Source organism: Lactuca serriola, chromosome 7 (genome assembly GCF_051521515.1).
Source record: "Lactuca serriola cultivar US96UC23 chromosome 7, Lser_US96UC23_V15, whole genome shotgun sequence".
Lineage (NCBI taxonomy): Eukaryota > Viridiplantae > Streptophyta > Magnoliopsida > Asterales > Asteraceae > Lactuca > Lactuca serriola.
Genome location: NC_136414.1, coordinates 78,331,859 through 78,403,947, shown reverse-complemented (window position 1 = coordinate 78,403,947; position 72,089 = coordinate 78,331,859). Strand labels below are relative to the sequence as shown.

The window sequence follows — 72,089 nt, the reverse complement described above, 5'->3', positions numbered from 1 at the left end:
ACCTGTACACCTATCCATACTTTCCTCAGCAATCCTCCTGTATCCTCTAAGTCACCTACTCCACAGATGCACCAAATATCCGCTAAACAACAGCACGATACCCACCGAAGCAACTCATAGGCTCCCAGCCTCACCGAACCGCCCCACTAACTCACTCGAGCATATTGTAGGCTTTCCTAGGTTCCCCACCTCGACCTGCCATCAGCTGCTGAAGAACTCCCCATAATGCCAGCCATCCACCTCCGAGATATCATCATATCCACTTAGTAGCTGACTCCCATCATTCAAGAGTACCACAAAGCACAAAGCAATCAACATTCATGCAGTAACTCTCCAACCCATGAAACTATCATAGAACATTCAACCCACATACCACAACTCATGCTATCCACATCCATCCTCATTGTCGGCTGCCTTATGCATGCAAATTATACACAGAACAGGATCTAATAGACTATCGAATAATAGACTCTACCCTAGGACCACAACCAGAAAAGTAATATGAAATAAGGCCAAATCAATTATTCTAAGGCTATAAGATCCTAACCGTATACATTTTTCAAAGCATACACTTAGCAGTTACTAATACCAATAGTCATTCTCATTCCAGCATGGCATCCAGTATCCCCAAGGCTACAAGCATCACATATCAACCCAATCTATCGCGGACTACTCAGCACTAGCATGAAAGTCTACCGGCTCATACAACATGTAAAGGCATCTCTCCTAACCCTAACTAGCATGCGATTCACAGATTCATAAATCAAGCCATAACAGATAACATATATGGGTATTCTGGGGAAAACGGACTTGAGCTCGGCTGATTGCATGCACCACACCCTTTCTTGTCTTAGAAAACTCTTTCCTTGAAAACATTTTTCTTTTAAAAACTTTACATATCCTCAGTTTGAGTTCAGACACACCCGAAAGTATGTCTGAATCCTTCAAACCAAGGCTCTGATACCAACTTGTAACGATGCAAAAATCCAGGGAAAATTTTTCATTTCTTCATTATAGTCAAACACAAATGTTACTTCATCCAATCATTCAAAAACATTTCTTAATTAAAACATTTATCAAAGTTACATCCTAAAATCACATAATGCGGAAAACATGGGTGTGTGTGCTGCGATCAAGCCAGGCCCTTCTTTTCCAAACCAATGATACCTGAAACCATAAACAAAACTATAAGCATGAAGCTTAGTGAGTTCCCCAAAGCATACCCCACATAATCCATATAATCACATAATCCATGTCAATCACATAAGCCATGCATATAAACATATAAGGATACCCTGGACACCCTCTAGGGTCTTACTCCAAGATGCCATGGGCACCTCCACATGGTCTTACACTTATGTGCCATGGGCACCCCCATGGTCTTACTAGGAATGTCATGGGCACCTCCAAAAGGTCTTATAACCAAGTGCCATGGGCACCCCCATGGTCTTTACATGGAATGCCATGGGGACCGCCACATGGCCTTATAACCAAGTGTCTTGGGCACCCCCATGGTCTTTCATGTAAATATCACAATGACAACTAGCACATAACATACCACATACGCAACTAGCATACCACCTAATATGTAACCAACTAGAATACCACATAACACATAATGGGCCAACCTTGGTGCCTTCTACCCATTGGTATGGTGGGGAGACTCACCTTAAATGTTGAAACTCCCTGCAAGAAATCATTATTTGCTGCCCTGACAACTCATCGAGCTGTCAATACCAAAATATCGCCCAATTAGCAATTAGGTCCCAAACTATGATCCATAATCCATACTTGGGGATAAATTGACCATTTTACCCCTGGCCTAACAAGATTCATAACTAAGTCCAAAGTCCAAAACCGACAAGGACCAAAATTGTAAAATCCATAAAAGCCCACTAATTTCCCAATTTTCCAAATTAGGCCCAACTCCTTAAACGGGCCTTCCTTTTAAGCCCAAACACATTCTTAGCCCAATTCCTTTAAAAATATCCCAAGAGTCTTCCCTTTGCTAATGGGCCCGAAATCCATGTCCAAATCTATTAATGGGCCACTTGGCCTAAAACTGAATTAAGCCCAAGGGGCTTACATACCCACACGAAGCCCAAAACCCAACTGGAGTGTGTACGGCCTGCGTACCCCTCCACTACGCTCAACGTACTATACCTTCAAGCAGTACGCATGGCGTACACGAATTTACGCACGGAGTACAAGCAGGATGTGCACATTTGACCATTAAGTGCTTAATACTTGGGATTTCAACGTCCAAATTCAGTTCTGAGTCCATTAAGACATCCTAAGGCAAAAAGTTGGCAACTTTATGCCTTTGGATGCTCCATATGCTCCCAACAACCCTTTACAACCCATTAAGACCTTTCCAAGGGTCTTAACTCATGCATGAGGTCAAAACACCAATCAAGACTACATTTTTATTTTACTAATCTCAAGAGTTTTGAGCATTCTAACACTCTTAAGGTGTACACGCAACCCTACAAACCTTGGATCTACGTTTAACTATGATACATGCAAAATTGTTTTTCCAAGGTTCTTAACCTATCTAGCATAGCAAGCGGAACCTTTCAACATAAATGCTAGAAGAAGAACATACCTTTTGTTGTTTAGATTCCTTGAGAACCTTGTGAGCTTAGCACCTCAAGTGTGATGCCTCAAATGTCTCACACAACACCACAACACTTGGAATAACCTTGAGAGAATTTCACTAACACTCAAAATTCAGCTAACCCTATTTTCTTTCTTGTAGTGCCGATTTTTTTCTAGTCAAGGGGTTTTTATACAGTTGTGACACAAGTAGGGTTACACAAGGTAAACCCAAATTGGCATGGCTTTCCATATTCCATGATCCATGGGTTTGTAACCTCCATGGACTATCCATGGAGCACCTTATGGGTTTTAGCCCAATCCATACAAACCATGGATCATTAGCCCATTATACAAGAATAGATGATTTACACAATCAACCCCATATATTTAATTAGTCTCTTTTTGATCACTTAATTAATTCCAACTTAATTCTTTGATCAATACTAATTAAATAATATTATTAATATATTAGAAATTATAATATATTAATAATCCTTTAGTGTCCTTTCTCTCATTTTGTCTATCCAAGTGTTGCAATGCCATGCAACCCACATGGACCATGCTAATCGGGTCAAGTACATTCCAGAAATAGTTATGAACTTAGACACCTAATCCAACAGCCTCTGACTTGGATAAGTCTAATAACTATAACTGCAAGAATGACTTCAGGAACCGATCAGCAATCGTAGCTCTTTCAAGGTCTCGCGGAACTGAGATGACGATGATATACCATTTAAGATAAGTGATCATATAATCCTCTGTTCTAGATATCATCCGGACAAATACATGGAACAATGTCTTACTTATTGTCCAGCAGTTTGTTTCCTGATTTCCGATTTTTTTTACACAGAACTTAATTGAACACGTCAACTTAGTTCTGACCGGGCCCAATACATGCGTTAACACAAAATCATCAAGGGGCCCATATATCGCTTCTAATCTAAAAAGGAACAGATAAAATTCGACTCATATGCTTGTTCTACTACTTGTTGAATTATACATAAAGGCACGTTTTATAACATCAAGTTACCAATAGGTTTTTGTACAATTAATGTATAACCAAATCATAGGCAACAACTCATATCTCTAGCTTTGAAGACTTATATGATATTACCGTCTCACGACCAATCGAGATAAATTCCATGAAGTGATATAAGTGAGCAAAATAAACAACAACTTTTATTCATCATCAAACGTCAATTACACTTTACACATTTCAAAGCTATCTAACTACTAAAACTAATATCATCCTTCAGCCATATGCACCTCGCATGCTGGAGATGCTTAACCCTACCCAGTCCCTTCGTGAGGGGATATGCCAGGTTCTCATCCGATGATACCCTATTTGCCATGAGGAGTCCTTCTTCTATTCGATGTATGATGAAATGGTATTTTCTATCGATGTGTATGGATCTCCCGTGATCCCTTGGTTCCTTGGCTAAGGCAACTACACTTTCACTATCACAGAATATCTCTATAGGCTCCTTTATAGTTGTTACAACTCTAAGATCTCCAATAAAGTTCTTTAGCCATATAGCCTCCTTTGCTGCCTCACTTGCCGCTATATACTCTGATTCGCAAGTTGAATCAACCACGGTCTCCTACTTGGAACTTTTCCAAGAAATTGCTCCTCCATTTAAGGTAAAGACCCAGCCTGACTGAGAGCGGAAATTATCCATATCAGTCTGAAAGCTAGCATCACTATACCCTACTACTCTCAAGTCATCACTCCCACCAAGGGTAAGGACCCAGTCCTTAGTCCTCCGTAGGTACTTGAGAATGTTCTTTACCGCAGTCCAATGAGCCTTGCCAGGGTTCCCCTAATATCTGTTGACCATGCTTAATGCAAAGGCCACATTAGGACGAGTAGAAGTCATAGCATACATGATCGAGCCTACAACGGAAGCTTACGATACTCGACTCATCTTTGCTATCTCAACCTCTATACTCGGGCTCTGAGTCTTACTCAGTCTGGCGTTACTCTGGATCGGTAATTCTCCTTTCTTGGAATTCTACATGCTGAACCTATTCAACACCTTCTCCAAGTAGGTACTTTAACTAAGTCCAATTAGTCTTTTACTCATGTCTCTCAAAATCCTTATCCCTAGGATATAGGCAACTTCTCCAAGGTCCTTCATAGCGAAACACTTCCCAAGCCAGGACTTTACTTCCTGCAGAGTTGGGATGTCATTTCCTATGAGTAGTATGTCATCCACATACAGTACCAAAAAGCTAATTATACCCCCACTAGCCTTGACATATACACAAGATTCATCTTCACTCCTCGAAAAGCCAAACTCTTTGACTTTCTCATCGAAACAAAGATTCCATCTGCGAGGTGCTTGCTTTAATCTATAGATGGATTTCTCAAGCTTACACACTCTATTAGGGTACTATGTACTGAAAAAACCCTCTGGCTGACTCATGTAAACATCCTCAGCCAACTTTCCATTAAGGAAAGTAGTTTTGACATCTATTTGCCATATTTCATAATCATGAAATGCAGCAATGGCTAACATAACCCTAATATACTTAATATTCGCTATTGGTGAAAAAGTCTCATCATAATCAACACCGAGAGTTTGAGAAAAGCCCTTTGCAACCAGTCGCACCTTATAAGTGTGTACATTACCATCCATGTCGGTCTTCTTCTTGAAGATCCATTTGCACCCGACTGTCTGACGACCTGGTACATTTTCAACCAAGTTCCAAACTTGATTCTCATACATGGATTGTATCTCGCTCTCCATAGCCTCTTTCCATTTAGCAGCCTCAGGGTCTGCCATGGCTTTCGAGTAGCTGTTAGGTTCATCCAGACTTACCAGTGTGCTATCACTGATAAGTGTATCACCTTCCACGGTAATATGGAAACCATAGTAATGCTCAGGTGCATTCCTAACTCTCGTGGAACGCCTCAGAGGTACAGACTCTTCTGTCAGATAACATGAGTTTCCTCCTCAGGTTGATTGCTAGGGTTTGAGGTTCCTTCACCACTTGACTCTTGAATTTCTTCAAGGTCAATTTTCCTCCCACTGTTTCCTTGGCTTATGAACTCTCTCTCGCAAAAGACTCCTCTCCTTGCTACAAACACCACATTATCACTGGGTCTGTAGAAGAGGTAACCAAAGGATCTATGTGGGTAGCCGATGAAAATACACCTCTCACTTCGAGGTTCGAGCTTATCGTGAGACTCGCGCCTCACAAAAGCCTCGCAACCCCCAAATCTTGATGTGGTCCAGATTGGGAATTTTTCGAGTCCACATCTCATGAGGTGTTTTGGCAACCTTCTTTGTAGGGACTAGATTAAGGATATGGGTGGCAGTCTCTAAGGCATACCCCTAAAATGAGATTGGTAGCGAAGCTCGACTCATCATTCCTTAAGATAGTCTAACAAGGTTCGATTACACCTCTCAGCCACGCCATTAAGCTGTGGTGTCCTGGGAGGTGTCAATTGTGAGATAATCCCACATTCCTTAAGATAGTTAAGGAACTATGTATTAAGATACTCACTACCTCGATCGGATAGAAGCATGTTAATGTTCCTGCCCAACTGATTCTCCACTTCCTGTTTGAACTCTTTGAATCTTTCATAGGTCTCTGACTTATGCTTGATTAAGTATACAATCCATATCTACTAAAATCATCAGTAAAAGTCACATAGAAGTGGTTAGCATCTCTTTTGGCGGTTCTGAAGGGTCTACACACATCAGTATGTATGAGATCCAACAAACCCTCACCCCTAGCACAAGTACCAGTGAAGGGTGACTTTGTCATTTTCCCAAGCAAACAAGATTCACAACTATCATCTGATTTTAGGTCAAATGACTCCAAGACTCCATCCTTTTGGAGTTGGCCTATGCATTTCTTGCTTACATGTCCAAGACGACAATGCCATAATGATGATTTATCCAAGCTAGTGGAAGAATCGAAAAACAACACATTATTTCCTAGGTTATCTACAACCAATACAGTTTCATACACACCATCAGAAGGTAATGCTTTAAAATAAAGAACAGTATTAAAGAAAGCATTAATACCACCACATTCATTATCAAATGAAAAGGTAAAACCTTGTTTCTACAAACCGTGAAAGGAAATAATATTTCTCGCCATTTCGGACGAGTAACAACACTTATTCAAATCTAAAACTAACCCACTACTTAGCAACAAAGAATAAACTACAATCTTGGTGATAGGTGAAGCTTTCCTATTCCCCATGATCAAATTTATCTTCCCATGCTCTACATTCTCACTTCTTCTTAGTCCCTGCAAATTAGTACATATGTGAATACCACAACCTGTATCAAGGACACAAGAATTAGAATGGGGTGAGTAATTAGACAATATAGTGTATATACCTGCATGGTTGGGTTTTACTTTCCCATCCTTTACATCCTGTAGGTACTTTGGGCGGTTTCGCTTCCAGTGCGACTTTTCATGGCAATAGAAACATTTAGCCTCTTTAGGGTTGGCAGAAGGAGTGATGAAACTTTTCTTGGTTCCACTTGAAGAGGATCCATCAAGGGTCTTTCCCTTGGTACCCTTCGAAGGGATCTTCCTCTTCTTTCCTTTTCCTTGCTCGATTTCCAAGATAGGGGCCGCAGTAGGAGTAGGAGTGGTAACAACCGATTTACTCTTAAGACCAGTTTATGCAGTCTTCAAGAGTCCTTGAAGTTTGCTAAGTGTAACTTCCTCCTTGTTCATGTGGTATGTCATTCAAAATTGATCATAACATGAAGGTAAGGAGTGAAAAAGGATGTTAATTTCCAACTCCTCGGGGAAGTTCACATTCAGTTTCAGCAAACGGTCCACATACCTTTGCATTTTCTGCATGTGGCCCGTGATGGGTTCACCATCCTTCATCTGGGTTGTTATCATGGAGGAGATGATTTCATATCGCTCTTGACGAACACTTTGATGGTAGCGGTCCATCAAATCCAGGTTCATCTCAAAAGGATAGTAGTCCTCATAGGACTTTTGGAGCTCGGTTGTCATTGTGGCCAACATGATACATGCCACTTTGGTAGCATCTCTCTCATGTGCCTGGTATTCAGCGATCTCCTCAGGAGTAGCAGACGACTCAAGCTCCTTAAGCTCCTTGTCAAGGACATATTCCTTGTCCTCATACCGAGTGACCATCCTGATGTTCCCGCTCGTGCCATAGAATTGGATCCATCGAAGATGACTCTCCCACAAAGGTTCATGAGAGAGAAGGAGTCGGTAGGGTTTGAGCCAGAAGCAGCATTGTTGGAAGACATCTGAAAAGGAAGAAAGACAAGTTTAGATTAGATATAAAGATAGTCCTTAATAAGACACCAAAATGTAATATTAAGGCTAGGACCCAACACAAAATTGTATAACTTAGTGTCCTTTCTCTCATTTAGTCTATCCAAGTGTTGCAATACCATGCAACCCAAATGGACCATGCTAATCGGGTCAAGTACATTCCAGAAATAGTTATGAACTTAGACACCTAATCCAACATAATCAATCAAGGGACCTCAGATGTACTCTTCCTAAGCTCTGGAGTTGCTCAAACTCCCAAGAGATGATTCATGAACACAAAATGGGACAATATAGCAAACCCTAACTCTCTAATGAATAAGATGACAAGGTTAAGGATTTATATCTCCAGAAGCTCCTCAAGATGGTCTAGATGCAGGATCTTGAAGCCCAACACCACACCAAGCTTGCTCACTATCTTCTCCTTCTTGGATAATATCTAAAATGGCCACCAATACACTTTCTAAGCTTAAGAAACACTTTCACAAGGAAATCCGAGGTTAAGGAATGAAATGGGGTTGTAGAGGCTTGCTAGGGTTTAGCCTCAATGACTTAAGGATGTTTAAAATAGGTGTCAAGTCCGAATTTTAGGGTTTTACATATCCGTCACACATAATGATCAAGAATTAAACTAGCAAGCAAGTTATAAATAATTCCTATGATTTTCTAAACTCATAAGTTCATGAACGTGCATATCAACAATTTCAAGAATTATAAATAAACCATATAACACTTGAAATTTTGATAATAGCCATTGAAAATGGATTAGCATAACCATTACACCATATAAAACAAGTTTTATACGACCAAAACAGTTTAGGGTAATGTTTCTAGTCCATTTCCAGCAACAAAACTCAAAAATTTGCACTCTGGGCATTCTATTCGTCGAGTGCATGAACCTACTCGATGAGTAGGATGATTTTAGGCATGGACTCGTCGAGTTCCCCCATGGACATGGCGATTTCACCCAACATATTGCATATTTTTCGACTTTTTTCAACAATTTGCATCAAGTATCAAATAAACAAGCCTAGACATTTGATACCACTAAAGGGTTTTGAGCATTCTAACACTCCTAAGGTGTACATGCAACCCTAGAAACCTTGGATCTATGTTTTACTATGATACATGCAAAATTGTTTTTCCAAGGTTCTTAACCTATCTTGCATAGAATGGGGAACTTTTAAACATAAATTCTAGAAAAATAACATACCTTTTGTTGTTTGGATTCCTTAACAACCTTGTAAGCCTAGCACCTCTAGTGTGATGCCTCAGATGTCTCATACAACACCACAACACTTGGAATAACCTTGAGAGAATTTCACTAACACTCAAAATTCAGCTAGCCCGCTTTTCTTTCTTGTAGTGTCGATTTTTTTGCTAGTCAAAGGGTCTTTATATAGTTGTGACACAAGTAGGGTTACACCATGTAAACCTTAATTGTCATGGCTTTCCATATTCCATGATCCATGGGTTTGTAACCTCCATGGACTATCCATGGAGAACCTTATGGGTTTTAGCCCAATCCATACAAACCATGGATCATTAGCCCACTATACAAGAATAGATGATTTACACAATCAACCCCATATATTTAATTAGTCTCTTTTTGCACTACTAGAAAAACAGCCTTTTACGACGCTCATTGCGTGTCGTAAAAGGCTTAGACGACGCACAAATGCGCATCAAGGAAGGCCCTATCATAAAGAGAGACAACACGCATTTGCGCGTCGTCTATAGACGACGCGCATTTACGACGCGCGTTTACAACACGCAATGCGTATCAAGGAAGGCCCTGTCATAAAGGAAGACGACACGCATTCGTGTTTCGTCACCTTCCGACGCACATGTAAATGACACGCAATGCGTATCAAGAAAGGCCCTGTCAAGAAAGGCCATGTCATAAATGAAGATGACACGCATTTTTGCGTATCATAATTTTAAATGTTTAAAAAAAATTTATTTATAGATTTACTAATTTTTAAATTAAATTTGTATTTAATGTCTCGTAATAGAAAATAAAATATCATATACAAAAAATACAATCCATTGCATAAAATTTAATGTCATACAAATAATCGTTCCATGGAAATATAAAACAAATCAATAGTTGTAACAAAAAGTTACAAACTAATTAGATACAAAAAATATAAAAAAATATACCCTCAAATGCTTTTCAAAGTCTAATCTCCATGTCAGCTCTTCAACTCACTTCTCCAATTTGTCCTTAGGTTCTCTAAGGGCTCCAACATCTCTTGGAGTTTCAAAGGCACAAAGAAGAACAGAATGTTAGTTGATGAAGCTAGCTCCTACTGATGAAGTTAGCTCCTGCTTCATTTGCAAGTGCTTTGGCAACAAGTATTTTTCCAGGAGGCCCAAAAAGCAATATTCCTTTGCAAGGCTAACTACAAATCAAAAGGCTTTTCTTAGCTACACTACATAAAGTCAAAAGATAAAATAAAATAAAATAAAAAATACAGGCCTAAAAACCAATGTCATCAATCTTATACCAAGTTCTTGTAATACAGACCTTCAGTTTTTTTCGTACACGTGAAAATATCATGGCATAAAAACGTGTTAAATTACGTCATGTCATCATAAATCTTCTTTTAACATAAGAAATACTACATTCACCATAAATTGTCTTAAACTTTTTACCTTTTCATTTGTCTAGAGCTCAAGGTAACTTTGCATCTCAATTTGCAACCTGAAACAAAACTTAGATTGTTAAACAATTTGTTTTTTTTTTCATAAGTGAATAAACAGATACCCTTATTAAACCACAAATCCTATTTATTGCAGATTATGAGATGAAAATAAAATGAGTTAGATAAAGAAAAAGATGATAGACCTTGCATAATTCAGAGAGACTGGACTGCTCATAAGTAACCATCAATCCACTGATTGTAGAAACAGCAAGCTTGGCCTAAGAATACATCCATCCAGGCAGATCCTCTCTAAGAAAGGGTAGATAATAGTACAGAACACATTTGTAAAAAAGTTAGGACTTCATGGAGAAAGCAAGCTTCCTTTCCTTGACTTTCTATATTAAGTTTTTCTTTCTACATTAAGTTATATCCCCATTGAGTCATAGAAACAACACCATCATATATACATATAATTCCTATAGCTGAATAAGTATTTATCTTCTAACAATAGAGTGCAAAATTGCGCTTCTGAACATTAACTCCACCCCAATTTTCATGCTACACATTTATACGCGCATGAACATTAACACATCGCTTCAAAGTTCTAGCATTTGAAGCATTTGAAGAATTTGAAATTTGGTCAGCATGTGGGGCCGATTTATCTTGACCAAAAGAGGTAGCCATAGCCATTGAAGACGATGAACTGGATTCTCTTACAATGTCATTGATTGAGACTTTGGATTGAGTGAATTGAAGTGGTGGTTTGGAAGAGGTTGAAGGGTAAGTTGTATCATCATGGTTTTGAAAACCGGGCCAGACCGGCCGGTTTAACCGGGAACCGGTCATTAATCCGGTTTTTTAAAAGCCTCAAAACCGCCAGAAAATCAAACCGGAAAAAACCGGCGGTTCAACCAAAAACCGGTCAAAACCGGTCTGGTCAAACCGGAAATAACCAATCTATTGAGAAAATACTATTAAATTTTGTACTGAGGAAACCCATGTAGACCCGCGCTTTCACTTGAGAGGTCCAAGCTTTGATTTTAAACACTCCTTACTACTCCATTCCTTTTATACAACTCTAAAAGCCTTCCAACTTCTCTTTTCTGGTGATGTGGGATGTGGGATTATGAATTGGGATGCAGCCTAATTCCTAAACACAATACTACCAATCATATAAACATTCTTCTTCCCCATTTGACACTATCTAATATTTTTTTTAATTCTTCTATTATCTTTATATTTTTTCAAATAAAATGTACAAACAACATTTATTTTTACTTATTTTTATTGCAGATTATTTTTGTTTTCATTAGCTTTCTCTCAATATTTTTAGACTAATGATGTCATATTTCATTTTTTTAACTTTGTGATGCTTTGTTGTCGTGGATTTAAATAAAAACCAACTTATTGAACAAAATTTTAAAGAAACATCACATATAACTAATTAGAACATTGAACTTAAAATGTGTTGTTATATGTATATATATATATATATATATATATATATATATATATATATATATAACATCATCCGGTTCGTCTGGTTTTTAGGACCGGTTCAACCGGTCGAACCAATCAAACCATCGACCCAGTAAGACGGTCAGTTCGGTGTCCGGTCCGGTTTTCAAAACATTGTGTATCATTTTCAAAAGTGGGGTCCGTTTCAACTTTTGAATGTTCATTTTTGGATATAATATTAGGATAATTGCTTCAATTAACAAGATTTTGAGTAAAGTAAATAAAAAACCATGTTATATCTGATAAAAGTAAAACAAAATTACCAGCTTGTTCATGCTAGCATTAAAAGAAGCATCATGGCTAAGTATAAGTAGAATAATCAGCACCACGTAAATTTGATTTGATGTTCTCCTTGAAGCATCATAGAGTGTCTCCAACAGAGGCATTAACTGGCCATTTTAATTAAAGAAAGAGTCTCAGACAAGATAGACAACAAACAAGACTAAATGTATTTTGCTTTTTGTAATAATAGATTCATACCAATGTATCGATATCAGTCCGCACCAACACATATTCCAAAAAGTCTGAATTCCCATGAGCCAAAGCATACAGTAGTAAAACAGCAATTTCATCAGCCAAATACCTGCAAAGATCAATCACTTATATAAATAATATGTAAAATACAATTAGCTATAACAAAATTTTGAAGTGAAATAAGGTCTTACATGCCAAGTGAATGAGGTCTTACTCGAAATGAGGTCTTACATATCCTTTCATATGATCTGGCAACATGCTTGCTTCCTCAAATGACTATTAACAAATGTGATGCTATCAAGGGAGCTCAGTTCTTCTTTCATCTTACATGACTTGTGAAAAGATTTGGTCAAGTTTTCAATTTTTTGTCAATATGATTTATTTACAGTCTTGTTGAAGATACTTTGTCACTCGAGTTTGCTGATGTGGCACACCTTGAGTGAGAGTTTGTGTTTGCTGATTTCCTTGACTGTGTGAAAGACTCTTTATTTGCTGTTGTTGTTGTTATTTCTTTTGTTGGTGCTGTTGTTCTTGAGGCTTCCGTTGCTGTTCAAACAAAGTTGATTGAACTTCTGTCAATCACCTACAAGATCAATCAAGAATGTCTAAAATACCCTTTTTAAGAATAGAGAAAAGGAGCTCACGAACTAAAATCATTTTCTCAAATATTTATTTCAATAATTAAATAATACTTTTGTAACATGAGGATTTCATTTATCTCAAGGCATGTTCCAATATCACATCCATATAATCGAGAATCAAAAGTTGTAATGGAACCATCTAGAAGAAAAACAGATTTAATACAGCTACTTTGGATTGGAACACTTGAATTTTTGCTTAGTTTTGATTGAAGAGACTATAAAATACAACACAAAAATATCAAACTGTGAATCATGAAAGAATAATTACCTGAAAAATAAAAAGGGTAAAAACGGAATATCTCACCTTCACTGCATGAGTTTGGGCTTTTACTGATATGTACAACATTGTGTAAATATGATAAAATGAAAAGAAACCTAAACGGAAAAAAGGTAATTAAACCATTAAATCTTCACCTGCAATGTATTGTTTACTAGGAATATGGAATGCTTTCTTCTTCTTGGCCTGGTGCACTTGACAGATGTTAAAAAACCTTCAAGGAGAGTTAAAAAAAAGACAACGATAATGATAATTCCAAGAAAAAAGTACCAAAAGAGCATGCTCACAAGTATCACCTGGATGTTCTTGAACAAGCTAAAAAAAACACCATATCCTTCTTAGAGACAAGGGCAGGGAAGACCCTCATTGTTGTCCTCCTTATAAAAAGTGTGTGTAATGATTTGCATAGCCAAGGAAAGAAGATGTTGGCTGTGTTTTTGGTTCAAAAGGTGCCACTTGTTTATTAGGTACTAGAAAGTGTTTTGTCTTTTGACTTATCTACCCCTGTTATGAAACATGAATATGAAGATTCTATGATATGAATTTACATGTGCAACAAGCATAAGTTATCCATGATCAGACTGGCTATCAAGTAGGTCACTATTGTGGTGAGATGGGTCAAGATTTTTGGGATGCTAGGAGGTGGCACGTGATTTTGAGAACCAGCATTATCCCTCATTGCATCTATTTTTTGTTCTCCAGATTTCTCACAACTATGGGAGCTAGGGTTTTCTTCAACATCAATGTCCTGCAGTAAAAACCTTTTCTAAATTAGACTTTGTAACACATAGTTCTAGAATGAAAAAGTGTGACAAAACCCAAACCATATGATTTGAGCTGAAATTGGAAAATATGAAAGCGAAATGGTTTGTTGAGCGTGAAGTAGGAGGAACAAAATGGATTGATATCTCAACTTGCGGGCTCTTCAAATCAACACATAATAAAAATGATGTTTAAGATTCAAAACTATAATATAGAACTACATTGATTAAATTTTATCAAGATTACCATTTGTTTACCAGATGAGATTGTGTTTCAAACCCAATCCATACTTTCCACGAACTGATGAGCGACCCGTTTGGATATTTTCATCTTTGGATACTCCCTTTTCCCCAAGTTCCTCATCCTCAACAGCGTATATTCGTTAGCAAACACAAAAACAAAAAAGTCGAAAATACAAATTAAGTTAAGAGGAAAGGTCATCATTCCAAAAACAGATGGAGAAGAAGAGAAAAATCTTCGTACCTAATTTAGGGAATAAAAGAATCTTTAGAGATTGAATGTAAGAGAAAGAAATCTAGGGCATATACATGAAGAAGAAGAGAACAATCTTCGAACCTGATGCTTCCTCAGCTTTTGTTTTCCACATCTTGATGTTTCCAATCGTACCTTGAACCTTTAACTTTCGATCCCAAATCTGACTTGTAACCTTCGATTTCTGATCTTCAACCTCTAATTCGAGTCATATATTTTCGAATCTCATAAAATTTACCTTGCTACCTCTTATTTCTAATGAAAGAGGAGACTCAAATCTGAGAGAAAAATGAGGAGTCGATAATTAGGGCAAGAGGGAAAGAAGAAAAAAAGGAAGGCGGGGTTTTTAATTTTTTAGGATTTCACTTCCCCTGGTTATTAAAGGATGGAACACGTCGTTCCAATTAAATTTATAAAGCGACATCCTTAGACGACACGCATCTTACTATAAGTGCCCTCCGTGTTTTTTTATTGGACACTAATTTAAGGGCACACAATAATGCGCGACCTAACTCCTTAGATTTTTTGAAGAGATGACACTTTTTTAATGTCACTCTCTTTTGCGTAACATAAATTAATGAGTGTCGTCGTTTGCGCGTCGTAAAAGGGTCTTTTTCTTGTAGTGTTGATCACTTAATTAATTTCAAATTAATTCTTTGATCAATACTAATTAAATAATATTATTAATATATTAGAACTTATAATATATTAATAATACTTTAATGTCCTTTCTCTCATTTAGTCTATCCAAGTGTTGCAATGCCATGCAACCCAAATGGACCATGATAATCGGGTCAAGTACATTCCAGAAATAGTTATGCACTTAGACACCTAATCTAACATAATCAACCAAGGGACCTCAGATGTACTCTTCCTAAGCTCTGGAGTTGCTCAAACTCCCAAGAGATGATTCATGAACACAAAATGGGACAATATAGCAAACCCTAACTCTCTAATGAATAAGATGACAAGGTTAAGGATTTATATCTCCAAAAGCTCCTCAAGATGGTCTAGATGCAGGATCTTGAAGCCCAATGCCACACCAAGCTTGCTCACTATCTTCTCCTTCTTGGATAATATCTAAAATGGCCACCAATACACTTTCTAAGCTTAAGAAACACTTTCACAAGGAAATCCGAGGTTAAGGAACGAAATGGGGCTGTAGAGGCTTGCTAGGGTTTAGCCTCAATGACTTAAGGATGTTTAAAATACGTGTCAAGTCCGAATTTTAGGGTTTTACATATCCGCCATGTACGCCCCGCATACCCACTGGTACATCCAATGTACGTGCTGACCTCCCGCGATCATCCATCCTTAGTACGCTAAGCGTACTCTAAGAGTATGCCCAACGTACGAAGGGACCTTTATTCCATAATTTTCATTTCAAGGGTATAAAAAGTAACTACTAGATTTGGAGTGTTACAAGATGCGCCATTCAAGTGGAGGATGTGCCATTACGGAAAATAATGTGCCACCAAGGTTCATGGTGCGCCATCATGGCTCCTGATGCGCAACTCAGGTGCCAAGTTCACTAGGATGCTCAACTTTATCCAAATGTTACTCAGAAGAATGAAGATGCTCATGGAGGATGTTCCACATAGTTGATGTGCCATCTTGATGGCAGGTGTGCCATCATGATGTGCCATGGTGGCTCCTGATGCACCATCATGGTTCATGATGTTCCATCATGTGACTAGTTGATGCTTATGAGGTTAAAGGTTCAAGAATCCCCCGCATGGCATTATGTGATTGGTTGGACATTAGGGAATCACCATTATGGGATAATTATGGATGGTCTTGGCCTATCATAATTAGTGTTTCCCATGCTTTCCTATAAATAGGTTCATATCTCCATCATTGTTAGTTGCACAAAAATTTCAAGAGAGAAATCATTGTAAGGATGAGAACACATCCTTTAGAGCTGTTAGTAAGAAAGAGAGATTCTTTTTTTAGAGCTCAAGTAAGGTGTAACCTTTGTGTGTGATTGTAAATGTTCTTGGAAGTTAATAAAATCTCTCTAACTCTCTCTCTCTCTTTCTTTCTCTCTCTCTCTCTCTCTCTCTCTCTCGTTACGCCGTGGATGTAGGTAACCTTGACTGAACCACATTAATTATTGTGTTCAATTGATTTACATATACATAATTTTTATTTCTGCAAGTTCACTGAGGTTTTTTTGACATTTATCTGAAGTGCTTAACTTGTTTTGTTGTCATCCCACCAAACTGGTATCAAAGATACGGTTGAAGATCGGGAAGTTAAGATTGACAAGTTCAATGGCCACGATTTCGATTTTTGGAAAACGAAAATCAAAGACCACATCTACCAAAAGAACTTACACGAACCATTGTCCAAAAGTAAACCTAAAGAAATGAAGCAGGAGGATTGTGATTATTAGATCAGAAGGCACTTGGTGTGGTGAGATTATCCTTGGCAAAGAATGTAGTTTACAACATTGTCAATGTGAAGACTACTCATGAGTTGATCAAGATTCTATCTAACATGTATGAAAAATATTCAACAACAAATAAGGTTCATCTGATTCGACAATTGGTAAATCTGAAGATGAAGGAGGGTGGCTCAGTAACTAATCATGTTAATGAATTTACTTCAATCTTGTCAAGGTTGGTGTCGGTTGATATTAAATTCGAAGATGAAGTCATGGAATTAGTACTATTATCATCTTTATCTAATATTTGGTCTAGTATAGTAACAACGGTTAGTAGCTCAGCTGGGGGCGCTAAGCTGAAATTCGAAAGCATTCGCGATTTAATCATTGATGAGAATATATGCAGACGAAATGCTGGAGAAGTTTCTAAAAGCATTCTAAGTACTGAATACATGGGAATCAAGTCCAACAAAGGGTGTAGGGTTAGTGGAAGATCAAAGTTGAGAAGGACAGGTGGACAGAACAATAGGAGGGATGTAGCCTGTTGGAACAACAAAGAGAGTGGTCATGTCAAAATTCAGTGCCCAATGCTCATGGAAGATAAAGGATACATTCTTATCTGTGATGGTGTGAATAGTGGCACGTTAACATAGAGTAACAAGGTTGGTATTTGTGCCACGTTTGGACTGAAGTTGGTCTAGGTTGTGTGACATCCCCAATTTCACGGCCAGAAAAGACCGGTTTGTTTATGTTTTGTTTTAAAATCAGAGTAATCGTTTAAAGAAAACTGCTGTGGAATTTGCTCCCAAAACAAAATGTGATAAGAATTTATCAAAGCATTTCTTTAAAGAAATGTATTTTCATTAAATAACAAAATCTCGGGATGTCATGTTATGATACAGACCAAAATCATAAACTGTATAAAATAGACCTTACAACAGTTAGTTATAAGTACTGCCTATAATCCAAAATCTCTCGTTATGCCAGCCAACTTATGCGCTCGTGCCATAACCTGTAATACAAAGAAAACTGAGTGGGTCGGGCTTGGGATCCTGGTGAGCATATAGGGTTTTCAACCCACAATGTTATATCATATATGTATATATATTAGAACTCACAAACTTATACAATTTCACCATATAAAAACAACTCTTATCCCACCCCGTCGATCCTCACAATGACACGATCTAAACTCTTGTATCAAAAATTTTCCTCTCTACCGGATCCATACTCCCGGGTCTAAAACTAACATCTTGATCTGATCCATACTCCCGGATCTAAAAATAACCTCTTGATCTGATCCATACTCCCGGATCTAAAACTAACCTCTTTATCTGATCCATACTCCTGGATCTGAAACTATGCCTAATCCATACTCCCGGACTAGGGACAATTAACTATGTCTTAATCCATACTCCCGGATTAGTAACAAGTTAATCTCGTTTATTGACAGTATCGTTTTCGAGGCCCTTATCGCAATACGTGTCAATGGGTTTTTAGAGTACACCGGTGAACATCAAGTTCACAACACCTACAAGTTGCAAGCATGGTAGTGTTCCACTGGACTGTCTAGAATAGTCTGTGGTTGTCATACCTACTCTACTGAATGACGGGGGTCATCGTTTGGGTAAAGGTTTCACTCATTTTTCACCTGTCACCCTCACCTCAAGATCTTTATCACCCTTTTATCTCATTATCCAACTCATCTTTTATCACACACCAACTATCTCATCTACCCCTGTTCTAACAAACATATTTGTAGATATAAAATACATATACAGTTTAACTCATTTAAAAACTATATAAAACATCCATTCCACACTCATCTCAAATAAAAAACAATATATAAACACATAGCATGTTTCTCATAGCAAATACTTCATATTTTATGTGCTAGAAGAAAGTGACTACACATTCACTCATAACATAGATGTAATACATTCTGTCAATACTTGTATTAAAATCGTGTTTATGAAAGGGACTATACACTCACTTGATCAGAAGATGATTGGACAGCACTATGGCTCTAAAAGTAGTATTCTTCGGTGAAACTGGAATATCTTCAAACACCGGGCTTCTCGCGGGAAGAGCTTCAGCTTGAAACTCTTTTCTTCTCGGGATCTTCGGGGCTTCGGAACTCGCTTCGGGTGTCGGGATGATACCGGGGCTTCCGGGGTACTTTAAGAGGGCTAGATAGGGTATCGGAAGTGAGAGAGAAGAGACGGAGCAACAAAATTCGACTAACCCTTGATTTCTATTTATAGGGCCAACATTCTGTACTCACATCATGATTTTCCAATGCTCACATCGTGAGCCTAGTAGGTCACTGCATTCCTCACTCATCCACTTGCTCTGGAGGGTGTCCAGTCTGTGCTCACGTCGTGAACACTATGCTTACGTCGTGAGTTCTGACACAACCTCGAAATTTATGTTCCGAACTTCAGAAAATCATATCTTCCGTATACGAGCTCCGTTTTCGACGTTCTTTATATGCACGCGTATGTGAGATTATGCTCTACAACTCTCGTTTAAACTCCGTCGGCTAATTTTGACTTTAACTTTTATTATATTATTTTAGTAGGCCGGGACAGGAAAACTCCGTTAGAAAATCATATCTTCTTCATCGGACATCCGTTTTCGTCTGTCTTTTCACCGTTGGGCTACTATCGTCGAGATCTTCGATTCTCGTTTAGATTGTTTCGGCTAGAAACCACTCGATGTCATATTCGAACTTTGGGCTGCATACCGCTAAGTTGAAACTTCGAAAAATCATAACTTCCTCATACAAAGTCATATTTAGACGTTCTTTTTATGCACGCTCTCGGTTTAATGTATTCTACAACTTTCATTTAGATCGCTAAGGCCAAATATCACTCTAACTTAAATTCACTATTTACGTCGTGTTATATCGTGTCGGTTCTGTTGTGAAATTTCGATAGGTCATAACTTCTTCATTATAACTCGGATTTTGGTGTTCTTTATATGTATGGAATCCATGTAACATATACTACAACTTAGTTAAGATTACTCCTTCTAAATAATCTTCCATCAAAAATTCAGTTTTGATGTTTATCGTCTCTAAATTGACTAGCCCGAATCTACGGGCGTTACAGGTTGACTGTTGTTCGCTTATTGGAGTGAGTGGGGGTACCCAAAATTGATTTTTCGGCATTCCCGATGTAGGCTCATATATGATGATATATGTGGTTGTCCGACTTCTTTTTGTGAGGACTGGGTCTAAGGAAGACATTGGTCGGACATGGCTTTGTGTCGTGTTGCTGGTACCCCCTTCACCGTCGTTAGCCATGACCGGCATTAAAGGTTTGAAGCTTTTGGTATTTTTGTCTCAAAAACCGGAGGGCGCCAATGATGTGATATCAGATCTTCGGCGTGTGTTAATGGCTTTGATGAGTGCTCTTCGATGAAAGTCTACAATCACAACAAGTAAACAGGCCGTCAACCAATCCCCGGGAGGAGGTCCCGGGAGAATGCTCTGACGGTTAAGTCGGTCTCTAAGAGAGATGAAAGGCTATGTGTAAAGCGTGAGGCTTATAGAATTAGGGATTAGATTCCCTTACCGTTGAAGGCATGAGGCCTTTTACAGTAAGGGCTCGGGCAAGGATCCCACCTGTGGGGACAAGGGTGTCAGACCCCGATTGGGTCTGAGGCACTGATTGGTAGATCGTACCTTTGTCTCCTACCTAACTTTTGATTGACATAGCCATGGTAGTGGTGCGTACACCTGTACTAAAGTTAGTAGGTGATGGTTTTCGCCAGCTGGTTTTCCCGCGTGGGTTCCAGGCTGGATTCCAGTCGGTGAGAGGTAACTTATCAAAGTCGGAATGAGTTCTTGCTAGCAAAGGTGGCTGACACACTTCGTTGTGTAGCTCATCCATTTGGTATTTCTGGTGTGCCTAGAGGGCAAGCTATCATATATGTGTATATATATATATATATATATATATATATATATATATATATATATATATATATATATATAAGAAAAAACCATTTGCTAAAGTGAAAACACAATGTTTAAGGTTTGATATAAAGAATGATGTGATATATTTTGGTGAAATCATAAAAAAAAAATTATAGTAAACCAAGGTATGTAGAGTAAAATTTTGAGGTAAATTCAGGTGTATTTTGGTGAAATGATAAACGGGTTTTTTTTTTTGAAGTTTTATGAAATGTATAAGAAACACAACATGATTCACAAACCAATGTTTCAGATAAATGGAGTTATGCATAGAAAATCATCAACAAAAAGAATCATTGGTAATATGAAGTGGAAATAATGTAAGAACTCATGAAAACTTCTTTTCTCCTCAACTTGTTGAATAAATCACCAAAATATAACGAAAAAAACATATCTAGAAATCTGAGCGAAATGGCATTACGTGCTTCAAAAATGTTCAAATGAACAAAAAACAAAACATATCTAGAAATCTGAGCGAAAAATGAAGCAGATCTACCGATCTAAGCAAAATATTGATTAAATCTAGAGATTTGAACGATGTTGTAGCAGATTTGGACAGATCTTGGCAAGAGCCTAACAGATCTGAACTGATTATCATAAGAATGAACAGGTTTAGACAGACTTGAGGTGAAATGTTGCAGATCTGAATAGATCTTGGTGAAAATGAGTTGAGACCAAGAGATGGTAGTTATTTTCTCGAGGTCCCACGGATGGCGCCAATGATGCGACATCAGAATCCGGGCAACGGATCTTGAGTGTTGGATCAGGATCGTGGATCAGAGATGTGCGTCGTTAGCTTGTTCCTGGCTGCAACAGGTAACGAGACTGTTAGAACCGCTCTAGGAACAATGCCCCCGGGATCAGGCTCCAACGATTAAGTCAGATCGGTGTATGAGAGAATATGATCGCTCATGGTCAGAGAGAGCCATCTAGGCATGTTGGGAATGAGTATGGGCATGGAGACTGATGCTAAAGAGTGAGAACACTCTAGAAGCGTAGTAGAAGTTGCCTCAATATAAGGAGGAAGAATTATGGACACTTAGGTCAAGAGGAATTAGGTCAGGCATTAGGCTAGCCCAGATCAAGCCCTGCTAGTTGACAGCGGTGCCAGCAAGCTGCGTGGACACATGGTAGTGTCCGGCTGGAGAGCTAGGCACGGAAGGCTTCATGTCGCAGGTGCCAGGAAGGTGGGGTTGCCTAATAGAGGCGCAGGGGCTCCAGGCAAACAAGGTTGCCACCAAATTATAGGATATGCCACCAAATGACTGGATATACAAAGGTTCATGGTGCGCCATCATGACTCCTGATGAGTAACTCAGGTGTCAAGTTTACTAGGATGGTCAAGTTTATCCAAATGTTGCTTAGAAGAATGAAGATGCTCATGGAGTATGTTCCACATAGTTCATGTGCCATCTTGATGGAAAGTGCGCCTTCATGATGTGCCATGGTGACTCCTAATGCTACATCATGGTTCATGATGCTCCATCATATGGTTGATGCTCATGAGGTTGAAGGTTCAAGAAGCGGCATCATGACATTTTGTGATTGGTTGGAAATTAGGGCATCCTTATTATGGGCTAATTATGGATGGGCTTGGACCATCATAATTCGGGTTCCCATGCTTGCCTATAAATATGTTCATATATCCATCATTGTTAGTTACACATAAAATGCAAGAGAGCAATCAATGTGAGGTTGATAGCACATTCTTTGGAGCAGTTAGTAAGCAAGAGAGAAGCTCAAGTGAGGTGTAATCTTTGTATGTGATTGTAAATGTTCTTGGAAGTTAATAAAATATTCTCTCGTTTACCCGTTGACGTAGGTCACCTTGATTGAACCACGTTAAATATTATGTTCACTTGAATTACATTTTCAGAAGATTTATTTCCACAAGTTCAGCAAAGTTTGTTTGGCATTTGTCTGAAGTGTTTAACTTGTTTTGTTGCCATCCCAACACGCAACACAACGGTCACGCCTACTACAAAGGTGCAGGTTGGCATGCACAATCCACGTAGACCACGACCTAATTCGTGGTATGTATATGTGATGTTCCTATGCACCACAACCCAATTCATGGTATGTAACGTGATGCTCCTATGCCTAAAAAAGAGTACCATTTATGTTCTCCTTTTGTCCATCCCTTCAGAATCAAAAACCCCTAAAAGTTCTAAATTTGTGATTTAATAAAACTCAGAGAAACAAAAAGATGAACAAGATAGGTAAAAAGTTAAAGAAATCACTAGGTGATTCCCATGGATCGATTTTGTTCATGTCCACCTCTCCGGTTGCATTTATGAAGAAGGTATTATGGATAACTTTGTTTGATAATGCTTCTCAACCTGACCGATTTTTACCGGTTCATAGGTTTTTTGGCCTTTAATGGCCTTTAAGAACCGGATCCAGGACCGATTCCCGGTTGAACCGGCTGGTCCGGTCCGGTTTCCAAAACATGGGGTTTTGTGAAGAAGGTAATTAATATCCATAACTTTGTTTGACAGATAATGAGTGATAAATTCTTTAGTTTGGGCGCAAAATCGAAATTATAGTGGCATGTCCATTATCGTCTTATGAACCAGAGAGCTTCTGCATTTATTAAAACCTTTGTACACTTCGTTTTCTTTTTTGAAGCATGTTTTCTGCTCTGGTGTTGGTGTAGAAATTGACAGAGAGCACGAAATGCTTTACCCTTCTTTTAACAAAATTATATATTTCCACACTTTACATACCATAAATTACACTTTTGTAACACATAACAAATCATCGTTCAACTCCACAACCATTATTCGTATATTTTGTTTTATTTATGTATCCAAGTGTCATCGATTGTTTAAAGAGAAAGTACTCTAGTGAGAACCAGTAACCCTACATTCCGGTGGAAAGCCTTGAGGAAATCGCTTAGCATCGTTACAATAGTTATAGATCATATGATTGTCTTTAACCCACTTCAGTTTCTGGCTATGGGTCATACCCCATTGCAAAAGTGCACCAGTTTTAACATTGAAGTTGCGATATGAAGCTGTGAATGGAGCTTTAGTCCAGTCAGTTTTCACTAGCCCACCTCTAGTTGCCCACTCGTCGGCATTCCACAAGCTTGAATACAGCCTCATCGGTTGGTGTTTTGGAAATGGAACACCAATGGCTTCCATATTCTTGAATTCCCTTATGGGTGTTTCATCTACAAGAAAACTAGAACAAAATATTTTATAATATGTTAGTAAATGATGTGAAAAGTAGCATGACTCGGATACAAACTTCCTCTTTCAACCCGTTATTTAGATTTGCTATATGCAACATCTAACAAATGATATAGATCGATTCCTTTTAGCAACCAAACATAAGAATATTTCGCTTTGTTTCTTGTAAAATTACGTGATCATTACAATCCAAAAGGCAAAATCAATAACAAAAATTATCTAACGAATATATATATCTAGCTAGGTGTTGATGAACTTACACAATGGTTTGAGGAGTCCAAATGATGGAATAAGTGTGGAAATTGGAAGTTGGATCGAACCACATTCGAAATTGTTGCTCTCTATCACCTTTGCCTTGGGCGTAGACGTTGGTGTGAAGTGTATATGGTTCGCCACTCACGTTTCCCAAGAACTCAAAGTCTATTTCATCGTGATTCGCACCTTGTGATGACAACTGTTTATTTAACACCAAAAGAACAAATTAACACAGAGATGAATGCAATGAAAGTGGAAGTATTATGAGATCATCGGAGAGAATAAAGCATGCATACATAGTAAGCGGTGACAGTTCCGGCGGAGTTCCCTGGAACAAGCTTCAGTTGCATGTCGATTCTCCCAAACAGATACTCCTTCTTCGACTGGAAGCCTGACCCGGAGACTCTATCGAGAGAAAGAGTAAGAATGTCGCCGGCGCCGATGATCTTACCACGGCCACCACCCCAAGTGATGTCGAAATCATTGTAGAAGTTAGTGTTGCCGGCGGCGTAAACAATCAGAAAGAGTTGTATACAGAATATAAGGAGTAAGCTGGTGGTTCGTGTGTATAAACAAGACGAAGAGGTCATCGTGTGAATGAAGTTGTGGCTTATGATATCCAGTCGTCATCTGTGGGTGATATTTATAGATAGACACAAGTGTAAGTCGGTCTTTAATATCCATTAAAATATGATGAATATTATGCATGTGTCAAAGACTAGGTAGCTTCTGGGGTTTGCATGTAAAGTTAACACTAGTGTGGAGATAGGCCAATTAGAGATAACGTCGGGAAGAATTGATAAATTCTGGGTAAATCATTCATCTAGCTATTAATTAAGCTATTGGTTCTGGGTGTTACCATTTTTTTTACATATTTTTCTTTTTATCAATCTTTATTATTCTCCCCTCATGGCTTGTTTTATATAAGAAATGATCGATCACCATTCACCTTAATTCGTTAAATATGTTTTAGGTTGTTATATAAAATACAATTATGCAAATAAAAAAGACAAAAGAGGGGAAACTTAAGTCCTATGGAAACAACCGGATTTTTTGCTTAATCGAACTCAAGACCTCATTGGTTTGCATTCAAGGTATTTGAAAGAACGGATGCTAAATTAAATAATATATTGTGTATCATATTTCTAGGAACCAGAATTTCATTATAAAACTAACTAGAATGTTTTCGAATTCTTCATGTATTGTATTAGCAGCCATTTAACAAAATCTTTAAAGTTTTCTATTTATCGATAAATGCACAAATGTTTCTAACAAAATAGAAAACATGAGTGCATAAATGAATAAGAAATCTATTTTGCTAGATATTTTACAAAAATTATATAAATTTGTGGAATAATTAATTCGTTACTATATAATAAATGATGAGTAGGTAGCTATTGGTAATTTTGAAGCGTAGAAAATAAACAATATGAGATAATATTTAATCTTAGTATTGGATAGGTGATAGGTCTGAATAAAAGAATGTTTATTTTAATGGTTGGAAGGGATAGATATGATTCTGAATAAGAGGTGTTGTCGGATATGAGGCCATGAGGATTAAGAGTTATGATATATCTGAATAAAGTATCGGTGTGATTCCTGGAAAGTCTGCTGCGTCTAAATCCATGCCAGCCTTCATTTCATTGAGTTCACCTCATTTATCCGAAAAGAAATTCTAAATGGACGTTTGAATATTTCTAATATGTTATGTAATTTCATTTGGACCTCTGTATATTTCTAATATGTTATGTAATTTCAAAAATGTCCAAATTGTCAAAAATTACAAAGTCTGTTCCTGTTAATTTCTTTTTGACGAATGGTACCTGTGGTTTCAAAAACCTGCATGAACGGCCCTTTTTGCTGACGCCCTTACTGTTCATCCGTTACTTTAAAGGTATTTTGGTCTTTTCAAGTAGCAGAGATTGAATTTGTGACTATGCGTAAACCATAGGTCCATTTATGTAATTTTTTTTGTATTTTATGTTTATGAGTTTGTGGCTTTTCCACTCTGAACCTTTTATTTTGAACTTTGAAAAATGTTACTTTCACCTATCTCTTTTCTAATTTTTTGTGTTTAACCCCGTATTATATATGACTTGATTTTTATTAATAACTTTCATTCGTTAACCTAAAAAACTATTTTTAAGTGTTTATTTTTATATATTAGTCAGTATAATTCAAGGTGTTCAACGTTTCGACTTTAATTTAGAACTTTCTTTCGTTAATTTTTTTTTTAAATTACATGGTTTTTTCATAAACTTTTCGGTTTAAATTTGATTTTGTCTACGTTTCGACGTAATTTTTTTTGTTTAAATTTATGTGCGTTTCCTACGTATGAGACGGATCATATATAATAACTTTCATTTGTTAATTTTAAGAAATGTATCATATTCGAGTTTGTCTACGTTTCGACGTATTTTTTTGTACATTTTTTGCTTAATTTTATATACATTCCTACATATCATTCTGGTCACATATGTGACAACCCGAAATTTCCATTCTGAACAAACCATATCAAGCCAATAGAAGTTAGAACAGTTTCAGTGAAATTCCAGACTTTGGGTATAAGTTTGATAGTTTTTCAGGATTTACACTTAAGGAGATATTAGGAGAGTGGATGCACTAGGGTTTTGTGCAACACTGTTATTCCAATACTCTAGAATATTAGAGTTCATTCCGGGAATAAAAATATTTTCTGCCAAAAATCTCAGGACTATATATAGAAATCTGAACCATATTCATTCATTAGTTACAATCCAACTAGAGAAAAGCCGAATTCTCTCTCACGGATCTTCGGGTTTTTATCCCAAATCATGAGTTCTTCTATCTAGTTGTATTATATAGCTTAGGTTGTGTGTTATAACATCAAAATCGGATCAAAACCCCAAGATTCGGGAGTTTACCGCCCAAGAACACTTGGAGAGTAAACTCCTTTTTAAGGGCCAAAACTGTGCCCAATGTCCCTCAAAGCCTTGGAACTCAACATAGGGACTACCATTACATGTTTAGACCACCAAAACAATTAAGAATCAAGGGTGAAAGTGAGTTCACGGCCAAGGAAGTTCTTGGGCCGTGAACTCCATTTTTAAGTGACAAAATGCCCTAAAACCCCCCTTAAGCCAAGAGACTAAATTGGACATGTACCTAAATGAGTTTAGGACTAGCAAACACACTTAGAAAACCAAGAGTAAGGTGTTCACGACCCAAGAAGGTCTAGGGCCGTGAACTCCATAAAATGGTGCCAATTGGTGCCATAAACTCTTCTAAAGCCTAGTACAAAAAGCCTAGTTTAGTTCCTAGTTAATTTAGGGACTTGAAAACACCATAAACATCCTCCCAAGGGAGATTACGGCCGTAATCTCCAAGGGATATGGTCCCAGGGCCGTGAACTCATCAAAGGAGTTAAAAGGAAGCCCAAACACTTGTTTAAGCCTTGAAGCAATTCACCACTTAAGTTGTAATAATGTTAGGCTTCATTTAGGAACCTTATTGAGAGTTTACGGCCAGGAGTTTACTCCCCTGGGTCGTAAACTCCAACACATATGGTCTTTTGACCATAAACTCCCATGAGAGGTCTTGCACTCCTTTATTGCAACCCATTAGCCTCCTAGCACTTGACCAAAGTGTTTACCTCGCATTAGAATGTTTATACATGTTTAATTAGTGTTTTAATCACTAATTGTTTATATGCATATGTCTTCATATGTAATTAGGATCATTGTGTGTGTCTAAAGTCTTCACTTGACACCAAGCACTTGTCCGATCCTTCCTTACGATACAGTCCGTTCAATTCCAATCACTTACTACAGGTGAGTTCATACCCCTTAATCAATGTTTTAACAGTTTTTAAATGTTTTATGGGGGGGATACAAGTAGAATTATGCTAATTATTATATCAATCATATGTGATTAATAAGCAGCATTCAAATGATTGGCTATTCATTAGTCGTTTTACCAAACAGTTTCCTTCAAATGTTTTCCATAAACACTTTATGTGTTTAAAACTCTTTAATACACTGTACCTTTTACTCTGTATGTTTCATTTCAAACTTATTTACAATTGTGTTTCAAACAAATGTTTCTTTATACTAAACTGTTTTATCAAACCCATGCCTTCAAACCGTTTTATAGATTGACATCAAGTCGATCTTTTCTTAGATAACAATTATGTTCAAAGGTTTTACAAAACTTATTTTATGCTTTTATATTATAAATTGCATGCCTCTATATGTATAGTTATATAAGAAATGTTTAAAATACTTAGGAAGGCTATCCACCCTGTTTCCTTTTCCTTGATTTGGATGTGGTTTGGTGGGATATCGGGTACCCGTCTGAAGGTCGTTTAAATATTAGTTATATATCATGTGTACATATACAGTCATAAAGGTCCTTCCAGTTCATCCAATGCCCTTGTGTAGCAAGGGTATACATCCATGTCCATACGTACCAGTTAGATTACTAGTAAACTACCATATGGGTAGTTTAGGAAGATACTAGAACTATTACTAGAACGCGATATCATACAATGAGTTAGTTCATTCATGAGTCAATACTTTCTAGAACATTACAGTACATTACTATACTTGCTAGATAGAGAGAGCATACATTACAGCTAGAACATTACAGTACATTACTATACATGCTAGATAGAGAGAGAACACACATTACAGCTAGCACACGTAGAACATTACAGTACATTACTATACTATTACATGAGTACAATTACATGATCACACTTACATGAGTACGCTTACATATACATAGAACAGACGTCACTAGGTGCTATAGCATGGAACCAGTTCAGGATCTAACTATACCGATGAATCACAACGTAATTGTGATCGTTATATCGAGTATACATGATCATAGTAATGTGGATGCTCACGGCCTGCATACATGCAGGGGTCGTAGGTAGGTCCCAAAATCCCTTTGACAGGAGAGCATATAGCCTGGGATCTAGACATCACATTATACCTTATCCCTCAAATAAGGCAGTTGAGTACCGATGTAGTTATTTATTACAAATGCTACAGTACTTAGAAGAATTACCCTAGACTTTAAGTAATTGGTAGGGTTGTAGTTCGACACTACACCATAGTACTATTTCATTTTCCCATTACATTCACTTCATGAACATTCACACGACGCACGGTAATGTAGAAACTATCTTTTTGGTTAATGATAGTCAGACTCGGGAAAATACACACTCTTACAAAAGACACACACAGATACTAGATGCCTTGGTAGAAGGCTACATATAGATCAGTTAAGTCTTGGTAGAAGACTCCCTGTTATAATAGTAGGAATCATAGGGATTTCTATGGTTTTTCAAACGTTTACAATTGTTTTACAAACATTTTCATACTTACAGTTTATATACACTTTTAATACATACAAATACTTACTTACAAATTAAGACACTAAAATACTTATGATCTCACCAGCTTTAAAGCTGATACTCTCTTTCAAAATAACTTGTATCCTCAAGTCAACCATAGACAGGTACCGATGCAAGGTTCAGGGAAGATGGTGCTTGATCAAGACGCATCTTTCATTTTGATTTATACTTTAGTGTCTATTATAATTTGATAGAACACACTTGTATAATAATTATATTATGTGACAACCGTCAAATTCTGGTCAATTCAAAGTCAAATAAAGTAAACAAGTCAAACCGGTCAACCCAACTAACCCTTGGGTACTAGGGCTTACGTTATGTATTTACTAAACAACTCGCTATTCTAATGAGAGATCATAAATCGAAAAGTACGTATATCTAGATCTCCTTAACCTAAAACTGTGGTAAGTGACGAGCCAAACCGATAAAACAATGTTGCATACTCATCGGGAGTGTGTAAGATCCTTAAACAAGGCTTAACGGGGTTTACGGACCTTGCATTGCAAAGCCAGACACTCAAAAAGGTCACAAATGAAACCTCTCTCAATCGTTTTCACTCTATCTCTCTCTATTTGAAATCTCTCCCAAATCTCTCCAAGTATGTGAAATCTCTCCCAAATCTCTCTAAGTGTGCGAAATCTCTCCCAAATATCTCCTTGTATGAGAAATCTCTCCAAGAATGTCAAATCTCTCCCAAATCTCTCTAAGTATGCGAAATCTCTCCCAAATATCTCCTTGCATGAGAAATCTCTCCAAGAATGTCAAATCTCTCCCAAATCTCTCTAAGTATGTGAAATCTCTCCCAAATATCTCCTTGTATGAGAAATCTCTCCAAAAATGTCAAATCTCTCTAAGTATGTCAAATCTCTCCAAGTATGACAAATCTCTCCCAAATCTCTCTCAAAATCTCTCTCAACTTTTTATAATCACTCGGGGCATCCCGACCCTCGAATTTGGCGAAAACAGCCCAAAAACAGAAGTCTACGCGAAAAACGGACTTAAGGAGCCGAAACTCCTCTTAGAAACCGGAAAGTCCTCTCAAGGGACCGAACCCTTCTGAGCCGAAGGCTGCTGAACCGAACCCGAAAGGTCCTCTCGGGCCCGAACCTCGCATGCCACACCCGAACCCGAACCTTCGGTCCATTTCGGATCCTGATGCCTTGACCGAACCCTCGCTTCTGAGTCTTTGACCGAGCCTTCGCCTTCGCTTCTTACTTCTGGTTCGCCCCATTTCGCTTCCGGCTCGGCATCAACAAGGACCGAATCTCGGCCTAGGGACCGAACCTCCGACCTAATCCGAGAGGCCTCGCTGGAAGTGCTTTTCTTCCCGGTTTTCGACTACGACTTCATTTTAGCTTCGTTTTTAATTGTTTTAACGCGGGATTTTCACCCAAAACTTTATTTTAACATATAAGGACCCATAATTATTAAATTATCACGTTTTTAAGGATAAAACCTTATCCAAAAGAGTGGGTGAAGTACAAAGGTGGAGTGTTGACTTTCCTTTATTTTATGACACAAGCAACCTCCATTACCCACTCCATGTCACTATTCCCCATCAGCCCTTACCTAGTCACTTCATTGTACTTTTCCCACCTTTTTCCAACCACACAATTGGTCAAAGGCTAGAAAAGTCTCCTCTCTCCTCACTTCTCTCATTTTCTCTCTTTTCACCAAAAAGATCAAACTCTTTTCTCTCTCACTTCCTCTCTCTAGAATTCGAGATTCAAGGGCTGATCTTGGGTTTTTCCTCCACATTTGGTAAGCAAAATCCACTCTCCTTATGATTATTTCACTTCTTTCTACTCAAATCATGGATATCTTACACAAACTCCATCATAATTATGTTAGATCTTCGAATCTTCAAGTGATTCTTCAAGTGTTCTTGGGTTGAACACTTCTTTTCTTCAACACTTATCTTCTAAAATCACTCAAGGTGAGTTCATACCCCTACATTTTTATGTTTTCTCAAGTTTTTAGGGGGGGAATACAAGTTAAAACACCAAGAACATAACTAAACTTTTCTAACAGCCTTCATCAGAAAAGTTCAACTCCATTCACGGACTGTTTTGGACAACTTAAACATTTTAGTTTTCAAAACTGTTTTAGATGCATGTAGTTCCACTTTTTATCTTTAAAATGACTACTTGCACATCTCCACACGATTTTTCTACAATTTATGGTGATTTTTACAAAACAGTCTGTCTTTTCAAACACAAATCCGGACCAGTCTGTGAATATGAGCATTTTAATACAAGTTAAAGGCTTCCAAAAATCATGATAACAATTATGAGTAAACTAGACACAATTTAGGAACTCTCAGAATTTACGGATCTAGTTTTTGACTCCGTATGATTTTTCTATGGATTTTCTAAAACAGAATAGAAATGGCAAAACTAGAAAAATGTTTTCAATTTCATATACACCTTGTAACTTATTGAGCAAGGTGTGTACCTTCATGTGATGATGTGCTATTACCATATATGTCATCTTGTCTTATTATATAGACATACATACAGAAAACAAATGGATTCTTACCTCCATAAGTATGGTAAATGTATAAATGATATTACAAGGCTATATCCATTAAAATACAAACATTGGTAAACTATGACAAGTAAGGCTTACGCTCACTACCCACACAAATACTTAATAAACTATAATAGGTATAGTTTAGGGTTATTTTATATAACAAACACATTATTAAAGGTGTCACACATACAAAAGAGTATTACCACTATGAATAATTATGATAAACTATAATAAGTATAGTTAAGCCATTATACCCCCACAAACGAACATGCAAGTTATAATCGGTATAGTTATGGCATATATATATATATATATATATATATATATATATATATATATATATATATATACAAACAAAGTGATAAACTATAATAGGTATAGTTTATGTTTCATCTACACTACGAACTTAATTACAAGAAAGGAATTCACCGTCACCACCACTTTTGGTAAACTATAATATGCATAGTACATGTTCACTAGTCACTATCACTATCCGATGAACTATGATATGTATAGTTTATGTTCACAGTCACTATTACTATTTCGTAAACTACACTAGGATTGGTTCCGGTTTTTAGATTTAAGTCCACATTCAATTTCGCATTGTTAGTTTTCAGCTATAATTTCTAAGTGTATATGCTAGAGTTATATAGAACCTAGTCGTGATTGGCTTAGAATTGGTGGTTCTGCCTCATCTCTTGTTCCTCGTTGGGTTGTGGACCTAGGGCAGACCCACTATATTTAACGTTTTATCTAACTTAAATCTTATATAACTTATATACGCTGGACGATTATAGGGGAAATCTATTGGTCATTCTAGGGTTCATTAACGCATCATATATAAATATTCTGTTCATACTTAATTAAGAAAATATTGGATTTTCTGGAAATCAAACTCTATCGATTTTACAAGGAAAACGGTTTCTATTTCAAACAAAACTCTTATGAACTCACCAACTTAATTGTTGACACTTTTTCAAAACTACTTGTATTCTCAGGAAATCAGTGAAACAGGAAAACTTCAGCGCTTTGAGGATGGGACGTTAAACCGTCAACAATTTATTTTTGTCGTCATAATGTAATTGATTTTGAAACATGTAGACATATACTTTGGTGTAACTTTTTCAATTATATTTATGATGGTTGTATTTACTTTGAGCACTATTATACACGTTGTTGTGATACTGTACATGAAGCCTCCACCCCCGGACGTTTCCGATATCCTTGGTTTGGGGGTGTGACATATTATTAATGCAATGGATGATGTTGTTGCTTGTTTACTACTTTTCATTGTTGTGATACTGTACATGACGTCCTCCGCCCCATAACGTTTCCGCCGTTCTTGGTTTTGGGGTGTGACAACATATAATAACTTTTGTTTATTAACTTAAAAAATGTATTATATTCAAGTTTGTCTATGTTTCGACGTAACTTTTTATACGTTTTTTTACGTATCAATATAGATTCGAGTTCGTCTACATTTCGACGTGATTTTTTTTATGTTACGTGCTTATTTTTATATATGTTTTTTTTTTCGCTCGTGTTTTTTTACGTCGAAATGTAACTTTTATCAATACGATCGTCAAAAATCAACTTATAAAATTCAATGCTTATAATTACGCTTTTATTTATTATATGTGAACAAACATATACGTATGAACATATATAAAATAAGCACCCAAACGTACAAAAAAAATAATAAATCGAAACATAAAAAATAAAGAAAAAGAAAAACACAAATTTATATCGACACATGCATAAAAATAAGTAAATAAGATTTTGTTTTTTAAGTTAACAAACGAAAGTTTAAATAATAAAAAACGTATAATATGTGACGTGATTCATACGTATGAAATGTACGTAAAATTAAGCATGAAAACATTAAAAATAGACAAACTCGAATTTAAACCGACAATTCTATAAAAAAAAACCATGTACTTTTTAAAAAAAATAACAAAAGAAAATTCTAAATTAAAGTTGAAACGCTGATCACCTTAAATTATACCGACAAATATATAAAAACAAACACATAAAAAAAGTTTTTTAGGTGAACGAACGAAAGTTATTAAAAAAAATCAAATTATATATAATGCGAGGTTAAATACTAAAATTTAGAAAATAGAGTGGTCATAGTAATATCTTTCAAAGTTCAAAATAAAGGGTTCAAATTGATATTTTAAAAAGTAAAGGGGTGGAAAAGCCACAAACTCATAAACATAATATATATATATATATATATATATATATATATATATATATATATATATATATATATAGTCTCTATGGTTTTCGCATAGTCACAAACTTAGCTACTTGAAAAGACCAAAATACTCTTATACTAACGGATGAACAGTAACGGCTTCAGCAAAAAGGGTCATTTATGCAAGTTTTTGAAACCACAGGGACCATGTTCGTCAAAAAGTTAACAACGTCAGATTTTGTGACTTTTGGCAAGCCATGGGGACCATTTTTGTAATTTTTTTGTTTTTAAATAAACATTTTTTTTCTTATTATCATATTAACAGATATGTTAAAATCAAAATAAGATATTAAAATAGAGAATAATGGATTTTACATATCATTATTTTATATAAGGGTTTTTGCGGTCACGCGGTGCAATTTGGTTTTGCTTATAATCAAAACCAAAAAATCATATTGCATGTGTGGTTTGAGATTTTTAGAAACCACACCAGAGATAGGGGCCGACCAATCACTACTCAATTTCGTCTCAAAAAAGTTTAAAAAAAAAAGTTAAAAAGTCGAGCTAATAAAAAAAATATGTAACTAATATAACTCTAACAACAAAGAAACATGTTATACCAAATTTTAGTCCAAACTTATACAAAAATAGTAAAATGCAATCTAACAAATAATAGCCCAATATAACCTTAAGCAATACAAAACCTATATAATTTACTAGCCCAAATTTAACCAATAATAGTTCAAACCCTAAGCAATGCACAAAGTCTAAATCAATTTTTTGTGTGTGCGATAAAGTGGCTTTTTTATAACGTAGTTACTCTTAATAATATATATCTATTAATGTTCTAACTATAATTTTTCTTGTATGAAAATAAACATTAACATCCGTCTAATATGTAATAAAATAAGACAACTATATAATTGAAGCTTCTATGTTTTGCTATATAAAACTAAAGAACGATGTCAATAGATGATTTTAGCTTCTATGTTTTGCTATAGAAAACTAGAGAACGATGTCAATAGATGATTTTACATTATTATGGAAGCAATACAAAATTTATGGAGTGTATTTTTATAAAGTACAAATAAAAATGTAGACATAAGTACGTCATTGGTATTTATGGTTTGTGAAAACATTCTCATTCAGTACAATTTATGTATACTTCTTTATACAAGTACAAACAAAAATGTAAACAAATGTATGCAGTTAGTCTTTGTGATTTGCCAAAACAAACCAATTCGGTACAATATCTATGTAACTACCTATTTAGTCATGTATTTTTACTTCTTGCATTATTCACCCTTGTGGTTTAATTTCTTTTAAATAACTGATCTGTAATTATTATTTTATCCTTGTTTGATTTTTGACAAAACTGCACGAATGGTCTCTGTGGTTAGCTGAAAATTGTCATTTTGGTCCAAAAATGTTTAGACTAGCACCAGAGGTCCAAACTTTTCATTTTGTTGCGAGTTTGGTCCGATTTTGTTTGAACTTTTTTATAAAGACGATTTTGCCCCTGATTATTTAATATTTTAATTTTCTTTTATTACAATAATTAAAAAGAATTAAAAAGAAAAGAAAAAAGAAGATACTCTCTCTCTCTCTCCTTCTTCAAAGCAGACGAGCACCACAGGTTATACAACCTTGTGATCGATCGACACTCCCCGGCAATCCCCTTCTAGCCTCGCCTCTCATACATCTCTCTCGAACCAACCGTCACACCCGCTTCTTCTTCTTCTTCTTCTTCCGTCGAGCAAAACCCACCGACGACCTCTTCTTCTTTATTGTTGTTGCTCGTGGCACCTCATCGGGACCCCCAAACGAACATTGTTTTCGATTCCTCTTCCTGTTTCAAACCAACAACGGAGGCGTGTGGTCTGCTGTCGTTCTCTTCCAACAATCGCTCGGGGATGAGAGGGCCAAATCAGAGACCAAATTTGCAAAGATTGGCACTCTACCTATGTGTGTCTAGGGTTTTTTATTGGGGGTGACAGAAAGTTAGAGAAGGAAGATTCTGATGCCAAAACGACTTCATCTTTGCTCGAAGCAATCCCGACGATCTCGATTCTCAAATCGCCTCTCTCTACAACCTCTTTACGAACCCTTCTCAGATCTTACACCGATGAAGGTTTGGTGCTGAACTCGACTGATGTCCTTCTAGTTTTTTGAAACCCTAGCTATTCAGATCTGTTGTGGTGTTTGTGTGTGTTTAATCTCTCGTTTGTCTTGTTCGAGTTTGTGTATGTGTTTAATTTGTATGTGTGTGTGTTTGTGTTGTATCTGTTGAAAAATCGATGGATGTTCGTGTTGATCTGTGTTTGCTCATCAGATTTCATTTTCATGTGTGTGTGTTCATCTGATCTGATTTTGTGTGTGTGTGTTCATCTGATTTCATTTAGGTGGAGATGGATATGACAAATTGTGGTTGTGTCGGACGGTGGTCAAACAATGTTGGTGGAGGACGACGGTCGAATGGTGGTGGTGGCGGAAGATATTCTTCAGCGTTCTTGAGGAAGAAGAAGAAGATGGGTGAGAGAGAGAGAGAGAGTATTTTCTTTTTTCTTTTATTTTTAATTCTTTTTAATTGTTGTAATAGAAGAAAATTAAAATATTAAATAATCAGGGGCAAAATCGTCTTTATAAAAAAGTTCAAACAAAATCGGACCAAATTCACAACAAAATGAAAAGTTTGGACCTCTGGTGCTAGTCCAAACATTTTTGGACCAAAGTGACAATTTTCAGCAAACCACAGGGACCATTTGTGCAGTTTTGTCTTGATTTTTTTATTAGTTTTTGTTTTTTCCCCTATTTTAAACTAAGATACAATACCAACCTACAAAAAACCATCCTATTGTCCCTTTCATAACCACCACCTACTCTCACCACCAATGATTATAGATTTCAGATTCACACATGATTTCATAAATAAAACGCACACACAATGTTTCTGGAAAGAGATCAACAATGGTGTTTTTGGACAGAGATCGTTAGTGGTGTTTCTAAATAGAGGTCAATGGTGGTATGTTTGAAGAAAGGACGTTAGTGATTAGGTTAGAGAAGAGTGTAGCGGTGTTTCTAGAGAGAAAGATATAGGGTTTTACGTGTAGTGGGTTAGGGTTTTTTATTTTCTCTTATTTTAAAATTAAAAATTAGTTAAAAAAATATATAAAATAAATTTAAAAATGCATAATTGTCATTTTACGTGTCTAAAGGACCAACACGTAAAAAATGAAATCATAATTAAGGACCAAACACCTAATGGCTATCATAGTTGTATTCAAGTATATTGTTTTGGTAAAAAAAAATATGGACTAATCACTTTTGTTAAATCTATACAAATTTACATTCTAGGCCTGGGCCTTCAGGAAACCTCCACTTATCTGAGCAATAATTATAAACCCTATGATACTTTTGTGCCCATTTTAGTTTCCTAACTGCCGCCGTGTTAAGCTTTTCTCGAAACCATGGTCTTTTGGTCGAATTTGATGGGCACGAAGATCCTTTCAATGACGACCAAATGCAAGCATCGGCGTTGAAGTTGCGATATGCCGCCGTGAATGGAGCTCGACTCCAATCAGTTTTCACACGCCCACCCTTTGTTGCCCATTCTTCTGCATTCCATATACTTGAATGTATTCTCATTGGTTGAGTGTTTGGGAAAGGAACACCAATTGCCTCATTGTTTGTAAACTCTCGAATTGGAATGTCATCGACATAAAACCTTTAAATTAAACATGTTAAAAGATAGTGTTGTTACATTCTATAATATAAGAAATTATGTATGTTTTTTTGTCATTGATATGTTTCCCATGATAAATAATAATTACATGAATGATCCCTATGGTTTGGGGTAATTTGCGCGTTTGGTCCCTAACTTACGTTTTTAACTCGAAAAGTCCTTATTGTTTGTTTTTGTTATGCGCTTGGTTTCTACTGCTTGTTTTTGTTATGTGTTTGGCCTCTGTTTTACCTAGAAAGTCTATTATTTAAATAGGAAAAATGGTATGGTAGGTACGGTAAGGTGAGGGGTGAGGTTGGGGGTGTGTTTATTTAAATAAATTAAAAAAATTAAGGGCAAAATAATTTTTTTAGCTAAGACAAAGACTAAACGTGTAACAAAAACAAACAGTAGAGACCTTCAAAGTTAAAAAAAAATAATAATAAGTTAGGTACCGAACGCGCAAATTATTCTAAACCATAGGAACCATTCGAGTAATTTAATCAAAAAAATTAAGAAAATACTCAAATAACCTATTAAATCAGTAATGAGCTTTCATAGATCGCAATTTCATTATATGGATTGTGATTTCGACTATAAATTTTTTTATTTTTTCTATTTTGACATGGCAAAATCACATATCGCATCTACTATATGAGGTTTCCTCTTCAAAATCTCATCCGGATATCCTCAACTCAAATAAGACTGTAGAAATCTTTAATGCATAACCTTTTACATTCGACGTATATACAACCTCAGTTAATAAAATGAAATGACAGATACCATTCGTGCAAAAATGACAAAAATCGGGAAAAAAATTATACTTTTCACGAAATAACGGCGGGGCCTACGAATCACAACACAAGAGAACCACTTGTGATTTCATAGGCTATTTTGTTTTTTTTTTTTTTGTGTTTTTTGTTTTTGTTTCTTGGCAAATGGATAAAAAAAATTATGTTAAATTTGTCTTTTATAGAACACCCAATTGACCACTTTTTAAAATGTCAACCAATAATTAATAGTATATAATCAATTTTTTCAGAAAACAATGCAATTCCAGCCAATAAAAATATTAAAAAAAACTAATTAGGATGTTCATATTGCAATATGAGGTGTCTTTTTAGCCAACCCCTTAAAAAATAATCATATTAGAAAAGGGAAGGAAGAACTAAATAAGGCTAAATTATTAAGAGCTTCAAATTTTATGAAAAAACACGCATTAGTTCTTTTTACATTAATAAATAAATTAAACAATGTTTTGCTTATTGAATTAATTTGTTAATGTGTCGTTGGGATTTTGTTTCAAAACTTCTAATTAATTTATTGGTTTGTTTTTTAAGTATAAAAGTTAAAAAAGAAATTAATAAATCAAAAGTGCTTTATTAAAATGATTTATCCTATGTATTAATAATGAGTTTTTAAAAAGTACTAACTTCTTGTGACTTTTTGAAATGAAAAGACCATACTATTTTTAATAAAAATCACTCTTTTTTTTATTTACTTCTAATAAACATCACACGTTCTCTCTTTTCACCCTTTTTTTTGGTTATTTTAAAAGTAGTTTTAACAAACATTAAAATGTGTTTATAACTTAGAATTATAGTTTTTAATCACCGCATTAACTACTACAAATATATTTTAAAATTTTTATTTTGCTATCATACAAACTAATAATAAATTTTAACAAAAAGTCTTTTTTTTTTTTTTGTTTTTTTTGAAATATAGTTCCAAACACCCCCTTTAAAGTATGACAAAACAAGGACAAATTAATTTGTAACAAAAATATGACTTATTTAGAAAGCTTTATTTTCATCAAAATTCTCCAATAAATTATTATCTACCCTAATCAATAAATTATTATCTACCCTAATAAATAAGAATAATTTTATGACTAATTTTTAATTCAATTGACTACGTGTCATTTTGTTATACTTTTGAGATATATTTATTTTCTATTTTTCATTGACTTTATTTTTCATTTTCCAATATATCTAAATTTTGTTTCAGAAATTAAACATGACTATTAATTTCAAATTTCAAATTTTAAATTTCAATTTCAATTTCAAATAAATTTACAGTTTAAACATTTGTATTTAACATTTTGTTTTGATTAACCCGTTTATTATACGGATATGACAACTAAACACATAAATTTAATTTATTTATTTCTCGTAAGTTTTTTTTCTCATAATTTTCACATATTTCATATTTTAAATTCAAATAAACTTCACATTTAATCGTTTGTATTTAACATTTTGTTTTAATAAACTTGTATATTATACGAGTTTCACAACTAGTTTTGTATTTTATATATATATATATATATATATATATATATATATATATATATATATATATATATGATAAGTCCCTAATAGAAAAGGTTCGATTAGATGAATAAAGTTTAAAATTATTTGGAAAAAGACAATACACTTACGAAAATGAAATGGACAAGTCGATGAAAGCATATTTGTAAAATTCAGAATTTGGAAACCTTATTTCGCATTATTCTTTTCATTAAATTAACTTTTTTATATTGTTAAAGAAAACATCCATATATATATAGTTTAGCAGGTTAAAAATATATTCCACAACATAGCTTTAGAAAAGTTTTAGTTTTTATCTTTTAACATAAAACTTAAATTTAACATAAAACTTAAATTTAACATAAAACTAATAAATAAAAAATAAATAAATAAACTTCAATTCGTGAATTCAAGCTTAAAAAAATAAAAATAAATAAATCATGAATCAAGCTTAAAACTTGAATTTAAGAAATATAAAACTCCAATTCTTTGTTTTAAACTAAGCACTTTTTATTTTGTTTAAAAGTTCTTTCAAGTTACTTTGAGTTAGTATTTACCTTTTATGCATATCAAAGTTTATAATTATTTTTGTCAAACAATTATACACGAATAAATGCTACACCCTTCAACTTCTAATTAATAACTATTTTTCCTGAACATATCCTAAATTACAATAGTTAGTTTAGCAGGTTATTATGTCCATTAAATCAAATTCACACAACACTTAACCTTATATAGGTTGTACACAAATCTTTGACTTTAATGGAATATTTGTGACACAACAAGATCTATCATACTCATGGAATAAAACAACAAATTTGGTCCATCCATAAAGAAGTCAACTTTCTTGTAAACTAGAATACGTGACCAATAAGTAAAGCATCATAAACTTCGTTGCATCTAATTTTTCACATAAACGAAAGCTTTTACTTACAATATACGTTGAGGATTCCAGATAATAGTATACGTGTGAAAATCGGCAGTAGGGTCAAACCAAAGGAAGAATTGTTGCTCTCGATCACCCTTACCTTGACTATACACATTTGTGTGTAGCGTATAAGGGTCGCCACTCGTGTTTCCCAAAAACTCAAAGTCTATCTCATCATGAAAGTCGCCTTCAGATGACAACTTTTAACATACAAAAGAAATCAAACATCGTTAAAATCACCATGATATAAATGGAAAACAAAAAAAATGAAAAACAAATACAAAATACTTTTAGTTTTATTATTATACAAATTTAGCCATAGTTTATATCCTATTTTTAATGTTCAAAATGACAATTTTTCCTAGTTAATTGAACAAACTACTTAAAATCAAAACATGTTTCATTATTTTGTGAGTGAATAATTATTTACTGACTTATGAGAAAAAAAAATACTTTTATAATTAAATTGATAAAATAGTAAAAATATTTTGTCATATATTTATGGTTTTTACTTTTTAAAATGGTTAAATCAATAAAATAATAAAAGTATAATTAATTTTGTGTATTTTACTTAAAATGAAATTAAGTTTTTACATAATAAGCTGTTACAGTGCCAGCGGAGTTCCCTTCTACTAGCTTTAGCTGCATATCAATTTTCCCAAACAGATATTCATCTTTAGATCGGAATCCAGAACCCGATCTTTTATCAAGTCTAAGCGTCAATAATTCACCCTCTTCATGTATGTCAGCATGATCATCTCCCCAAGTAATCTCAAACAATCGATCAAAAGTACCATTTGTTATAACCCTTTCATCAAAATTCCAAATTACCCAATTAGCTAAAGCATTGATGTCTGTATATTTCGCATTAGGAGGAGTATGAATGGTTAATGCGTTAATGGTACCTTGATTTAACTTCGTCGGGAATGGGAGTAAGAAGGTAAGATGTGGGTTGGTAGCGGCGGGGACCTTTTCTGGTTCGAGCGATGTATACGTCGACCTGTTGAAGAAGGAATCATGAAGAGAATGAATGGTGCACAGAAGGTGTTCGATGAAATGCTTGAATGAAATGAATAATTATAATACCTGGTAGAGAAGGAAAATGGAGACTGAAAGAAAAGCAAGGAAGGGGAGACAGCTTGGGACGATGGAGCGTGAGCGAGTGAGGTGTGAGGTTGAAAGCCTTGATGATGATGACGATAGCAAACCCATTGGAGGAAAGTGGTGGTTCTTGTGGTGGTTCTGCGGCCTAACATGGTGTCTTCTCCGATCATATCTCTCTGCCTCATTCTTTTTTAATTTCTTTCTTGAGGTCTTACATTTTTCTCTGTTGTTTTCTAGGGTTCCTCATTTTTAGTATAATCATCGGCCTCCATTTGGCATAATGTTGCATATTTCCATGAATCTTGGAACTACTTTTCTAGTGTATTTTTTCATTCTAATATTATAAGAAAACAATGAAATAGTTTAATGCAAACAAATAATTACATATTACTAAAAAAGTTTGAAGATGGTTAGAGTTGAGTAGACTTTTCAACATACAATCTTTTAATAATGGAGAAAAAAATGAATATAGAACGTTTTTTATAAAAAGAAGTAAAAACAATATGTTAATAGATAATAAAAAACAAATAACATAAAAGTATGTTGCTATTTTTTGAAAAAGTTGCTTTTATGCTAATTTTATAATAGAAACGACACAAACATGTTTAGAATTGTATTTTCATATATTTTGTATTAACATGTAATATGAGGAGTTTCTCTTGCAACAAAAATCTAGATACAAACAATAAACATCAAAAAATGAAAAAACAAAATATTTGAGACCCGAATCCAAACCCACCCCACTTAAACCATCATGGTTCACACCGACCCATGTACTTAACCCATGTTGCATTCGGGTGGATATCCTTGAGGAAACCTCTTAGAATCCGAGCAATAATTATAAACCATATAATTCTTTTGCACCCATTTCAACCTCTCTTGTTTGCTACTATCCACCACCTCCGACCACCACGAGGCGGTTGAGCCACTACCACCACATGATGACGGTGACCCTGGCTTTGCAACACAAGCCTCGGCATTGAAATTCCTATAGGAAGCTATGAATGGAGCTTGGCTCCAATCTGTCTTTACTAACCCGCCCCTTGTTGCCCAATCATCAGCGTTCCATAAGCTCGAGTGTATCCTCATTGGTTGATTATTTGGAAATGGCACTCCTTTTGACTCTGCGTTCTTGAATTCTCGAATAGGGATTCCATCGACCGAAAATCTACCAAAGTAATAAAGGAAAATGTTAATAATGATGGACACGACAACGAAACCTCTTTTAGTCACATATACATATATTTTCGAGGAAAAATTAGAAAAACATGTATGCTTTTATCATATTATCCATTTTAGTCATATATATATATATATATATATATATATATATATATATATATATATATATATATATATATATATATATTTTCGAGGAAAAATTAGAAAAACATGTATGTTTTTATCATATTATCCATTTAGTCACTTGAGTATATTTTGTAGCACTTCATTTATCACTTCAAAACTATTTGTCCAGTTACCCAAAAATAATATTTAAGTGGCTAAATTTGTAAAATATTGAAAGTAAGTTGTTTTTTTAGTTTCTTTTTTTTCAAATCTTTGTAAATAAAGTTCTTTTAGAAGGTAAAAAAACCTAATCGGTATTTAGTAACTACACAAATTACTTAAAATGTTAAATCAATGAGATGATGAAAACATATCCTATTTTTTTCTATTGTTCGTCGTATTTTCAAAACTGAAATTCAAATACTTATTATTATAAAGAACCATGAAATAATCTTAAACGAATACGTACAGAATGAGTTGGGGGTTCCAAAGGATGGAATACGTGTGGAAATCAGCAGTTGGATCAAACCAAAGGTAAAATTGTTGTTCTCGATTGCCTTTGCCTTGTGTAAACACGTTTGTATGTAGAATATAAGGGTCTCCACTCAAGTTACCCAAGAACTCAAAGTCGATTTCGTCCCACTTTGTTCCCTTTGAACTCAACTGCAAACAATCATCATCTCAATTATCACAACCCAAACAAACCAAAAAAAAAAAAAAATCAAACATAACATTTGGTTACATAAAAAGGAAAATGAAATATTACTCTAAATTGCACTTACGTAATACGCAGTAACAGTTCCAGCAGAGTTTCCAGACACCAACTTAAGCTGCATATCGATTTTCCCAAACAAATACTCGTTTCTTGATTCAAACCCGGAACCCGAGGACTTGTCAAGTGACAGGGTCAAGAGGTTCCCGTTATCCAGTATCTTCCCACGTCCATCACCCCATGTTATATCAAAATCATTGTAGAAATTAGCCGAAACAAAAGAATTTGATACAAGATATACAAATAGCAATAAAATTGCAAGGTTTGTAGACAACAAAGAAGCCATGGATTTTCGATAATAAAAACTGTTATGTTTTGTTATGACTTATGAGGTTTTTGATGTTATTTATAGTGATGAACTTTTCGTATAGGGGGTGCCAAGTGCCAAAGAAGGTCGTAAAAACAGCTGTAAAGTAGCATTAATTTCTTAGATAAATTCAATGAATAGTTTAATAGCAATATGAATAGTCAAAATGTGGGTTATCAATATCAAACCATTAACCATATAAACACCCTCACTAGTCACGTATGTCTTCGTTGAGACGCCAACCGGTTCGGTAAGACCGGGTTTTGTAAAAAAAAAAAAAAAAACGCGGAACATCGGTTTGAAGTGGTGTTGGTGCTTGACTGCTGGCATAAGAAAAGTCAAAGGCAGTAGATTCGGTGTTGGTTCTCGAAGGCGGCATGCATATTGCCCGGCCCCGGTTGGACACTTCCCTAACCACCCAATGAAAAAGACATGGGTTTCCTTAGCCTATCAAAGGTTGAAGAGTAAGAAAATTGTTTTATGTTTAATTTGAATTTTATTATTATATATACATCTTTTTTATAATCTTCTTAACTATGATTAAACTAACCTTTGTGATTTGTGAATAATCAATTCAATATGAAAACTCATGAGAAGAACAATAAACTGGTGAATTTTTTTTATATTGTCTTCATCGTAATCAAATCAACATAACTTGTTTTTAAAATTTGTTTTATCTCTTTCATTTACAGATATAATTGCCTTTCAACTATTTCGTTTTGTTGATGTATTAGCAATCTAAATTTTTTTTAATATTTATAAAAACTTTAATTATTTGTAGGATTATATAAAGTATTAACAGTTTATTATTTATGAAAACTAAAATTTATATTTTTAAGATTATAAACAAATTATTAGTATTGGTTTCTCTTTGTAGAAAAAGAATCATAAATGTTGGTTTATTTTATTAATATAATCTTTCTTAATAAATGAAGGTTTTTTTCCCACATGTCCTTTTCTTATTCATTTGGACACATGGCATTTTCTAGAATTTTTAAATTTTCTATTTTCCACTTGTCATTTTATTGTATTTTTCATTTTATTAAATTAAAATTTCACATTCAATGTGTAAGGTAATATATATGTAAAGTATTTATTAGAAAAAGTTTATATATGTAATGTATTCAATACATTAAAGTCTCATTAATTTTAATAATTCAAATTTTTCTCATTTTTCTTATAAATTCAAACTTTTCAAATTGTTAAAATTTTATATTTATTTTTTTTAATTAAACACATGTAATACATGAGTCTCACACCTAATGTTTTTAAATAATAAAGCTTAATATTATGAGGATTTAAAACAGGATATTCTAAATTTTGAATATTCAGCCTAAATGTTCACCCTGCATTCAAGAACAAGAACTTGAACTTTGTAACACCGTAAATTTCAAAATAATTTTTCACAATTTATAAAAACACTTCCCATTAACTTTTCATAAAATCATCAAGTTTAAATCCCAATTTACATTGTACAAAATCCCAAGATTACAAGTATAACAAAATCCCATGTGTGTGTACGGATCAAGCCGGCGCCTTCCCACGGTCATCGCTAGTACCTGAAACAACAGCACTAACACTGTAAGCACAAAGCTTAGTGAGTTCCCCAAAATACCACACATAAAACACATATTAGCCACTCGAGGCTATAACTCTATGGGTCCGTGCACCCAAACTCTGTGAACCCTCAGGTTCTAACTCTAGGAACCTTCCGGTTCCAACTCTGTAAACATGCACAGCATAATCACATAGAAATAATGCAGTACAACATATAGCATACAATACTCTATCACATAACTCTGGTTACCTACTCAAGGTAAAGTATAGTGAGAAGACTCACCTCGCGTATCTCGATGACTCACGAATCCTGAAATCCCTCGTGCCCGATCCTCCGAGCTATAATCCTCCTATAACATCATATGTCTCTAATTAACACTTTTTATCTCTAAGGTTGACTATCCCTAAGAAGTCAACACAGGTCAACTCTGGTCAACGGTCAACGGTCAATTTTGACCGGACTCGGCGAGTGCACGAGGGCAACTCGGCGAGTCTAGACGTTTTCACCAACTCTCTAGGATTCCCTTCTTACACGTCGAGTACTCCCCCTGACTCGACGAGTCCCACCTGGAAGAATCGCGGGGCCACCCCGACTCAACTCGCCGAGTCTCAAGAACAACTCGACGAGTCCCAGCTCGACTCAGTCCTCTTGACCGCCCTTCCCTACTCGCCCTGACTCACTGAGTCAACCCACGACTCGACTGGACCACTCACTGGCCGAATCAAGGCAATCTTCAAGCTACTCGCCGAGTCTGCTCATCGGACTCGGCGAGTCCATGCCATGCAATCACTCAAACTCGCTTCTAAGGTCAGATCTGTTCTATCAATTCATAGATCTGGCCTTCCTAGACTGATTCACCACGTAAAGCCCCAAACTTGGTGTACATACAACCTCTATGTGTCCATATATGAAGAATTATCAACAAATATCACAACTCAAGGTCATAACCTCCATTGTTCTTCATAAAGCTTGATGAATGAGGCTCTCTGGACCTCTATGGATCCAGATCCAAAGCCTCATCGCTAGCAAGGGACTATTTGGCCATCAAATCAACCCAACAAAGGCCACAAGATACCCTAAACCCAAATATACTTCACAAAACAGAAGATGAGCCGAATTCATACCTTTAGATCGATGATCTAAGCTTCAAATCCACAGAATAGCAACCTCCTTTGCTTCCTCTTGGCTAGAACCTCCCTCTTCTTTGCTAAACAATACACAAAGGTCAAGAAATGCTTCCTCTCTCTCTCAAATCGCTAAAGCACTCTAGGGTTTCTCTCTATGGACTGCTGGGTACAAATGACGGCCATAAGGCCCTTTAAATAGGTCCCAAACTCGAGAAATTAGGGTTTCATTAAACAGCGCGGACTTGCCGAGTCCATATCCTGGACTCGCCGAGTCCAGGCGAATCCAGCGTCCAGAATCGCGTCCCTACTCGGCGAGTCTGAGCTCCAACTCGCCGAGTCCCCTCTCAAAACACCAAAATCATAAACAATAAAGATACCTGAAAATCCGGGCTGTTACAAACTTAGACATGGTAAACCTCAACATGTTCGGTCCAAGATTTATAGATTTTTGTAAAATCGGTCCGGTCCAAAAGGTCCAAAATTCGTTCCTTTTATATTAGGCTTAAAAAAAACAATGATATGGTGCCAACAAAAATAGAAGATAAAATTATACTACGAGTCCTTATGGTTTATAGGATTTATCTAGTTAAGAGCAACTATAAAGTTTTTTTATGCGTTTGGTCATTATTGTTTAAAACAATTACATGCAATCCCTTTCTAGTTAATATATATATATATATATATAGAGAGAGAGAGAGAGGGGGGGGGGGGGGGGGGTTTAATATGTAGATGATATCTATTGTCCGGACGTTTGTAGATAATATTATTCTAAAACTAACTAAGAGAATAAGTTGTTTGGTAATGTGAATACGTTCAACCTCACACAATTATTGTTATTATCATGCGTTCTTACAAATTCTTATTCATGTTTGTTCTTACATATCGTTTTTTTACTCATTTTTCATTCTTACAAAATACAACTATCAGTAACACATTCTGACAGAATGAGAATCATAAAAAAGTCGATAATACCTTTATAAACAATTTAATTAATGAGAATGCATGACAATGATAATAGTTATGTGAGATTGAACGTATTGACATTACCAAACAACATATCTTCTTAGTCGTTCTTTCTTTATATATATATATATATATATATATATATATATATATATATATATATATATATATATATATATATATATATATATATATATATGACAAAATTGCAAAAATGGTCTCTATCTTATGCATTTTTTTGGGATTTCAGTCCAAACCTGAACTTTTTTGGATTCGTGGTCCTTTTGGCCTAGTTTGTATGTAGAATTGGTCCCCCGACTTAACTATCCATTAAGTTGTTGCTGTTAACCCCCTCATGTGCCTCCCACATGAGGGTATATTTGTCTTTTTACTTATAAATGACCATTTTTGCACCTAAAAAAATATATCCCCATTTTTTTTAAAAAAAATTTAATACCTATTTATTTCTTTTAATAATTAAAAAATAAAAAAACTTTCTCTCTCTCTCCCTCGCTCTCTCTCTCTCTCTCTCCCTCTCCACACCATTGACCCAAGATTTTTGGGTTTTCAAGAACTCAAGAACAAACACTTATTTTCATTTCTGGAGCAACCTACCACACTCCTTCTCCACCAACGCATTAGAAAACATCTAGATATCAGCTTCGTTGAAGCCGGTGGCAGAGATGAAATCCATTATTTCTTTTTAGAGCCAGAGAGCCACATCACCACCATGATCGTCCGTTAGAGGCTTAAGTGTTGGATTAGTGTCTAAGTCCATAACTATTTTGGTATGTACTTGACCCGATGGTGCATGGTCCTTTTGGGTTGCCTTCACCAAAGCAACTTGATAGGATGAATTATGGAGAGAAAGGATTAAATATGATTTATTAATATATTATGAGAATAATATATTAAAGGAGAAATCATATTGTTTAATTAATATTAGTCAATAATTAATTGGTAATTAGTTTTGTGACTAAAAGAGATTAATTAAACTTAAGGGACTGGAATTGTAATTATAAGATAATTGCAATTTGGGCCATGGATTGCCTTGTATTAAGGAGTGGACGAATTCTATGGGGAAGCCCATAAGAAATCGTCCAAGGCCTTAAGGAAAGGGATCCATGGGTTGCTTAGGGCTTAAGCATCCTTCTAGGGTTTCACACGTTCTAGGGCAGCCTCCATCCTCTCTCCTATTCATCCTCTTGCTCTTGGTGTTTGTGAACCATTAGAGGAGTGACATTTGTGACTCTAAGCTTCCTAAAGTCAATACAAGAAGGATTTGGGATTGTTATTGCTACATAACAATCAAGGTATGATCTAAACCCTAATTATATGTTATATTGATTGTCATATTCTAGATCTAGGGTTTATTGTCTTGGATAACTTGCATGTACAATAGAGAAACCTAGATCCAAGCATTAGGGTTTGTATGAGCACATAGGATGTTCTTATGACCAAAACCCATCATATAGATCTGCTTGATAGTCGACTGATGTTGCACCTTGGTCCTTCCGGTTTGCTACTATCGGCGACGAGGAGTAGAACCACAAAACACCCCTGAAGTCGCCGATCTGCCTTACCTCTTCCTCTTTCGTGTTTTCTGCTGATCGGACCAAAAAAGAACAGCCAAAAGGCCGCCAAAGCAGATGGATTCACGTCTCCACCTTGCTTCTTAAATCTTCTGTAACTCCCAGTTCTTAAAATATCTATCTATGGGTTCTCGAGATCAAGAGTAAGGGCGTTTCGGTCTTTTATGGGTATTGGGTTTTAATCAAAAAGGGTTTTCGGGTCGGGGTGTGTCGCTAGAAGCGTAGGTCTTCTTGCCACCTTTATGTGGATATAAAGTTCGTCGGGAACGGACTTAGAATGAAGGAGATGTTGTAAATTGAAGATATTGGCAACAATGGTCCCTAAGGGGGAAGTTTAGCAAAGGGGTCCCATGCATGCCAAGCATGCATGCACGTGTTTGGCTAGGTACGCCCAGTGTAAGCTGGATATACGCCCAGCGTAATGGATTAAATGAACGCGGAGGTCTCTCAACATACCCCCCAGCGTACTGTATGTACGCCCAACGTACGTCTATCATCCAGAAACCCTAAATTTAGGGCTAGCCACTATATAAGGAACATTATGGTTCCAACCCTAGCCTCCATAAACACTCTCTTACCCTCAGAAAACCCTAGATAGTTGTCCCACCTCCATTGTTGGGTGTGTTTGACCTTGGAAAGCTTGTTTTGGCAAAGGAGAGCCAAGAAGAAGAAAGAGGAAGTTGTCAAAGAAGGAGTGGGGTGGCTGGAGCTCGTAGATCTGAAGAGGCATCATCTTCTGGAGCCCTTTTGAGGTAAAAAGTCTCTGGCTTGACAATCTTATTGTATAGATCTATGTGTTGTGAAGTTTTGACAACATTCTTGTCCCAAAAACCTCATCTTGATGCATGATTCGAGTTGGTCGAGATTAGCTGTCCTTTCAGACCTTAGGAGAGGTCTTGAGTAAGAAAAATGAGGTCCCAAGGGCTTTGGTTGTCTCATATGTGATATAGTTAGATCTTAATGGATTAAGACCTTGGATTAAGAGCTTTATGGACGTCCCAAGTAATAAAGTTTGAAACTTTATGAATCCTAGGCATATTTGGTCTATGGATCTGAAGTTTGGGCTTAAGAGCTTAAGCCATTAAGATCTTATCTGGAGTTGTAGTTCAGCGAGGTTACGCCCCGCGTAAATGGGAGTACGCCCAACGTAGTGGGTCTATGTCCCAATTCCAATCCGCGAGCATCATTGTACGCCCAGCGTAATCCCTCTATTGAGTTTTTATTTTGGGCCTTAAGAGATTGGGCTGTTATTGGGCTAATAGATCTTGGGCCGTGACTGGACATTATGGTTGGAGTAATTTGGACTCACTAATTATTATGGACCTTGGATCTAGGCCCATTTGGTGAGGTGGGCCCAATTTAGTAAATTGTGCCAATATTGGGCTTTGCTTCGGACTTTTGGTCTTTGGGACATTAGTGGGGTTGAGAGCTTACCTAGTGTTGGGCCTTTCATATTTTGATTGTGGGCCTTAGTCATGGACCAGATTGAGTTAAGGGTAAATTGGTCAATTTACCCTTGGAAGGATATTGTGCTTGGGCTAATGGTTATTTTGCTACTTTGGATAGTTCGGGATTTTTTTGTGAGACGGTGGTTCGGGCATCTGCTTCTTCAGTACAGAGTTTCGGCAGTTGCAAGGTGAGTTATCCTCACTATATTGACAGGGTCTAAGGCACCAAGGCCAGCCCTTTATCGGATGGAAATTCGGGTAGTTGTTTGCTATGTTATTGCTTTGTTATGTTTGCATCCTGGTAGTTAGGATGGTATATGTTAGAGACCTGGTTAGGGTCGGTACCCTGGTTTCTAGGATGAGGCTATGCTAGTGATCAGTTAGGTCGGTATCCTGGTAGGGATGTGCTATGTATGTGATTTATGAGATTGGTTGATTAGTTGTGAATTGTTATATGATTATATGTTTATGTACACATGATTGTTTGACTGGGGTTGGGTTGAGGCGGGTCCTGCTTTGCGTTGTAGGCCAACATACCCAGGGCGGACCGGTTATCCCGAAGGCTCAGCGAGCGGTCCGGATAGGCTGTAGGTCCCAAGAGGGCGGACCAGACGTGCCGAGGCTCGGAGAGTGGACCAGGCCGACTGAAGCCCCGGTGCGGGCGGACGAGTCATACTGTAGACTCAGAGAGTGGACCAGTTGGATTGAAGGCCCGGTACGGGCGGACCAATCACACTGTAGACTCGATGTATATGGCTAGACTCGGAGGGTGGACCAGGTGGACTGTAGGCCCGGTACGGCGGACCAGTCACACATTAGACCCAAAGTGCATGGCTGTTATTATCTGTTTATGATATGATATGTGTATGGTATTGTGGTTGGTATTTTGGGGGTATCTCACTAAGCTTCCGGGCTTATAGTTTTGGTTTAATGTTTCAGGTACTTCAGGAGTCCATGGCAAGGCAAAGGCGTGATCGTACCGCTCCTCACGTTTATGTTTTATGATATGATTCTGGGAATACTCTGATAATAAATGTATTGAAAACCTTTTCGTAATAACTTAATGAAATTGGGTTGTTTTTGAAAAGTTTAAATTGGTTGGAATTTTTAGAGCGTTACAAGTTGGTATTAGAGCCTTGGTTTGAGTGAATTGGAGGAACATTCGTGTGAATCCAGTCTCAAATCAAGGAGAGTTTTCAAAAGAGAAATTAAAAATGGTTTTCAAAAATGAGTAAAGGAGGACACGGAGGTACGATCAGCCGGAGCCAGTAAGTAACCCCAAAATAGCATACAAGTTATTTGTTTATGAGATATAATAGAACAGCATGCTAGTACTAGGCTAGGGATCTTCAGGAATTACATGATAGAGTTTTCTGATTTATGATGCCTGCTAGCCTAGGGTTTCTTTCTGTATGAGATTTCCGGTGTTCCTCTAGGAGTGAGGGTTGAGTGCTTGTTATGCAGGTTCGTCACTAGGGTGTTGTGGTGGTACTTGATATAAATATGGGTAGGTTTGGAAAGTAGTATGGTCCCGTACTACTGAAAGCATAGGACCCATACGCGTATCAAGGAAGTCACAACCCCTAGGGATGGGTTGGGAGTTGGTTCCCGGGTTAGTGAGAAGCATCTGATGTTTTGCAGTAATTTTAGTATCCTGGTTACGAGGCATGCTGGGAGCGGATACGGATCAGGATCGGCAGCAGGAGAGGGCGATCAGGGTGGATCAACACCACCCGAGGTTATCGATCAGATGAGCACAAACGAATTGGATGCTAGGATTCGTGAGATCCTGCATGATGAGGTTGTTGCTATGTTCCGGGCCGAGTTGCCGGAACTGTTTGGGTCGATCAAGACCGCCATGGTCGAGTATTTTGATGAGCGCTAAGCGGCCCTAGCAGAGACAGCAGTCGCGACAGCCGCAACGGCTGTGGCAGCGGCAGGGGGAGGAGCTAGTAGGGGCTTTCAGTATCGGGACTTTGGTAACACAAAGCCCCCTACCTTCGATGGAGTTCAGGATCCGATTTTTGCTATGATATGGTTGTCAGATGTGGAGGGATGTTTCTGTTGGAATAGTGTCTAAGGCTGTAACTATATTTGGCAAGTATTTGACCCGGTTGTGCATGGTCCTGTTGGGTTGCATTCACCATAGCAACTTGACATGATGATTTGTAATGAGAGAAGAAATATTATTAATATATTATGAGAATAATATAAGGAATAATATTATTGTTATTTGATTAATATAAGTCATAAATTAATTAGGAATTAATTTGGTGACTTAAAGAGGTTAATTGAATAAAGGGGCATAAACTGTCAAATGTGTGATAGTTGTATTTTGGGCTATGAATCTTTATGGATGAGAGGGTGGACGATTTTAGGGTTTGGAAGATCCTAGAAATCGTCCAAGGCCTAGTCTATATGGATCATTGGATTGCTTAGTGCCTAAGCTATTCAATTAGGGTTTAAGGTGTAACCCTAGTAGCTCATAGTATATATAGACCCATTGGGTGGAGGAAATCGGCACTCATGCAAGGCAAGAAACCCTAGAGCCGATTTTCTCACCCTCCTCTCTCTCTCTCACTCTTATCATTCTCTTGCTAGTTGGTGTTTGTAAGACATTAGAGGAGTGACAATTGTGACTCTAAGCTCCAAAGACAAGAAGATTCAAGCAAGTAATTCAAGGTATTCCTTTAGATCTGATTTCATATGTTATGAATTGAATGTTTACACTAGATCTATCAATCAAAGTCTTGGATAAATTGCATGTTCAATTAGAGAAACCTAGATCCAAGCATTAGGGTTTGTATGTGCACATAGGAAAGTTCTTATGACTCAAACCCATCAGTTTCTTCACATGTTCATGCCCTGCTGATCAGTGGGTGAGGTGTGCTCTGAACCTATTGAGGCTCAGGGCGAAGGATTGGTGGAGATTGACCACGGGATCATATTCTGATGCGCAGAGAGTTGCGGTTACTTGGGATCAATTCCGAGACATGTTTAGTACTTGTTATGTTCCGCGGGTGGAACGGGAAAGATTGGCTCAGGAGTTTTTGGAGCTGAAGCAGGATACAAAGACGGTGACGGAAATCACCAAGATGTTCACGGAGAGGACTATGTTTTGCCCTGAGTTTGCTTCGGAGCAAGCTCAGATGACCCGATATCTGAGTATGCTCAAGAGGAACATTAGGCAGTTCGTGGCCACTCAGAGATGCGACACCTTGTTAGAGCTGCAGGAGGCCGCCAGACGGCGTGAGTTGGAGATTGAGTTACAGTTGTGAGAGTAGAGGCAGACCCCGGTGCAGTCGCAGTCGGCGCCGAAACGGCCCAAGACCGTTGATTCTAGGCTTGGAGATCAAGGAAGCCGCACTTGTGGGAAGTGTGGGAAGGGACACACCGGAGTTTGTAGGTCCGGTGGTGCGTGCCACAAGTGCGGGAGAGAGGGGCATTACGTGAGGGATTGTCGTCAGTCAGCCCCGGTTCAGGATATGAGGATTTGCTACCAGTGTCACCAGGTTGGTCACATGAGGGCCAACTGTCCACAACTTGTTGCAGGACCGGTGCAGGCTCCAGCACCAACCACTTTGAGGATTACGGGTGGAGGTCAGGGTGGAGCGGAGCCCCCGAGGGCTCAGGGGCGCGCTTTTCAGCTTACAGCAGAAGAGGTCAGGACAGAGCCAGATGCAGTTGCGGGTATGTTTTCGTTTCATTGTTGTTTGCTTATCATATTATTTATGTGGTGTTGTATTTTATTCTCCGTTCTGCGTGTTTCATGGTTTGGTTGAAAGTGATAGTAGGCAGGAGTTGTGAGTGGTTAGCATCCAATGGATCGATATTCAGTAATTGGTTGTAAGGTCTTATTGTTGGGTATAGCGATTGGGATCTGAGGAGGGTTCAACGGAAAGTCGAACTCCTTTAGAGTTCGTGGGGTGCGATGTCGAAAAGTGATTTTGTGGAGGTTGCTCGTTTCAGAGGTAATCAGTTCATGGATAAGAGGAGTATGTTGAGTTCGGATGATTGTTTTATGCCGATTGAGTCACCAGTGGTTGGAAGTCAGTGTTCTAAGTGGGGAGAATTGGAAAATTCTCAGGAGGATCGACAAGCATTAGAGGTTGATTAGCCGTTGAGATTCGACAGTGTTTCAGTCAGCCAAGAATGTGGGCGGGTGTGAGTAAGTGACAGACTAATGGGGCCAGGGAGCAGACCATGGGTTCAGGAAAGATAGTGGTTGATGTGAGGCCTGGGTTTAGGCCATGGAAAGGATTCCGGGATCGGAACGAGAGTTTGGAACCCCTAGGGGGCTAGAACAGTATGTACGGGAAAGATTCCCTTGAAGGGTAGTTTGGAATGATGTATGATAGTTTGAGCGGTCCGGGGAGACTGAAGGCCGGAAGGCATACCAGTCAAGTCGAAGGCTCGGGGAACGGTCCAGACAAGCTAAAGGCCCGGAGGGCGGTCCAGACATCCTTGATATTTTGTGTATAATCTAACCATCGAAGCCCGCTATTGTTTGTGGTAACCTACAAATTGAGCCATATTGCACGTAATAGTCGGTTGTAATGGTTAAATTGCAAAAAGTAAATCATGGGTGACTTTTTTGTCAATAGAGTTAAAATGCAAGAACTTATTTATAGATTTCCCTAAATTCTATAGTTTATGCACCTAGAGTACAAAAAGAACAAGATCTTTTAAAACAAAAATTGTGTTATGAATTAAGCGTAATTAATGTAACTTTAAACCAAACTAAACTAGTTGTGTCATGATAGCTTGTTTTATTTCCTTATTTTATTAGTTTATTTTTAGATTTTTAGATATTTTTATCATTAATGCATTGTAATTTATTTATTTTTCTTTAGTATGGATCATATCGGGTGCTTATTATGTTGCATGAGATATTTTGTAGGTTTTTCGGTGCTTGTTGCGGTGGCGGGTTGATTGGAGATAAGCTTAGTGGGCTCCCGAGACATTATTGGGCTTGGCGGAATCAAAGAGGAAGAATCAGGCTTTGAAAGTTATTGGCTTGGATTATTTGGGCTTGTGAAGATGGATCATAAATTTCTAATTTTGGGCTTGGAGCATCCATTTGGTGGCTAAATGACGATTGGTGCATTTCAAATTACATGGACAAGGGAGGGGGGACCAAAGGAATCTTTGGTAGTGGAAGGGTGGAGTGGCTTGGTGGACCAATAGCATTACAACAACATTTGCGCGGGTGGAATTTTCGTCGCGCGGGTACCCGCACAACTGCCCAGTTTGGGCATTTTGGTCATTTGGCTTGCCATAACCCTTGGGGATCAAATCTAGAAGCTCATTCACGTTTTTCCACCATTGGAGACCTGCAAGAGGCGATTTTGGGAGCTAGAAATCATTTCCTTTCATCTTTCCAAATCTTAGGTAGTTTCTTTATGCAATTAGATTATTGTTCTTGTTACTTTGTTGCCATGAGTGGCTAATACTCTTATTTGGTTGACTTTGGCTGAAAACCAATGAATGTTTGTGGGTTTTGAAGGATTTATGTTGATTATCAATTTATTCCATGTTTATGATTCTAGTTTGCAATTCTTATGCTTATTTGATGCTTTGATCATGAGCTTAGTATTTGATTGAGCAATGGTTGATTTATTTCATTGATTTTGCATTGGATCATTGAATTTATCTAGAACAAAGGCTTTATGATGGTAGAAATCATCTCTAGCTTATGGATCATATCTCCTTTATGGATGTGTAAGCATTTGACATCCTCTAGGAATTGGGGATTCCTTCATTCTTAAGGCTAATTGATTTCTTGGGATTAATTGCTTCAATTGACCCTTGATTTTAATTAAGAACGTGTGTTGTGGGCTTCCCCAACCTCCATACTACCTATGAGGAATCTTGGCATATCATGCTTCATGATTGCTATAACCAATTTGGGATGAAGGATAAGCTTTGTATTAGATCCTAATGATAAACACACAAATGTTCATTGTGTTGAATTGCCTTAGTTAACCAATTATTTCCAACCTTTGAGCATCTCATCAACTTGCTTAATTGCAAGGTTTTTAGTTATTCAATTATTTTAGTTTTCAAGTAATCAAACAACCCCCCCCCCCCTTTTAGTTTATTTGTAGTTAGTTAGTTTAAATTTCATTAGTTCTATTAGATTGCATTGGTGATTAAATACAACCATTTCCCCGAGGATCGATACCCCTTTTTACCATTATATTACGTTTATTCAGCAATCAAAGGGTGTAATTTTCTTGGTGGGCTTGACATCCCACATTACGCCAAATTTCTTAAGGATTTGTGCACCAACAAGAGAAAATTCAAGACAAATGAGAAGATTCAAGTAAATGCAAATGTATCTGCGGTCATCCAAAAGAAGCTTCCACCCAAATGCAAAGACCCGGGAATGTTTGCTATACCTTGTACCATTGGTGATTTACATGTTGAAAGTGTCATGCTAGATCTTGGAGCCTCAATCAACGTCATGCCATACTCGGTTTTTCAATCTCTCAATGTTGGACCTTTGGAAGAAACCGGAGTCATCATTCAATTAGTGGATAAGTCAAGTGTATTTCCAAGAGGCGTGTTGGAGGATGTGTTAGTACAAGTTAATCAACTTGTTTTTCCAGCGGATTTTTATGTCATTGATCTTGAAGAGAAGACTCCTTCCAAATCATTTATGATCCTCCTTGGAAGACCTTTCATTCATACCGCTCACACAATCATTGATGTGCATAAAGGAAAGATAACTATGGAGTTTGATGGAGAAACCATTCACTTCAACATCTTTGAAGGAATGAGGTACCCTAGTAACATTTCTCCATTGTATCGGGTTGATGTGATTGAGCCAATAAATAGGATAAGCCCTAATGTATGCATAGACAAGATAATCATGGAAGATGATTCTAATCCTAAGAGGGAACCTCAAAGAAGATTGGATCCTCCAATGATGGAAGTGGTCAAGAAGAAGATAATTAAAAGGTTCAAAAGGTGCAAAGAGAAGAAAAAGGCATTTCATGACAAGCACATAACCCAAAAACACTTTATTCCGGGTCGAAAAGTTCTTCTTTATCATTCGCGGTTAAAGTTAGTCCCGGGAAAATTACGATCTCGATGGCATGGACATTTTAGTGTTATAAAAGTGTTTGATCCTAGTGTGGTTGAAATCAAGAGTTTGGAAACGAACCAAATCTTCAAAGTGAATGGGCACCATTTGAAACTATTTTATGAAGGCTTTGACACGGGAGAATTCGACAACGTAACAATGGAAACACCGATTTACGAAGGTTGACGGAAGCGAGGCTATGTCTTGGCAAAGACGTTAAATAAATGCATTGTGAATAAATAATCTCCGCTTGAAGTTTTGGGTGTTTCTAAACTTGAAGTTGGCCTAAAAATAAGCATATAGAAGTCTTCCAGTGATTTTGGTGAAGTTTGAAAAATTCCAAAAATTTGACTTTTGCGCGGGTGCCCGCGCAGCCGTTGCGTGAACGACCCCCAGCCGCGCAGGTCCCGAGTTCTAAATTACACCAACATGGGGTGCTCTCTGATTGCTGCGCGCGGGTGCCCGTGCAGCCGTTGCGCGACCGACCCCCAGCCGCGCAGATTCCGAGTTCCAAGTTACCCCAACATGGGATGTATTTTGACATGTGCGCGCGGTTGCCCCCCACCCGCGCAAAGTTAGCGAGGGTACCCGCGCAAATATGTCATTTCATAAGAAAATTTCGAGCCATTTCATATGCGTCCTTTGTGTGACCAAGCTTTCATCCATGTGTATTTAGGCAGCTAAGAACTCCATCCAAGCATCATTATGCGACCCATGTGTTGCTTCCATATCGTCCTCGCGGGCCTCCTCCACCTTGATCCCGGTATGATCCTTCCTTACTCTCATCCTAAGCATTGAGGACAATGCTTAATTTTAAGCTTGGGGTGAGGTATTTCTTATCTTTTGTTTTTATTGCATTTAGGTTATATATACTTGCATTTAGATTAAGTCATTTAGGTCACTCATAAAAATTGCATAAAAAATTCAAAAATATTGCATATTTTGTTTCTTTCTTTTCTAATTTTCATACTTTTTAGATGCATTCTAGGTTAGGTTCATGCATTTTTGTTCTCTCTTGTCTTCTCATCCCTACAGGTACCATAGCGCCGAGTCATAAGTATTGAATCATAGATTGGTTCTGGGTCTTGATATGGAATTCCTTGTATTTGATGAATGGGACACGTTTTGAGTCTCACAGACCACTTTGAGACCGTTTGTGTGGGGGTCAGATGCAGGTAGCTTGATTGGGTCTAGGTGCGGAGGGATGTGGTTGGTCATACCAATGTCTGCGAGCAAATACTAGCCCGGTAAGGTATTTTGAAGATATTGAAGACTCGCATCTTGGTTTTGGAGGGAGTACCCCTTAGTACTCCCGAGTCTCATCCGAGCCTTGCTTAGTTAGATTCTCACCGCCTTTTTAGGATAGTTTATCATTTTTCTAGGGGTCTAGAGTAGATAGTTAGATAGATTTTGTTTATCACACCTTGCATTGAGGTGCTTGATGAACTTTGAAGTGGGTCCCCCAATTCACATCTTTTGGGACCAAGTCTTTTCGGTAACACCCATTTTTGAGTCATATCCCACCCTTTTTAGTTGATATTGGCACATTGTCAATGATCATTAGGTGTTCATGTTAGCCTCCATCCTATCTTACATGGTGAAATTCCTTAGACCTTCCAAGAAGCAACACAAAGAATGAAGAAATTTGAAAAAGTGAAGAAAATAAGAGCCTATTAAAGATGATTCAAGAAAAGAAACAAAAACAAAGAAGAAAAATGAAGACAAAAGAGCAACACAAAAAGAAGAACAAGATTCCAAGTTCAAGACTTATGTTATATATCTAGTTTGCCAAAAAAAAATTCAAAAAAAAAGTGTCAAGCAGCAAATGTGATTGAAGACCCAATAACAGAAGTTCAAGATTGAAGATTTAGGTTGTTAGGTTTAGATTTAGGTTAAGTAGAGTTTTTATTATTTTTTTTTTTATTTTTGGTGAGAAAAGGCCCCGACGATGAGACGGTAGACTGTAAAGGACAGTACAAGGGAGAAGCCTCTGAAACCGGATGTCTGCCCGGAGGCCGTGCTGCAAAACCCTATTTCGTTATTATACACTTTGGCCTGACAAATGTAGGAATCATAGTGTGTGAAGAGGCGCCTTTCCTTCATGCACTATGGTCTATATTGGTGATTTAAAGTGCCCCCACTGGGCACATCTCTGTTTCCTTTGTCTTGCACACCGCGACCGCATCCAGCCGTGATCTATTCGCCCATCAAGTGGTTAAGAATGTGGTTTATGCCTCTAAAGCGGGGAACATTTTGAAGATGCGTAGGGTCCGTTGAAGGACTAATTCTGACCATGTTGACTGATGTTGACCAAGTTCTATGGTATCTTTCTTTTTCCTTTTTAGATAGTTCATCCCGAGCTCATTTTTAGTCTTGTTCTAACTTGAGGACAAGTTAGGTTTAAGCTTGGGGTGATTTGATAGCTTATTTTATTTCCTTATTTTATTAGTTTATTTTTAGATTTTTAGATATTTTTATCATTAATGCATTGTAATTTATTTATTTTTCTTTAGTATGGATCATACCGGGTGCTTATTATGTTGCATGAGATATTTTGTAGGTTTTTTGGTGCTTGTTGCGGTGGCGGGTTGATTGGAGACGAGCTTAGTGGGCTCCCGAGACATTATTGGGCTTGGCGGAATCAAAGAGGAAGAATTGGGCTTTGAAAGTTATTGGCTTGGATTATTTGGGCTTGTGAAGATGGATCATAAATTTCTAATTTTGGGCTTGGAGCATCCATTTGGTGGCTAAATGATGATTGGTGCATTTCAAATTACATGGACAAGGGAGGGGGGACCAAAGGAATCTTTGGTAGTGGAAGGGTAATAGCATTACAGCAACATTTGCGCGGGTGGAATTTTCGTCGCGCGTGTACCCGCGCAACTGCCCAGTTTGGGCATTTTGGTCATTTGGCTTGCCATAACCCTTGGGGATCAAATCTAGAAGCTCGTTCACGTTTTTCCACCATTGGAGACCTGCAAGAGGCGATTTTGGGAGCTAGAAATCATTTCCTTTCATCTTTCCAAATCTTAGGTAGTTTCTTTATGCAATTAGATTATTGTTCTTGTTACTTTGTTGCCATGAGTGGCTAATACTCTTATTTGGTTGACTTTGGCTGAAAACCAATGAATGTTTGTGGGTTTTGAAGGATTTATGTTGATTATCAATTTATTCCATGTTTATGATTCTAGTTTGCAATTCTTATGCTTATTTGATGCTTTGATCATGAGCTTAGTATTTGATTGAGCAATGGTTGATTTATTTCATTGATTTTGTATTGGATCATTGAATTTATCTAGAACAAAGGCTTTATGATGGTAGAAATCATCTCTAGCTTATGGATCATATCTCCTTTATGGATGTGTAAGCATTTGACATCCTCTAGGAATTGGGGATTCCTTCATTCTTAAGGCTAATTGATTTCTTGGGATTAATTGCTTCAATTGACCCTTGATTTTAATTAAGAAGGTGTGTTGTGGGCTTCCCCAACCTCCATACTACCTATGAGGAATCTTGGCATATCATGCTTCATGATTGCTATAACCAATTTGGGATGAAGGATAAGCTTTGTATTAGATCCTAATGATAAACACACAAATGTTCATTGTGTTGAATTGCCTTAGTTAACCAATTATTTCCAACCTTTGAGCATCTCATCAACTTGCTTAATTGCAAGGTTTTTAGTTATTCAATTATTTTAGTTTTCAAGTAATCAAACAACCCCCCCCCCCCCTTTTAGTTTATTTGTAGTTAGTTAGTTTAAATTTCATTAGTTCTATTAGATTGCATTGGTGATTGAATACAACCATTTCCCCGAGGATCGATACCCCTTTTTACCATTATATTACGTTTATTTAGCAATGAAAAGGGTGTAATTTTCTTGGTGGGCTTGACATCCCATCATGTCATCGATCTTAACCATGTACATTGTAACATCCAAAAAACACAGTCTGAAAATTTCGTTTAATTTAATAATAAAAACCATAGTCAGTAAACCTCATATAAAAATCATAAGCAATGTATCTCAAAATATTATAACAATTGTCAAGTATATCAGAGTATAAACATCCCAGACTGAACAAATGGTGTGTGTACTGCAATCTTCCCGAGCTCCTCTCTTGAAAGCTGAGTACCTGAAACCAAAACTGAAACTGTAAGCACGAAGCTTAGTGAGCTCCCACAAACCACCACATACCATACAATGACATATAAGCAAATATTGGGCCCCGCCCACTGCATCGGGCCCCACCCGACATCAGACCGAAGTCCAGAACTAGCTTGGGCCCCGCCCACTACATCGGGCCCCGCTCGACATCGAACCGAGGTTCGAAATAACTTGGGCCCCGCCCGGCAATAGACCGAAGTCTGGAACATATAGCACATAGCATAACCGAACATAACATGCATGAATCACGAAGACAACAAGCATACATATCTATTTCTCGGGACTCTCCCGGTATCGGACCGGAGTCCTGAACTACTATCTAAACGGGACGAAATTGTGGTTGTAGAACCGTTACTACTGGAAGGGAACTCACCCCACACTGATGAAGTCCCGCTGACAAAACCCTAGCTGCTGTATGACAGATACCCGAATCTATCAATTATCAAAATAACACCCAATTAATAATTGGGTCCCAACACATATACCCATACGTCCATGCTTGGGGTAAAAGACTACTTTACCCCTATCTTAGCTTGACTCAAGCCCAAGGCCCAACCAAAGGCCTAAAAGTCAACTAGGGATCAAAACCCAACATATGGCCCAATTTTCCAAATTGGGCCCAATCTTCCATTTGGGCCTTACCCCAAAGCCCAATTAATTACCCTAGTCCATTTGATTATTCTTGGATGGCCGCCCTTGGATAACCCAATCATTAAGGTCTAATAATATATCCAAGTGGAATTAGGGTTTCTCATAAAATGACGATTAGGGTTAAGTGTTTCTCACTTAACCCATTAAGGGATTAACCCACTAAGGACTTAATCCATTAAGTCCATTATTGCTTAGATTAATTTCTGGCAATGATTATTATTCAATATTTCACTTATTAAATAATTCTCGTGTGCGTCCTGATAAATTCTCAAATATTAGGATTTTCTCAATTACCTCATTAAGGACTTGATCCATTAATTCCTTTACTCTACTAGATAAATGGCATGGAATAATTTGGGCTTAATTCACAATCCAATCCCAATGGACCACAAGTAGGCCCAATACTCATAATTAGGGGCTTCCACCCAAACATGGCCCAATAAGCCCAAAACAAATCTCTAAGACCATTAGGGTTTGCTAGTGGGGCACCACCCACTACCACCTCGGGTAGTGGTGGTCAATGGCGGCTCACGGCGGCGGCCACCACCTTACGGTGGTGGTTACTATTATTATTTTCATTCTTCCATGTGATTACAATTACAAAGCTTTTATCCAAAATACACACACTAACTAATACACACACACAGCCACACCATGGTGGCCGACGGTGGCTTGGCGGCAGCTACCACCTCACAGTGGTGGTGGTTATGATCTTGGGCCAACGCAACACCAAAAGTACTTCAATCATCAATCTAAACACACTCGAAATCCCACAGCCACCGGAGATGGTGGCTAACAATGGCGGAATGGCGGCAAAAGGTGGTAGTGATGAGTTTTCTTCATTTTTCCTACCCAAGAATATCAATACAATATTAAATCACGAACTAGGCCTGCACACACACTAAATCACGCACACAGCCACCCTCCCACGGTGGTTGGTGGCGGCAAAAGGGATGGAAGCCACCACCTCACGGTGGTGGCGGTTGCTTTCCGCCCAAAATATTGCTCAACCAACCCCAAAAACACAATCAACAACATATATACTCGAACCAATAAATATCCGACCACCTACCAAGTGGCTGACGCCGCCGGAAACGGCGAGATTAGCGGCCAACAACCACCGATGGCAGTTATATCGTCGATCGGGTGAGAGGAAGGAAGAAATAGCAGGTGGCGATACTTACCGAGGACCCTCAGGTCACGCATGACCCTCTCAGCAGTGAAAACGATGACTACCACCGATCTTAGTGGCTGTCTGAGCTGTCAACGACGTCTCCGACCAGCAGCAGCGTCGCGATGGCGTTCCAGTGGCGAGGTGGCTTCGTCTGATCGGAAAAACGAACGAGGAGGGGAGGGATGGCGGCTGGAGAGTATCTTTAGGGTTAGGGTTTGAATTGGGTTTGCATCGCTTAAATATGTCACTGCTCAAGAGGGTGACGAGAGGGAAGGGTGGTATCTGGTCTAAACCCGTGTCCATCTAAACTTTAATCCAAAAATCCAACTTCAGCCCCTCCTCACCATTTTGTTTTCAATTTAACTCCAAAATTTACACTTTAGCGCTTGCCCTTGGAAATCTTTACAAAGTGGCTCCAAAATTTACACTAAACCCCCAACATTCCAAAATTTATTACAATTAACTCCCATAACTAACATCCATTAATTACTATGGATTTAGGTCTCGAACAAAATAATATAAAATATATTTCTCATCCCGAGGTTCATTTATTTATTTAGTTTATTTAACCTTGTTTATTTATTATAAAATAATCGGGATGTTACATACATTCTCTACTAGCTTCATTTAGTGCAATTACTTCAGCATGATTTGAGGATGTGGCAACAAGTGTTTGCTTTTGAGAACGCCAAGAAATTGCAGTATCTCCATCCATGAATACGTATCCCGTTTGAGATCTAGCTTTATGAGGATCGGACAAATAACCAGCATCTGCATAACCAATCAAGCCTTGTTTTGAATTGTTAGGATAAAATAACCCTAAATCACTAGTTCCTCGAAGGTATCGAAAAATATGTTTGATTCCATTCCAATGTCTTTTTTTTGGGGCTGAACTAAATCTTGCTAGCAAGTTTACAGCGAAAGAAATGTCAGGTCTAGTACAATTGGAAAGATACATAAGAGCTCCAATTGCATTTAGATATGGTACTTCTGAACCGAGGACTTCTTCATTTTCTTCGCATGGACGAAATGGATCCTTGTCAATATTTAATGATCTAACAACTATTGGAGTGCTTAAAGGATTTGCATTGTCCATATTGAAACGTTTCAAGACTCTTTCTGTGTAATTTGATTGATGCACTAGTATTCCGTTATGCATATGCTCAATCTATAAACCAAGACAATATTTGGTTTTTCCAAGATCTTTCATTTCAAATTCTTTCTTTAAAAGTTCAATCACTTCAAGGATTTCTTTATTTGTTCCAATGATGTTCAAATCATCAACATAGACTGCTATGATCACATATCCACATGTTGTTTTCTTAATAAATATGTAACAACCAAAAATACGACCCAAAATTTTTTGTTTTAATAATAATAAAAATCATATACTGATCGTCACATCATAAAAACCATGTGTCAAATATCTCAACCCATAATAAAATGTCATGATCATTTGTGTCAAATCAAACTATGAATCAACAAACTCCCAGGAATAACACTGAAGCTGTGGTGTGTGCAATGTCATCATCCCGAGCTCTTCCCTTTACTTGCGGAAGTACCTGAAACCAAAACTGAAACTGTAAGCACAAAGCATAGTGAGCTCCCCCAAACTACCACATACCATACAATAACATATAACACATATTGGGCCCTTGCCCACTGCATCGGACCGAAGTCTGAAACTATCCAGGGCCTTGCCCTCTGCATCGGACCGAAGCCCGGAAACTGCATCGGATCGAATTCCGGAACTAACTGGGACCTCATCCCCTGCATCGGACCGAAGTCCGGAACTAACCAGGGCCTTGCCCTCTGCATCGGACCGAAGTCCGGAAACTGACATAACATAGCATAGCATAAACATATCAACTAGCATGAACACATAACTGCATACTGCATCGGACCGTAGCCCGGAACACGCAACACATAAATCCTGTCTGTGCCACGAAGGCATCAAACATACTAACTACTGCATCGGACCGAAGTCCGGAAACTACTATTAGCTAAACGAGCCGACATTGTGGCCTTAGACCCGTTCCTACCGGAAGGGAACTCACCTCGTAGCCTAGTTGCTGGAAGAACTGCTCTAGAATCTGTCTGCTGCTGCTCCAGTTTCACCCCGACTACAATTTCCATAAGTACCACTGAGGGTAAAATGACTATCTTACCCCTGGCCAAAGTCAACCTATCGGTCAAATTCAACATTCAGTTGACCTGACTCGTCGAGTTGGGTCACCAACTCGTCGAGTCCTTACTCTCACTTTATGATTCTACTCGCTACTACTCGTCGAGTTTTGGCACAAACTCGGCGAGTTCCTCTTTGTTACTAACACTTCGAAAATCTACATCCGACTCGCCGAGTTGTATGAACAACTCGTCGAGTTCTCCTTCATCAGATGAACACACTAGCTGGGACTCGCCGAGTTGTATGAACAACTCGTCGAGTCTGTTCTTGAGGCATGAAGATTTCCTTGGACTCGCCGAGTCATGTCACACCCCAAAACCAAGAACGGCGGAAACGTTCTGGGGCGGAGGACGTCATGTACAGTATCACAACAATGAAAAGTAGTAAACAAGCAACAACATCATCCATTGCATTAATAATATAATTTTAATACAAGTGTCCTGACAAATTGTGATAAACACTAAAGTATAATCAAAATGAAAGATGAGTCTTGAACGAGCTCTATCTTCTCTAAACCTTGCATCGGTACCTGTCTATTGATGACCTGAGGATACAAGTATTTTGAAAGAGAGTATCAGCTTTAAAGCTGCTGAGATCATAAGTATTTTAGTGTCTTAATTTGTATGTAAGTACTTGTATGTATATGAATTGTAAGTATTGAAAATGTATATGAACTGTAAGTATAAAAATGTTTGTAAAGCAACTGTAAATGTTTGAAAAACCCTAGAAATCCCTATGATTCCTACTATTATATAAGGGTGTCTTCTACCAAGACCTAACTACTCTGAATGTAGCCTTCTACCAAGACCTAACTGCTCTGACTGTAGCCTTCTACCAAGACCTAACTGCTCTGAATGTAGTCATCTACCAAGACCTAATTGCTCTAAATGTAGTCTTCTACCAAGACCCGACTGCTCTGAATGTAGTCTTCTACCAAGACCCGACTGTTCTAAATGTTTGTTTCTTGTAAAAGTGTGTAATTTTCCCAAGTATAACTATCATTAAAAAAATATAGTTTTACATTTAATGTTAAGTGAAAAGATCACTAAATATATGTAAAGGACAAATTAATGTAGTACTGTAGTGTAGTGCTATAGGAACTACTGCTGTACTAACTACCTTAAACCGGATTTATATTAAGGCATCATGTGATTAATTGTACCATACTATCGACTGGGTAACAACGAAAAATGTAGGTCGTAAAAAGGTATGACGTTTGGCACCCGCGGACCTGCAGGTCCGGCTGTAGCTAGCAGCAAGGTGTAGGATAGTCAATCCAGTATAGATCTATACGCAAACTCACACTCTCCCTCCAAGAGACTCTGGCTACAACTTGGGCCATGACATTTAAGGCATGCTCCGATACAGTGGATCACAATTATGTCAACGTATTCATGTATATGTAATGCACTGAAATGTTCTACGTGTGCTAGCTGTAATGTGTGTTCTCTCTCTATCTAGCAAGAATAGTAATGTACTGTAATGTTCTAGCTGTAATGTATGTTCTCTCTATCTAGTAAGAATAGTAATGTACTGTAATGTTCTAGCTGTATTGTATGTTCTCTCTATCTAGCAAGTATTGACTCATGAATGAACTGACTCATTGAATGATACCGCGTTCTAGTAATAGTTCTAGTATCTTCCTAAACTACCTATATGGTAGCTTACTAGTAATCTAACTGGTACGTATGGACATGGATGTATACCCTTGCTACCCAAGGGCATTGGATGAACTGGAAGGACCTTTATGACTATATATGTACATATGATATATAACTAATATTTAAACAACCTTCGAACAGATACCCGATGTCCCACTAGACCACATCTCAAGCGCGAAAAGGAAATAGGGTGGATAGCCTTCCTAAGTCGTTTAAACATTTCTTAAATATCTATACATGTATAGGCATGCAATTGATAATATAAAATCATAAAATAAGTTTTGTAAAACCTTTGAACATAATTATTATCTAAGAAAAGATCGACTTGATGTCAATCTATAAAACGGTTTGAAGGCATGGGTTTGATAAAACAGTTTAGTATAAAGAAACATTTGTTTGAAACACAATTGTAAATAAGTTTGAAATGTAACATACATAGTAAAATGTACAGTGTAATAAGGAGTTTTAAACACATAAAGTGTTTATGAAAAACATTTGAAGGAAACTGTTTGGTAAAACGGCTAATGAGTAGCCAATCATTTGAATGCTGCTTATTAATCACATGTGATTGATATAATAATTAGCATAATTCTACTTGTATCCCCCCCCCCCCATAAAACATTTAAAAACAGTTAAAACATTGATTAAGGGGTATGAACTCACCTGTAGCAAGTGGATCGGAAGGAAGTGTCGGATAAGTGCTTGGTGTCAAGTGAAGACTTAGACACACACAAAGATCCTAATTACATATGAGGACATATGTATATAAACAATTAGTCTTTAAACAACTAACAAACAAAGTCAAGACACTCTAAGGCATGACAAACACTTTGTATAAGTGTTATAAGTGCTAAGGAGTGCATCTAAGTGTTGTAGGGAAGGCTAGTATGATTAGGGTTCAAGGAACACTCTTAAAATGAGTTTACTCCCTAAGGACTAACACCCCTTGAGTTTACGGTCGTAAACTCCTAACCTTTTGACCATTTGTTGGTTTGAAGTCTTCTAAGATATTCCAAGCATTCCTACTAAATGATTAAAACCTCAATCTAAGCTTTTAGATTTGAGATGAAGTATAATTTCCTCTCCCTTAATTATAGCAAAACAACTTTTTCCCAATTGAAACCTTTTGTTTTCTATAATTAACATTGCTAACTTGCAATATTTATCATAATTATCATGCTCCCACTAACATGATGATTATTAGCATAACACTTATGATCCCACTAGCTTTGACATGTACTCAGAAATTAGCTGACTTTCTTACCAAAGTTCATTTTTCTGATAATAGATTGTTTTGATAAAACTTTATCAAAATCATACACCTCTTTTAGATAGCTCACAGGTGTGTCAAAACATTTTCAAGAACTATGAAAATGGATGCCGTAATCATAGTCTTGATTTTTTTGACCTTTGCCACTTCTCACAAGTCCAAGTTAGTGTGTCGGTAAACCACACACGCTCCACTAACGACTTTGAGAATGCAAATATCACAATTACTATCTAACTAAAATCTACTTAGTGAAAGTGTTTCCTCACCATCATTTTCATGAATATGAGAGAAACCTTATGACCCTTAGATTTAATGGTGTATGTGTTCTTATCCATGTGAATTGTCAAAACCATAGTCACAAGACAAGGATAATGACAAATCCAAACTCATATGGACTGAACTCAATCTTAATTTCTTGCCACCTGGCAGCTCAAGGGCCTGCCATTGCTTCCAAGTTGTTGTGCAACAAATTGAGAACTCTAAGAACTCATATGCAAAGCCAACTTTAACTGGAATGGGCACAAAATATGTCAACACGATAGGTTTTAAACCTCAAGCTGTGTGCTAGTGAAGAACTTCAGGTTTTATTGTTGATTAGTTCTTGAGACTTTCAAGACCTTTAAGACTCCCACTATCCTCTTGACATATAAGACTTTCTTGTCAGATATTCAAGAGATAGTGTGGATTCTAATCAAGACAAACACTTCACACAATTAGCCTAAGTTGGTCTTTGTTTTATCCAAAACATCACAACTTACCAATTTCAAATGTACAAGAGTAGAAAACTTTTACTCTTACATTTGACAAGTGTTTTAAACCTTCTTTAAGACATGTAACTCAAATTACAATCTTGGAGTATGACTCTAAGACTTGTATTGGAACGAAGTATGACTCATCTTCTTGATTTAACCATTTCAACAATTCAAGTTCCTCTTCTTAGTCATAAGAATGCACTAAGATTTCCTTAGCAAACTAATTGTGCTATGGTTTCTTAATCATTAAGATGATCACAAAATTGATACTAAAGTACTCTCCCATCTTTTCAGATTTGAGAAACTTTTATCTTTCTGCCTAAGTTGATTCTTCTTATTCGCTCTGACTTACATTGGAACCTTTTCCAATGTCTTAGAATTACACTTAAGCTTGTAAGTATAATCATATTTACTGAGCTTTAGTAAACTATGACGAATAGTCAGATCGATCTTTTGTGGTGGACTTAATCAGTGCACAAGAATGTGTACTCGATCCTTTAGTCCATTACTTGACTCACACATCCATGTGAACAAGTAATTAGTCTTAATTTTCCAATACTTGAAAGTTCTCATTCATCATGCTATACAACTTGCATGATTCCAAGTTCCGGTCCAACTGAAACTTGGGTGATGAGAATATTTCCTTATTTGGTAAATTTAAACATTACCACAAATGAAAGAATCAATTTCATATTTCCACTCTTGCTATTAATGGAATCCTATAAGCAACAAAAATTTTCACAGATGCCATTGTAAGGATATTTTAAAATAAATAAAATCAGAAATTTTCCTTTTATTTTAAAAACTTTGTGGAAAAACTTATCCTTACAATCCATATGAAAACTTGTTGTTGTCTATTCCTAAGCAAAAATATCATAACTCCTAAGAAGTAGCTCAAGAATCCAATCTTCAAACTATGCGATAGAAATCCATCTACGCGATCAGATTCAACATATTCTTTCTTTAAGTTTCTTTACTTTTCTTTGATTCTTAAAACATCAACATGTGACCCAGTCACATCATGTATCAAGAATCTCAGAATAGAAACTTAGCAGAGTTAGATAGTGGTTTTTACTTGAAATAAAGTCAAACTTATTGACTTTACCATCCTTAGGTAAAATTGGCAGCTTCACAACTAATGCCCATTCCTATGGCAACTTAACATATGGACCCTTTGGTAATGGTACATAGGACTATCACAGACTTAGCCTTTCTCTTTACCATTTGGTCAACCGAGTTGACAATGGTCGATCCCCTTCCACTGGGAAGAGAGAGCTTTACTAGATATCCAATGTCATCATTGTCAATGTCCATAAAGTTTTAGGAAGTTGATCTTAGCAAATATATAAGATCATTAAGGGTCTTGTCATAGTCTATTTCATAGGTGTCCCAAA

General features: G+C 37.0%; 4 protein-coding genes across 4 annotated transcripts; 1 reads left to right on the top strand and 3 right to left on the bottom strand.

Annotated features, from left to right (window-relative positions):
- Nucleotides 1–23,775: 23,775 nt before the first annotated feature.
- On the bottom strand, nucleotides 23,776–25,112 carry LOC145061100 (xyloglucan endotransglucosylase protein 1-like). The gene is made up of 3 exons (XM_079008476.1): nucleotides 24,804–25,112; nucleotides 24,513–24,706; nucleotides 23,776–24,244 (listed from the first exon to the last, which is right to left on the bottom strand). Exons 1-3 carry the CDS (start codon nucleotides 25,095–25,097, stop codon nucleotides 23,902–23,904), a joined length of 831 nt encoding a protein of 276 aa, XP_078864602.1. The 5' UTR covers nucleotides 25,098–25,112; the 3' UTR covers nucleotides 23,776–23,901.
- A 12,798-nt stretch (nucleotides 25,113–37,910) lies between these two features.
- LOC145062757 (xyloglucan endotransglucosylase protein 7-like) lies at nucleotides 37,911–43,054 on the bottom strand. The gene is made up of 5 exons (XM_079010357.1): nucleotides 42,679–43,054; nucleotides 42,498–42,592; nucleotides 42,187–42,400; nucleotides 41,599–41,792; nucleotides 37,911–38,361 (listed from the first exon to the last, which is right to left on the bottom strand). Exons 1-5 carry the CDS (start codon nucleotides 42,802–42,804, stop codon nucleotides 37,971–37,973), a joined length of 1,020 nt encoding a protein of 339 aa, XP_078866483.1. The 5' UTR covers nucleotides 42,805–43,054; the 3' UTR covers nucleotides 37,911–37,970.
- Nucleotides 43,055–43,298: 244 nt separating this feature from the next.
- Nucleotides 43,299–45,083, bottom strand: LOC145061787 (putative xyloglucan endotransglucosylase/hydrolase protein 23). Its single transcript, XM_079009352.1, has 3 exons — nucleotides 44,766–45,083; nucleotides 44,453–44,646; nucleotides 43,299–43,864 (listed from the first exon to the last, which is right to left on the bottom strand). Exons 1-3 carry the CDS (start codon nucleotides 45,039–45,041, stop codon nucleotides 43,474–43,476), a joined length of 861 nt encoding a protein of 286 aa, XP_078865478.1. The 5' UTR covers nucleotides 45,042–45,083; the 3' UTR covers nucleotides 43,299–43,473.
- Nucleotides 45,084–55,681: 10,598 nt separating this feature from the next.
- LOC145064142 (uncharacterized) lies at nucleotides 55,682–59,023 on the top strand. The gene is made up of 2 exons (XM_079011649.1): nucleotides 55,682–55,721; nucleotides 57,966–59,023. The coding sequence occupies exons 1-2, from the start codon at nucleotides 55,682–55,684 to the stop codon at nucleotides 59,021–59,023; spliced, it is 1,098 nt and encodes a 365-aa protein (XP_078867775.1).
- The last annotated feature ends 13,066 nt before the right edge of the window (nucleotides 59,024–72,089 follow it).

What these genes read in the sequence shown, in the direction of transcription:
- LOC145061787 (XM_079009352.1), bottom strand. Translation starts at nt 45,041, where the DNA reads ATGGCTTCTTTGTTGTCTACAAACCTTGCAATTTTATTGCTATTTGTA. An exon ending in GAACTGTTACTGCGTATTAC is followed by an intron (nt 44,647 to 44,765) that starts GTAAGTGCAATT and finishes GATTGTTTGCAG; the next exon opens with TTGAGTTCAAAGGGAACAAA. An exon ending in TGGAACCCCCAACTCATTCT is followed by an intron (nt 43,865 to 44,452) that starts GTACGTATTCGT and finishes TTACTTTGGTAG; the next exon opens with ATTTTCGGTCGATGGAATCC.
- LOC145062757 (XM_079010357.1), bottom strand. Translation starts at nt 42,804, where the DNA reads ATGGGTTTGCTATCGTCATCATCATCAAGGCTTTCAACCTCACACCTC. An exon ending in CCCGACGAAGTTAAATCAAG is followed by an intron (nt 42,401 to 42,497) that starts GTACCATTAACG and finishes TTTTGATGAAAG; the next exon opens with GGTTATAACAAATGGTACTT. An exon ending in GCACTGTAACAGCTTATTAT is followed by an intron (nt 41,793 to 42,186) that starts GTAAAAACTTAA and finishes GTATGTTAAAAG; the next exon opens with TTGTCATCTGAAGGCGACTT.
- LOC145061100 (XM_079008476.1), bottom strand. Translation starts at nt 25,097, where the DNA reads ATGACCTCTTCGTCTTGTTTATACACACGAACCACCAGCTTACTCCTT. An exon ending in GAACTGTCACCGCTTACTAT is followed by an intron (nt 24,707 to 24,803) that starts GTATGCATGCTT and finishes TTAAATAAACAG; the next exon opens with TTGTCATCACAAGGTGCGAA. An exon ending in TGGACTCCTCAAACCATTGT is followed by an intron (nt 24,245 to 24,512) that starts GTAAGTTCATCA and finishes ATTTTGTTCTAG; the next exon opens with TTTTCTTGTAGATGAAACAC.
- LOC145064142 (XM_079011649.1), top strand. Translation starts at nt 55,682, where the DNA reads ATGTCGAAAAGTGATTTTGTGGAGGTTGCTCGTTTCAGAG. An exon ending in GGAGGTTGCTCGTTTCAGAG is followed by an intron (nt 55,722 to 57,965) that starts GTAATCAGTTCA and finishes ACGTTTATTCAG; the next exon opens with CAATCAAAGGGTGTAATTTT.